The sequence below is a fragment of the Bidens hawaiensis genome, unplaced genomic scaffold (genome assembly GCF_021521415.1).
Source record: "Bidens hawaiensis isolate Kalapana, Puna unplaced genomic scaffold, B.hawaiensis_p1.1 tig00037596_1, whole genome shotgun sequence".
NCBI classification, from domain to species: Eukaryota; Viridiplantae; Streptophyta; class Magnoliopsida; order Asterales; family Asteraceae; genus Bidens; species Bidens hawaiensis.
Genome location: NW_027496560.1, coordinates 18,818 through 90,906, shown reverse-complemented (window position 1 = coordinate 90,906; position 72,089 = coordinate 18,818). Strand labels below are relative to the sequence as shown.

At 35.9% G+C, this 72,089-nt stretch overlaps 2 protein-coding genes and 1 pseudogene across 2 annotated transcripts; all 3 read right to left on the bottom strand.

The window, feature by feature from the left end:
- Nucleotides 1-20,850: 20,850 nt before the first annotated feature.
- On the bottom strand, nt 20,851-21,702 carry LOC143589495 (uncharacterized). The gene has a single exon (XM_077070242.1). It carries the CDS (start codon nt 21,700-21,702, stop codon nt 20,851-20,853), a length of 852 nt encoding a protein of 283 aa, XP_076926357.1.
- Nucleotides 21,703-50,158: 28,456 nt separating this feature from the next.
- LOC143589494 (haloacid dehalogenase-like hydrolase domain-containing protein Sgpp) lies at nt 50,159-57,913 on the bottom strand (annotated as a pseudogene).
- Nucleotides 57,914-61,325: 3,412 nt separating this feature from the next.
- LOC143589492 (TMV resistance protein N-like) lies at nt 61,326-64,828 on the bottom strand. The gene is made up of 4 exons (XM_077070241.1): nt 64,335-64,828; nt 62,671-63,775; nt 62,297-62,578; nt 61,326-62,204 (listed from the first exon to the last, which is right to left on the bottom strand). Exons 1-4 carry the CDS (start codon nt 64,817-64,819, stop codon nt 61,326-61,328), a joined length of 2,751 nt encoding a protein of 916 aa, XP_076926356.1. The 5' UTR covers nt 64,820-64,828.
- Nucleotides 64,829-72,089: the final 7,261 nt, after the last annotated feature.

Below are 72,089 nucleotides of genomic sequence, written 5' to 3'. Positions count from 1 at the left end.
CTGGTATCATTATCCATGACTTCGTCAGGTCAATACTAGATAATTGCGCAATCAAGATGAGTTGTTACAATGTGTTCTTAACTTCAAAGTTAACATTGCCTATTAATATCTTCTAAGACCATAACCTCCAGATTCACCCTGAATCTTGTTATAACGACTGTCTTTTGAAGAACACGGTTCCAATTTTTAGGGAAACACATCTCCATTATGCCAATACCAGACATCTAGCTAGATTCTGATTTCAACCAATTGGCACTCGAGTCTAATCACCAAATTAGCTAGTTATAACCATTATGTACTCCATTAGGTCACACGTTTGCAATAATCTTTATTGCCAAACATTCCAAGTTCAAATGCAAGACACCCCCACATTGAAGTGTTATTGGATAGCATCATCCACTTTTTGATGGTATAAAGTATATCTTTTCTTTTTATTACCATGGTAAGCTCTTTCTTTTAATTTATCCAACTTTACTGACTGGATAAAGAAAAGATTTTTCTTTCTACACAGGTTTGAGATATTATCTCAATCATCTCAATTAAAGAAAAGCCTTTTCTTTTGTCATAGGTTTGAGATATCATCTCAATGGTATCATCTCAATTACCATTTCCCACATTTCTTGCATTTTGACATAGTTTGTGTAGGATTACTTATGACCATACATCGATACTCATGATTTGAACAATACCACGACATTGTATCAGTGAGTTCATCGATGTTACCAATAAAGCAACTCATGCATTATCATAAGTTTCGACCACTTTCTAGCGTCTAAGCTAATCCTTATCATATGGTAGTTAACAAGCCATCACAAACTTAGTCACATCTAGGAGAACTTGGAAAGTTGAGATCTACTGAAGATCCTTATGGGTCATATTATTACCTTTAGATTAAATGAAATTCGTTTTAACTTGTCTATACACATGGTCATTCTTGTGTATGTTATGAATGTTCCACGTTAATTAGTCTTCGTCAAGTACCATAATTAACAAGTAATAGTCTAGCATGCTTAGAATGCAATACTTAGGCCTGTGAACAGAAGATGCATCATTCTGATTCTTCACAGCCTTCCCAACATTCATTTCTTAGTTTAGACAAGATAATCCGATTTCATTTACCATTCCTAAACCTCACTTTTATAACGTCTTAACACCAAAGTTAATCTCATATGCTAAGGTTATAACTCATTTGCCTTTAACCTCCAAGGCCTTAACCGTCACTTTGATGAACATATTTATCACAACAAGATAAATGGTAGTTGTCTACAATCATTGTCATGGTCGAAATGGAATCACCCAAATTGACTTTCAACAGTATAACGATTGCATATACTTAAATTGGGAATAAATCCTCCACTATAGTTCAAACAATATTAATAGTGATATAAGTAGTGACAAGTTCATCATTATTGTAATTCTCCTATAATAATACTACAAAAGTTATTATAGTAATTTACAATAATAACATATGTTACTTTCATGTGTTTATAATCATCAAAATGCACTTATGCATTTTCATGTTGATGCTCTCTACATTGAATGACATATCTTGTTATTGTATTTTATCTTAATACACTCACCACTTTTGCACTTGGTGTAATTAGATATATGATGTCTTGTCAACGGACTCATAGTCAATGGAACAACTTTCGAGTTGCTAAGTGTGCAAATTTATTTTTGCACTATCCATTAAATGAAATCTTACAATAATATCTCTTATGTCATAGTACACATTGATTTATTTCGTTGTAAAATTGCACGTGTTATCCGAAGATATTGAACACCAAATAATACAACCGAAGTTACAAGATAATGTGTGCAATTCTTTTAACAACAATTCCAATGGATAAGTTGGCAATAACTAGACATCAATCTCAAAGTGTTATTATCTTCAACACTTTATCGTTCGGTCAAGATCATCATAATGATATAGTCTTGTGGTTTGCCTTGAGGAACTCCCTCAATAGGGCCTCATGAAGTCATATCATCATTATCTCATTCATACCGAGACCTTTGAATAGTCAAAATCTGTCCAGCCACAATAACACGTTAAATAATATTCTACACGCTAGTAGTAATATTTGGACAATTAATTTTGTTCATAACAACACTAAGTAGTTTTCCCATCAATAGTCTACCCGACATGTCACTTCTCGTGTAAGCAATGAACCATTTATATTTGCAAACCATATTTTATTCCTTTCAAAATATCTCTTTTTGTTTGCAAAATTTTATAACCGGTTTCACAATAAACTATTTTATTTCTAATACGCATATTAGAAAACTAATGTTTACGAAACGCTTTATCAATTACAGTTTGCAACCTTTAGTATATATATATAAACCGTATTTACTATTATTATATTACCAAAATAATAATTTCTAACATGACCGTTAAAAGAATTAAACGTTCACAAAGGTTTCTCTATAGGTTTATAAACCCTCACATTTTCTAGTGCTCATTAGAAAATTAAATGTCTAAAACTTATTATTTATCAAAACAATAATTCTAACACGCTCGTTAGAAGATTAGACAATTTCTAGCCATATTATTATACAAAATAATAATTTGTAACACCAATGCTAGAAATTATACGGTTTTGAACAAACCGTTTTGAAACCTTTGGTTTATCCAATACACATGCTAGATAAATTAACTTTTGCGAAAACCTCTTTTTAAAAGAATCATTTCCGACTTGGGTGCTAGGAAATGAACCTTATTCTTTTACACAATATCAATTTCTCATACATGCGTCATAACCTATTAGTTATACAATAAACCTCATCCAACACGCAGTTAGATGACTTAACATTTAAAACACGTAGGAAACGTGTCGTTTAGTCCACAATATTTTATAATCAATTTGTAGCCCGCATGTTAGGAGATGAAACATTTACAAAAAAACATACTGATTATATGTTAAACCCAATCTTACGCACGTTAGCGTATCAACATTTACACGAACAAATGGTTTGCTTAAAACTAATTCAAATAATTTTAGAATGTATGGTTTTTCATGAATCGTTTCTACACGATTTTAGACATAAATGATCACAAAATTGATTTAACTATTAAACCTCACGACTTTACAAAACTGATTCTAACATTATAGTTAGAGCACATACGATTACAAAAATCGTTTCCAAACGGTTGAATCAAATTAATCGTTTTGTATTACGGTATTCGGATTATGCATTATACTCCAATCACAAATCCTTACTCAATTGTACCACACAAAACTTTTGCCAGAGAAAATATTTATAAAATCCAATTATTATTTTTAAACTTCCGTGAACCCAATATCCTTTATAAATGTTTTAAGATTGTCATAACAATTTTGCGAAAGTTTAAAATCTGTTTTAAGATTGTAGGACATGGGTCACGATTTTATTAAATAATATCAATAAAATAAATAAATAATCTCTTTATACAAATTTGGGAGATTGTAGTACATATACCATATACAAATTTAAACGAGAATAACAACAAATATAACATATATACATGTCTTGATTCATACCGAAGCCCCTTACTTGTGCTCGAACGCCAGATTCTTTGACGAGTTGAAACCGGACCGGAGCCGAGTTGATCATCGTGTTGAAACCGCACTGTAACCGTGCTCACGTCGTCTAGATCGTGTTTACAGAGACCCAAGAATCACATCCGAGTCATGTCTTCTTGTACACCCTTTCGCTCACCCGAAAACATCTACACCTTTCTAGCTACAAAACTGAACAAACTGTGGTTCCCGGTTGTGGCTGAGGATTTCTGTTAAACAGAGGTCCCTTAAAATAGATTTCGGGCCACCTCCGCGAGCGCGTCTGTTTCCCAGGGTACAACAGCCGAAGCAGTATGTACTGCCGAGATTACCCTAGCACCCGAACTTTATTTGTAACAAGAGTTCGGGATCTTGAAGCTGGAAATGAAAGTTGAGAATTAGTGGTTGATTGCTTAACCGAATTCGTAGTCATGTTACTAGGTCTCGGTTTTTTCCGGTGTCCAAATATGCTCACCCGAGCTTTCTATATATAGCAACTCATGTGATGAGTCACAGGACACGTGGCAGCGTGTGGTGTGCAGGCCACCAGAAGATGACACCTAGCATGCTGACTCACCTTCAGTCAAGACACATGGCATGCCGTGGCAACTGACTCCCTAGTCACGACACACGGCACGCTGACTCATCAGAACACTTTTCACAAAGTCGTTCCTCACGTCGACACTTGTCGTAGTACACGATCCAACCACCAAAAATACTAAGGCGGCTCTCAAATGTTCAAGTTCTCAACTACACACTTTAGAGTATCGATATTGCATTCATTTTTACTCTTTGGACACGTTCCTAATTTATATTTATTTATTAGTAACAAGTACTAATTAATATTAATTATTGTCCAAAATTTCCAACAGTTTGGGTATATGTGTGTGTGAATGAATGTCTTAAAAAATGGAAGTGGTAAAACCTTGTCCCACATCGGTTGGGGTACAAAGTGAAGAGTAGTTTATATGGTGCAACCTTTACTGCTCAATTGAAGCTTCGTGATGTGTTTTACTACAACTCCTACCCGCTCGCAGGGGGGGTGGGGTTAAAAATTGGGTTATTGGACTAAAAACTCGTGCGTGCCCGCACGTCCCACGGACACGAATGCTGCAACTCCAAAAACCCGGGCCCGCATGAGGCAATTTTTGCACTCGTTTTTAGACTGCTTACTGGTGCATTTCTTAACTGAATAGTCAATGATATTAATGAGTTTTATTGTTATAAAAAAAGATGAAATGCTAGAGTTTTGTTTACATGGAAAAACACACAAACTCTCTCTTCCTCTCTGCTGCAACATATTTCAGACAAGTGATCAAGTCCGGCAGTCCGCTACTGCTTCGAAACAGAGTACCCTGGGAACAGACTGCGAATCTGTTTAAGGGAATTGTGTCAAACACAAGCCCGGTTCACCGTTATCATTTATTGTTTCTATTTTAATGTTTTCGGTTCTAATACAGGAATTACCAACATCATTTTCAACACCAACTATTTGGAACAAGACAACATGATAAAGATGTTGCAAACATTAAACCTAAGTTATACTAAAGTGATTAATAAAACTAATGAACTGAAATTGTTGGCTGTTGCTCATATTGAGCATGCTACACAATGATTAGTTTTTTTAAATTTTAATCGTAAGGATTAACCGATAAGCCATCGTTTTGTGGGGGCTGGATATGAGCATTGTGATTAACCAATATCACCTAACAGGGCCATCTACGAGAATTTAAATGCGTCGACCGAACAAAAAAAAGACTCGTAGACGCTGAAGAGTAACGAAATAAAAAGGCCGTAGGCCTAATACCTCATATGGGTTATGAGTAAAAAATGATTTGGCCCAATATCTAATAAGATGATTAAGATTTGTACCTATTTTGTCAAAAAAAAAATTAAAAATATATATATAAAAAATTTTGTGCCTCAAAAATTTAAGTGCCCCAGCCGGTTGCCCAACCCACTAGTCGGCCCTGTCACCTAATCACAACCGAAAATACGGTTGACATGGTACCCAAAACACATATACAAATTTGAATAAAACCGGTATAGCATACCTTGCCGAATGTATTGGTTCGGTGGCGGTATTTTGGTACGGTAGGCTTTGATATCATTTTACTTCTTTTTTTCCTAATCTTCGTTGATCGTATAAAAATTCATCCGTAAGCAAAGGTAATCAAGAAATCAAAAATCGTATCAGTCTCATACACAATCAAGAAACTATAATACCAAAACAAAATGTCTCAAAAAGCGTATCAATTCTATTGAAAAACAAGAACGAAAGGTATGGCTATGGACATTCTGTAAAAGTCTCGACTATGCGCCAGTTAACCTCTTCCTACCGCCCGACTAGCGATTAAAGTTGTTTAAAATGCTCATAGATCAATTTACAAGATTATAAGATAGCAATAAAACTTTAATAACTGAATATATCTAAAGCAGATATAGAATAATATTAAAAAATATACTTAAAGCTAAATATTAAATTAGATAATAGCCACTATAACATAAAATCACTTTTTCTTAAAACGTCAATTTCAAATACCTAATGTGCTAATGCATATCAAAATTCCAAGTTGACCCACACAACAACATATCATGGAACGGACCTAACTCATCCAACAAAATGTCATGATTACACAAATTAATCGTGTTATGTATATGCATATGACCCAATATCATCTAAAAGATTCTCATTCCTATAATCCTTACTACTATTTGAATATCAACCTAGAATGATAAATTAATGGCAAATAGTTTATATTTTTTAGTTATTGATATATTGATACAAAGCCTTAGACTTCGTCTTTATTAGATATATTTGTAGTAATATCACTTTTTGTTAACATGTATTAATGTAAGTTCAAAACAAATAATTTAATCTTGACAATCTTTATTGGCCGGCACTTCTGTCTCCTTCAGTTGCACACCTTTTCTCTTGAAGTAATCTTCGACTTTTAACCTAATCAATTTCGGTTAGATTAGACTAGGATGTGTACTGTTCGGTTTGGTATTATCTCATAACCTAACCATAATCAGAAGTTTCAGGAATTGAAAATTTATAACCAACCGTTTCAATTAATTTTGGTTTTTGAAGAGGTAGATCCCAGCAGAGCTCAGTTGGACCCGCAAGACTCACCTTGACGAGGGACGTCTGCGCAGAAACCAACTGGATCCGCAGGACCCACCACGCTCAGAGACGTGACGTCCTTACGCGCAGTACGCAAGCTGTTCCCGCAGGAAATGCCTCCCAATGGCGAAGGACTCCGCCTGTTCCCGCAGCTGCGGATACAAGCCATCAGGGAAGGCCACCCGCGCAGCAAGGCTACACGCACAAGGCACTTAGCTCTCATCACGCAGTGTCACCTGAAGGAATGAGCAAAGCCGGTAACAATCCCGCACAGAGGCGGGAGGGGGAATACTCCCGCCCAAATAAGCCAGTCCGTATACTGGAGGATCTTTTACTGTACCTGACGAGGTATGGGCAAAAGATCTGACCAGAGATACGACAGCTCATTGATAACAGTATGGCGAGCAGCATGCTCCTGTACTGTGTCACTATTAGCCGCTGCCTACTCACCAACTCCTGTCATACCACGTGCATAGCCGCCAGTTGGTGGAAAGGGAATAGTACACAGCAGGCCTGGTCACTGTCAGCCGCTGCCTACCCACCAACTACCAGCGTGGCACGTGCGTAGGCCACAGTTGGTAGAACAGGGATACTATTCAGCCGGCCATACCTCCTTGGAAACCTACCTTCGGCTATAAATACCCCAAATGGTATGATCATCTCATCTTATCTAATATCATATATCTCATACATGATATCTGCTCTAGCAATCTCTTAATATACATTTATATTTAAAGAGCAATCTAGTCTGATTCTCACGCCGGAGGGTGGTCACAAGGAGGAACCCCCCCCCTTCTCAGTGACGAGCTCACGGTGTCTGTTTTGCAGGTTATCAGAAGAACCATCTTTGCCGGATCTAACCCCTCGTGGGAAACATCTACCTAACTCCCAGGTTACTCGTAATCTGCCCGGGGTTCGACTGGTGTTTCTTCATTGGCGCCATCCGTGCATAAAGCTAGAACTTCATTTTTCTCCAGTTTTTTTTCAAACTTCTGGAAAGATGGTTAAAGAAGTTCCGGTAACCACAACCCCAGCTACGGGGGAAAATATCGGTTACACAGTTTTTACAAACACTACCCCAGTTACCCAAGCCGGGGCAAGTGAAGTGAATTTTACGAACACTACCCCACTTACGCAAGCTGGGGCAAGTGCAGTAAACAATCGCTCACTGGGGTTCACTGACACCTAGTTAGAGAAACAAACGAGACTCCCCCGCCAAACACTCGATGAAGTGAAGGCATGGGCGGAGGCACGACAGAGGGAATTCCAAGCTGAGTTAGAGGAACGCTTGCGTTCCGTCCAACCGGCTGATGAATCCGAAGAATACTCGGATGACTCGGAGGAATCCGATAGAGACGCAAACCCTCGCCATAAGGCGAAAGGGAAGCGTAAAGCAACGGTTTCTCAACCAAGAAGGCATTTCGGAGAAGCCTTCAGACCAAAGAACACAAGTGGAAGTCCACGTGACTTCTCCAAAACATTCAGGCCAAACATTGCAAATGCGGGAACGTCCAAATTTGCAAGGGACATTGCGGAAGCAATTGCCCCAAAAAGTGCCAAACAGATGCCTAACATAGGCACATATGACGGTATATCTGATCCGGACGATCATTTGAACAGGTTCATAGCGGGGGCAACCGTCAGCAATTGGACGGAACCCACGTGGTGTTACATGTTCCAAATGACACTTGTAGGGGCTGCTAGAGCGTGGTTTGATCGTCTACCGGTCCACCACATCTACGATTGGGCAGACTTCCAACAGAAGTTTAGCCAGCACTTCAGCCAACAAAGAAAGTATACCGAGGAGCAATGGACAATCCTCAAATGCATTCGAGAGGAAGATGAATCTTTGCCAAACTTCATCACTCGCTTCAACTCAAGGAAGCTAAGTCTGGGTAATATCAGCGAAGATCTTGTTCGCGCTGCTTTCATCCAGGGCGCGCATGACCCAGAGCTCATCCGCACCTTAACAGGTAAAGATGGCATGCCATCCACATGGGATGCCATCATGACAGCAGCGAAACGCTTTGCGGAGACTGAGAAGCAGCTGGGTAGAGATCTCCCACAGAGCACAAACCTCTACACCCAGAAAACAAGGGAAGACAATGTCCTTACCGCCCGATTAAACAAAAAGCGGAAGCTAGGCATTTGGCAGTCAAGGGTAAACTTTGACACCTCATCCGGCTTGCAACATCGGTTGGGCGGAAGGGATAATGTACAGTCGCACCGGAACTCCAGATGGACGCCACTCACCAAAAGCGTCACCGAGATATTCGCCACTGAGGAGCTCCCGTGGCCAAAGCCTCCAATAATCCGGCATCGTCACGATGCTGATCGGAGCAAATACTGTGACTTTCACAGGACAAAAGGCCACAACACTGAAGAATGCATAGACGTAAAGGACATGGTCGAAGCGTTTGTCAGAGATGGGACGCTCGCGCACCTCGTGGCGCAATGAAGGCTGAGCAGGCGAGTGCGTGTAGAATCCCAGCTGGGGAAAACACGAATAAAAATTCCAGCTTCAATGTGGAGACTACATGCTGCGTAAAGAACGAGATCCCGAACCAGGTGCGTATCGGCTCGATGGCACTCTCATCCCAGCATGGAAGGGAGCTCATTTACACAGTTTGCATGTAAATCAATTCCAATTTGTAAAGAAAAGGCCAAGAGCCACTTCTAATGGAAATGATTCTCTTTAGAACATCGAAGCTGATGATTTTACATTTATACTTTTATGAACACTAATATGCCGGTTTTCACCGCATAATTACGTGGAAATTCATTGCGTGGGGAAGGCGGCAAAATCCGCATAAACCCAGTAATGGCAAACCTTCACGCAGGTCAGTTAAAGGTAGTTCAGTCATCCTACTAAATGAAAGTGCCGGTCTATCCGCATGAATCATGATAGGAGGAAACTGAACACAACCTATTAACAACCGCGCGTTGAACGGTTGATTCAAACACTAATGTCGGTCTTCACCGCGTTACGTGAAGAATCATGGCGTGGGGAAGGCGGTAAAATCCGCATAAACCTAGTAACGGCAAAACCTTCACGCAGGTAAGTTGAAGGGAAAAAGTTCAACCATCACAATAAATGAAAGTGCCGGTCTATCCGCACGAATCATGATAAGAGGAAACTGCACTAACCTATCAACAACCGCGCGTCGAACGGTTAAACTATTCAACACTAATGACGGCATTCACATTGCGTGAAGTCGTTGCGTGGGAAGGCGGTCCTACCCGCACAAACCCAAAAATGTGACAAACCTTCACGCAGGTCAGTCATTGGTAAACATTGGTTATCCCACTAAATGAAAGTGCCGGTCCTAACCGCATAAATCATGAGGAAACCAAACCTATTGACAACCGCGCATCGAACGGTTAATCAAAAAACTTAGTTTCTAACAAAAGGATGAGGAAAACCTACACGCAGGTCAGATATAGGTTAAAGTCTAGCCATCCTACTAAGTGCAAGTGACGGTCCTATCCGCACAATCACGAAAGAGGAAGCAAAACTTTAACCCATTATCAACCACGTTCAAAGGGTTAACTTATCCTAAAGGCTTAGAAATGTCAAGAAAGGTAAGGAAAACCTACACGCAGGTCAGATGAAGGTTAAAGTTTGGCCATCCTACTAAGTGCAAGTGACGGTCCTACCCGCACAATCACGAAAGAGGAAGCAAAACTTTAACCCATTATCAACCACGTTCAAAGGTTAACTTATTCTACAATTGGAAAATTGCTAATTTAAACTAAGTATGCAAGTCATAACGTTTATAAAGCAAGGAATCCAAAGAAGAAAATAGCAATCTTATCTGCAAAAAGATTTAAATTTCACAAAGAAATATTACAAGTATGGTCGGGTAACTACCCGCCTACAAGAAAGCAAAATCTGTACAAACTAAGTCTATCCTAGCAGCGGGAAGGGATCTTCAGAATCAAGCTTCAGGACCACTTCCACTTGGACCCGCTCCATCAGTAGAGCGTGGCGGTTCAAGAAAAGCTCTAAGGATAGCAAGTCCATCATCAGCAGCAGCGACTTCATTCATCTTCTCCACCACCGAATGCGGGAAGGCGGCATACTGGTTCACTGCTTGGTCATAAATAGCTTAAGTATCCACATCGAACAAAGGGAAGTTGGAAGGCGGGATGCCTTTCTCAACGAACCCTAGACCAAGCAGGAAGCCGGCCTTTTCCCCATCCTCATGAGAAGCGTTGAGGGCTGCGCTCATTGCATCATCGTAAGAAGTCTCTGAGAAGACCCGATGCACAACCTACAAAGAAAAAATACAAGTGTCAAAACCTTTTCGCAGAGAAAAGCGTAAAGACATAAAAACATACCTGAGACAACGCTTCTCGAAGAAGCCATTCCTTGGCAACCAGAGCTTCTTGGAGGGCAGCTTGAGCTTCGTTACGGGCGCGTTCGGCTTCACTCTTGTTGAGGTTGGCGAGCAACACTTCTTTAGCCGCAGCCTCTTCGACGCCCTTTAGCTTCCGCTCAGTATGGTCAAGCACCCCCCTCTGGTCCAAGATCTTTTGGAGCTTCTTGGCATCTTCCATCGCCAAGGCATCATGAGCACGCTGGAGAGCCTCTAATTTAGCCTTGAGCTCTTCATTCTCCACGCGCAAAGGCTCAGCAACGGCTTCAGCCTTGGTGGCCCTCTCGGTTGCGTTCCTCGCAGTCTACTTAGCCAGCTGCAGCTGTTCATTGACAGCCTGGGCAGCCTTGGAACGGGCCTCGAGTCGAGCCTGAACTTCAACCTGAGGGCCTTGAAGGCTTTCTCCTTCTCCGCAGCCACTGCGGAAAGCTGTTGGTTCTCCTCCCGGAGAGCCCGCGCTTGAGATACTTCCTTAGCGCGAGCTGCTTTTAACTTATCATTTTCACGACAAAGCAGCTCGACGCGCGGCTGCATCCGGGCCAGGAGAACCCGAAGCTCATTGCTTAGCCTACCCTCCTGGTAGCTAGCCATGGCTTCCCCCAACGCACCAATGGGAGCAGCGTGGCGGGCCCATTCCATACACTCCACAGGGGTACGAAGGGTTGTTCCTCGGCGGATGTTCCATCGCGGAACATACACTTCATTGGAATCCGACACTGCAAAAGAAACAAAGCAGTTAGGAAAAGATGATAAAAAATATATATAAGGGCCAAAGGAACCCTACGCACCTGTAGGGTCAATGACAGGCCGATAGCCGCCAAACCCATCACCTGAACCTAAAGGAAATCCGTCCAAGAGGTCAGGCAGATGGGAAGGTGACAAAGATTGGCGAGAAGCCCCGCGCGTACCTGATGGACCCGCCGTCGTTGCCGGTGGCGGGGGCATAGTAGCAGCCGCCGTGGTCGCCGCCGCGGTCGCCGCCGCGGAATCCGCAACAATAGTAACCGCCGGCTCGGTGAAGGATGCTGTAAAAATCGCACTCACCGCCGGCGGTGACGTCATCTCAGCTGGAACAGTCGGCTCAAAGGAGTGAGCAACTGAACCAGCGGAAGCAGGCGCAGGCGCCTGGGTCGACGCCTCGGGTAGGCTGACCGAGCCTACCGTGATTGGCGGAGAGGTACTCCTCTGCGCTCCACCCTGGAATGCGTCAACATCCACGCCTGCACAAAGAAGATGAGTGTTAGTGATAAAGCTATGAATTTAAAGAAAAGAATGTTTGTACTTACGGGTTTTCTTGAGCTTAAACGTACGAACGAGCGGGGACGAACCCGGTGGAGCCGGCCTCTTCGCGCCGGTCACCGTCGTCATCTTGGGCTCTCCGGAGGTAACAGTTGTAGCCTCCGGAGTTGTGGTCTTGTCACCACCGGGGTTCCCCGCCACTTCTTCGCTGTCTTACTCGGAGTCAGACAGGGCCACTGGATTGGCAGTGGAGGCCATCTTCTCTTTCCCCTTCCCGCCGGCAGCCTTCTTTTTCCGCATCAACGGAGGACCATCTGCGGATTCCTCAGAAGAAGACAAGATTACAGGAATGCCGACAGAGGTTTCAGCATTTAAAGGTCTGGGGTTGAATAACGCCTTACCTGGCCGCCTGACGCTCAGGATTTCGTGGCCTAGCGGGTAGGCCTCCACGAACCGATCCGCCGTCTGTTGGAGGATGGGCAACTCGTTCTCGTCTAGAGCACGAGTACCCATCCTAGCGGGACTATCTGCCTCCCGCGGATACAGGAGCGACTCCAAGTCGTTCCCCTCTGAAACAAAAGGAAAAACAGTTAGAAGATAAACTTACGCAAACAAAGAAGATGGAGCATACCGTAGGGGACAGAGTTCGAACCGTATTCAAGGAGGATGGGAACCTGGGATGCCTCCTTCCACACCCGGCTCATGCCAAGCATCACCATCCCAGACTCCGCAAACCGGTACACCGGAGTCTGGATCCGGGAGATCTTGGCGAACCAATCCGCCTCCTGGTAGTTGGGGGCGTGAAGAGCGATGAGCGCCGTCCCATTTTTGAAGGTCATCGCAAGCGGGACGGCGCGGGCAGAGATAAAGAAAAACTCCCTCTTCCACGACCGAAGACTACGCTCGGTTGCGCAGATCTTCAGCCCCTTGATCCAGTTGACCAAGGTATACCACCCCTGGACGCACCTCCAAGAGTAGAACGTCATCAACCGGTCAACATAGGGCTCAATGGCCAGAATCCGGCACACCCACTCGAAGTGGCGAATCTTCGCGATCGCCATTGGGTGCAGCTCGGTCAGGTGTACACCGTGCCTCTCCAAGACACGGTACACAAATTTTGTTAATGGGAACCTAAGATTCCCATAAACAAAAGATGCAGCATAGACCTCGATCTTGCCTCTAGGGGCATCGTATACCGTCTGATGTGGTTCCGGAAACTCAGGCTCGAAAGTCTCGAGCATGAACTTCCGGACCACATACCGGTAAAGGTCGCCAGAAAGAGCACACTGGCACTCGCCAGCAGTGCTCTTGTCGTCCTTGTCAGCAGTAGACGACGGGTGCTCAGCATACACAGCCTCCTCGGCTGTAGACTCCAGATCGTGAGAAGACATTTTGAAGATGAAAGAACGATTTCAATGGAATGCTCGACTGAATAGAGGAGTATTCGCCGGAAATCGCTTTAAAGATGAAGAGAAAATGTGAAAGTGTGAATTGGAAAGGATCCCCCACCCCTTTATATACTAATCGCAATTAATGCGGTGAATTTAATGCGGAAGAGAGAGAAATCAAAGGCGCAATGAAACTGTGACGCGTGGAAAAAAGCAAGCTGGCAACAGCTGTTGAAGGCACGCGTGCCATTAATTTCGCGGCCACACGCCCGAAAAATCGCGCCCACGCGCCTGAAAAAGCGTCTGGAATGACCATGTACTGTTACGTCGCCATAACTTCTTGCACGTCCTGACACAGTCAGAAGAAACCGTCGCACGACGTTTCAGATGTTTGGACTGTTCTTATCCTTTCACCAACCCTTCGAATTTCAAAAATTCAAAAAGATTCAAAAGTAAGCGGGAAAATACCCCTTACCCTGGCAACCAAGTAACCATAAGCCGGGTGCGGGTACAGTGTTAAGGCAAAACCCTTCACATACCTAGCACCCGCAGGGAATTGAAGCCAAGGATACCTTGGCAACCAAGTAACTATAAGACAGGTGCGGCTACAGTATTAAGGCAAAACCCTTAACATACCTAGCACCCGCAGGGAATGGACGCTAGGAATACCTTGGAAGTAAAGTAACCGTAAGACGAGCGCAGGTATAGTGTTAAGGCAAAACCCTTCACATACCTAGCGCTCCGCAGAGAATTGAAACCAAGAAGGATCTTCTGGGCAATGCTTGCGGAGACGGAAATAACATCCCCGCATAGCGGGAACGTCGAGAATTACGTTGTCTGAAGCTCCAAGATGGAATTGGTGGTTTTAACATAATTGATCACTATGTTCGAAACTACCAAAACCTCGTGGAGAATCTACACAAGTGGGACTCAACGCTCCTGACTTGCGAGGAAGTTACAGACTTACCCGCATCATACCCAAAGATCAAGCAGGAAACTCGGGAATTCCTACAAGTGACAAGGACTTCCGCTGGAAGAATCCCCATGGAAAACCTTACAAAACCCTTTTCAAAACCCTTTGCTTGAGTCCAAAAGTTCACCTCACTTTATTAAACACTCGTGAGAAGAACATTGGACTGGGGGGACTTGAATAGGTAGGTCCCAGCAGAGCCCAGTTGGACCCGCAAGACTCACCTTGACGAGGGACGTCTGCGCAGAAACCAACTGGATCCGCAGGACCCACCACGCTCAGAGACGTGACGTCCTTACGCGCAGTACGCAAGCTGTTCCCGCAGGAAATGCCTCCCAATGGCGAAGGAATCCGCCTGTTCCCGCAGCTGCGGATACAAGCCATCAGGGAAGGCCACCCGCGCAGCAAGGCTACACGCACAAGGCACTTAGCTCTCATCACGCAGTGTCACCTGAAGGAATGAGCAAAGCCGGGAACAATCCCGCACAGAGGCGGGAGGGGGAATACTCCCGCCCAAATAAGCCAGTCCGTATACTGGAGGATCTTTTATTGTACCTGACGAGGTATGGGCAAAAGATCTGACCAGAGATACGACAGCTCATTGATAACAGTATGGCGAGCAGCATGCTCCTGTACTGTGTCACTATTAGCCGCTGCCTACTCACCAACTCCTGTCATACCACGTGCATAGCCGCCAGTTGGTGGAAAGGGAATAGTACACAGCAGGCCTGGTCACTGTCAGCCGCTGCCTACCCACCAACTACCAGCGTGGCACGTGCGTAGGCCACAGTTGGTAGAACAGGGATACTATTCAGCCGGCCATACCTCCTTGGAAACCTACCTTCGGCTATAAATACCCCAAATGGTATGATCATCTCATCTTATCTAATATCATATATCTCATACCTGATATCTGCTCTAGCAATCTCTTAATATACATTTATATTTAAAGAGCAATCTAGTCTGATTCTCACGCCGGAGGGTGGTCACAAGGAGGAACCCCCCCCCCCTTCTCAGTGACGAGCTCACGGTGTCTGTTTTGCAGGTAATCAGAAGAACCATCTTTGCCGGATCTAACCCCTCGTGGGAAACATCTACCTAACTCCCAGGTTACTCGTAATCTGCCCGGGGTTCGACTGGTGTTTCTTCAGTTTTTCAGTCCTAGGTTAAATGTACATAGTGGTAATTTGATTATTGATAGATTGATTTCTAGGCTTGTCTTAATTGAAGCATGTTTAATCTAGTTTTGTATTTGGTATATTTAAATTAAGAGACTCTAGTGAAGTTAATGTATATATTATTTGATTTAATGAACTATACCATTAGTTATAGGTTTTGTAACATCAAAAATAAACATTCAAACAAAAGCACAGCATATCAGTTTATAAAACAAATTACAACGAAACCAAACCATCACTTATTTGTTTGGTTATGAACTTATGACACAAGTTATAATCAAAACCATACCATAACTTCGTTTATGTTTTAGTTTTTCAACTCACCATTAGGTTAGGGTGAGAAGCTCTACTTTTATTAGAAATTAATATTTTAAATATATTATAATATTATTATTCATAATTAATAATAATAGTAATAATATATTAATAGAAAATGAGTTTAGAAGTAAGTATTTTTCAATATAATATTGTAGATAAACTTTTAACTCGCTTTTATAGTTTATATTACGCGACTAATCTAAGTAAGACAAAATTTCAATTGGCTTGTCACCTTCTGTAAAAGCTATGCACGTTTGTCTTTTACCTCTTGTTTCCTGCATCTTTTTTTCTACGTTTATTTATTTTCTTATTTTATCAGATTTTAATAACTTTTAAGTGTATTCTTTTCCAAATCTTTGATTTTTATGTCAGTTACTTTCACTATATTACAATTTAGAGGGGAACTAAAAGCTTAAGAGATTTTTAACATGAATATTTATTTCAAAACTGTGTTGCCTGTATTATTAATTATTAGTTTTTATTAATCTCACTATTATCTTTGGTCGTTGTGAGTCTGAACTAATGGATTGGCTGTTAATAATCCTAAATTTAACGTATTTATTCACAATTGTTTGAGACTAATAGAATCCTAACGTTGTTACTTGCAGGTCATAGGAAAAGCCACATTTTTTGCTGGTAAACTCAACCTAAACACCACCACCATTGACTCATGACCAACCAACCACCACAATTTGAGCACCACCAATTCGGTTCTGACAATAGTTCTAGGGTTCTGGTGACCTCAATTATTTGGGATTTTACTAATAAAAGGTTCATAAATGTCCGATCTAAGGTTACAAAGATGCTTGAGATGAAAATGTTGAGTTTTTCTGAAAAAATGTGAGTTTTCTGAGTAAAAACGTTTTCCCGCGACTTTCAAGTAACAACATTAGGATTCTGTTAGCCGCAGACCTTTAGGAACAAATACGATAAAAGTTGGGACCGTCAACAGCCAATTTGTTAGTTAGAATCAGCAACGACCAAAAGATATTAGTTATGATTAATAAAAAACAATACACCTTAATCATTTTACGGTTAACATACATGAAAATATAATTAAATTTACCTAAATTTTCAATCTATATGAAAAATAAAGTGATGGTATGGAAGTAGTATATTGAAACAAAAGTCAACAAATCCTAGTATACGGGCAACAACTTACTATGTTTCTTGTTACCAGATTATTTTTAGGTTTTACATGTTTTCTAAATATATAGTAACCGTTTACATTAAAATTTAAAACAAAAGTAAGCAAATCATAGTTGATTAATTGCTTACCGAGAGCCAAACTATCACCGCCGCCCACCATCGCTTATAGTGAACACCTCAATGCCATAAAGGTGTGAGTGAGATGTTTTTGCAGTAGAAGACAAAAATGGAAACATTATATTTATTTACACAATAACTAAAAGTATTACTAATATGAACCATGTATACAAGCAGTAAACATTTAACTGAGTAATAATAAGTTAAAAAGAGTTTGACATTTGTGAATTATGAGACAACTAATTTTCTCGTTTTGTTTTAAAATTCCTCTCCCTTCCATTATATAGCAACTTCAGTTATTTAAAAACCAAACCATGCTTAAAGCATGATAGACTAAATTACTAGAAACTAATGTGTCAACGGTTAGGTTACTGGTTAATGGACCCCACACAAAATCAAACTAAAGGAGGCATGATAAAAAATAAAAAAAATGGTTGCCTTCTCCTTTAATTGACGTGGGTCTTTAGACCATGCGTAATATTGGTCGGAGGGGAAAACTAGCTAAAACAAAGGGAATTATGAGGTTAGTTTTGAGTTGTTTAGTTGTATATACAACGGTGGTGGTGGGAGGGTCGGGCTAATTACAATTTTTTTGTCTTTTAGTGGGTGTTTCGGATTTCTTATCTTTACTTTTATATGATTTATCCATAAGTTATATCTCACAATCTTATGACTTATGAAATTTTTTCACTTACATATTTAGCAATCCCAAATACTTTTTTAACTTTTTAATAAAGTATAAGTTGTAATCCAAACACGCCCTTAATTTATATTTTTATTTATAATAAAAATTAAAAAAGTAATAATTATGTAATGATTGAAAGCGACACTTTACCACGCCACTTTTTGCAAAATTAGTCATTGCTGACTTGGATGCCACTTGTTAGAAAACGCCTGATTGTTTTTAGTTATCACTACACGTGTCTTAAGAAGAATGAGTGATTAGCAAAAAAATATTTTATTACATGTATTTCTATTTTATTATGGTAAAACATCCTGTATGATATTTTAGTAGATAACTATAATAAGTATTATTTCATTAGTAGTTAAGGATTACATCTTCATAATTTACACATATCAAATATATACTGATTACACTATATATCTGTTAATGGAAATCTATCAGTCATTAACCTTAAACACTTCAATGTATTTTGTATGAGTTATCTAAAAAATTTAATGAAATAAGTTAGGTCATAGCCCATTATGTTAAATTTTATAATTGCAGTCAGTTCTTTATTTATGTACCCATTATTATTTCTAATCTAATAATTAATTTCGTTTTGGTTATAAAACTATGTGCATATGCTTATCCAAATGTGATTAACATATTAAATTATAATAAGATTAGGCAAGTGTGCTAGGTTAGTAGTTCGCTACTTGCAAGAAAACTCACTATTGAAGACAATAACATTCACAAAAAGCGTAATTGAGAATATTCTTACATAGAGAACTATGATTCCTCATGAAGCTTGAATTGAGATCTACTAATCCTCAAAGGAGTGAATTAAGGATTTTGATCTTCACCAATAGACTTGAAACAATGTATGAAGGTTACAATAATATGTCTTACATTGAAGTTTCATATACAAATTTTACTGAACTGTCTCTTGTTTTTCATCTGTTTTATGCAATCTTCATTGTCTTGGCTAAATAACATCACTAACACAATATCAATACATCACCGGTCACACAGGACTTATGACAAACGAAAAAGATTTAATTTGTCAAATCATGCGATCTATATAAGTTGTTTGACATGTACAAAAACGACTCATGTGGGCTCGTATGACTAGTTCCATCATATCATACAAATGATATGACATCATACAACACGCATGAAATCATATGACCCATATAACATGACAGATAAAGTTAATCAATCAGTCGCATGTCTCTCAAGTTCATATGCAACACATTTGAGGATGGCATATTTTTAGCATCGCTCTTTTTTATTTATAATCCATCATCAAATACAATTTCATCGTGACAATGAATTTTGGCCAGACCATTTTTTTCGAAATTTGATAAAGAAGAGGTCATTCTTGGAATCTCTCCACACTTTTATTTTAAGAATTCCCCCCTAAAATATAACTTATATATGGTCAATATTGGGAATTTTCATGTACACACTCTTTTTTTAACTTACCTTTTCAGCATATTAAATCAATCATTTTCTTCAATTTTTAGCAAGTGGTGTTCAAAAATAAACACATTTTCATATAATTACGGTCACTTCAATCATGATCAGGTCAAGTCGATCATAAACGTTCCAATTTGGCCTCTTAGGCTGAGGGGTGTGGGGCGCTAACCTGGGCGCGAGAGCCCCTCCGCTCGCGCCCCCAGGCGCTAACCCCACACCACCGGGGCGCGAACCGGGGCGCGAACCGGGCGCGAGCGCGAGCCCCCAGGCAGGCGTGAGTGTGGTCGCGGGAGAAGAGAGAGAAAAAGCTGGTGTTGCCCCCCAAAAGAGCCGTTGAGCTCCGATATTTTAAAAAAAAAAAACCTTAAAAAAAATCCGCTGGAGCCCCTGCTGGAGCCCCTCCACACCAGGGCCAGGGGCTCCAACGGGGGCTCCAACACCCCCCTTATCCAGTTTCTCTCTCTGCCACACGTCATAATATTATTGGCTGGAGCCCCCACTGGAGCCCCCATTAGAGCCCCCACACCCCTTAGCCTTAGTTTGTTTAATCGAATCACACCAAACATGTCGCTTTCAAGTTGTTTTCATGTCGACCGTCCATGTAATTATATATTATATTATAATCACTTATAAACCCTAAACTATTTATCACAATACAGCTATAGAACCATTATTATTAGTATAAACGTTAAACACCTTAATTACATCCAATTATTTAAATTTTAAACACAAAATACTTCAACAACTTTGTCTTATGTATTAACTTTGTTCATTAACTCTGAAAAGTAAAAAGGAGATGAACTTTTCAATTAATGTAGATCTGTCTTTAATCTTTATAGATTATAACTCAAAACGTACTATAGTAGAGTCAATAATCATAATTCACAAAAGTTTAACAGGTCTATAGACATAAATAAAAATAAAAATGAAATATGAAAAAAAGAGAAAATCACCAAAATAGCCTCGTTAACCAAATAACTATGAATATAGCCTTGAATTGCTGACGATGAGCAAAAATCGTGCCAAATGGTTGAGTACTCGACGAGTAATCCCTGCCTCAGTGCCTCCCCAACTAGGTCGAGTACTCACAGTGTACCAGTCGATCAAGTTGGTAGCGCCTAGCGATTTCTGCACCTGAAACTTCCGTGTCACCCTGTCGGGCAACACTGGTAGTTCTTCGTCCTTGAGAGCCATAAAGTTCAAGTTGTCATTAAACAAGTTCAATGATTCTTTTGATAACTTTTGTAGTCAAAGTGGCTATCACGGTGATTTATACTGTTTCAATGCTAACAGATCACAAAAGTCAACGGGTCTGATTTGACCTCCCGAAATCCGCAAGCTTTCGTGACCTGTTAGCACAGAACGACTTCACGTTGGAAAGAGAAGGTCTGAAATCACCGTCAATCGGCGGTTTCCCCTTCAAGTTCCAAACCCGGTGAGGACTTGCACGCACTAACGGACTCAAACAAAAAAGCAAACCCGAACCCCCACTCTGTCCACCCGTACGCCTCACAGTCTGACGCGACGGAGTCTTCTTTGGCGTCTGTTTAAACGACTCCGCCGATTCGTAACCACTCGACCCGCCACTAATTTCTTCTTCATCATCAGAGGACCCTACGGGCGACACGCCTCGGTCTCTAACATACCGCTGCTTCCGTACAGACTCATTCACATAAACCGCTTTATTCTTCTGACGAGCGTTCGAAGACCACAATGGAGAAGCTGCCACGGACGTCGGCTTACCAGCAGCCCCACTCGGCTCACCAGAAGTCGACTCGGCATCACCGTCACGAGCGTTGGATTTGAACAGATTTGAGAACGAAGAAAACCGAATTAAACTGTTCTTCTTTTTATTCGAAGAACCACCACTGCCGATGCAGCCGACCCCTGTGTTGATTGTTACTTGTGGAGAGTTGTAAAACCGTTGGTCTGAGAGGCTGTGGTTTAAGCGAGGTTTGTTGTTAGGCCGTTGGGCGGTTGTAACAGAATTAGTTGGGTTATTGCCTGCACGCGGCGTATTTGGATTTGTATTTGTATTTGATTGAGCTTGAGCTTGTTCTTCAGCGAGGATTACTTTTAGAAGGCGTTCACGGAGACAAGAAGCGCAAACGCCGACGATGCTACTGAGATCGGTGTTGTGCTTCTTACACCTCATCTATAGATATATGAACTCTTAGCAATATTAATATGAAATCATATACGTGCGACTATGAGGTCGGTGTGCTGGCTCAGCCGCCGTCAGTGGTGGTAGCTGTTGACTTGAGCGGTGAAGGTGGAGAATGAGGTTTTACAGTCTGGTGTGTATGAGAGTATTAAAAAGGGGCGAGAATTGCACTTCACCCCTTATAGTTTTGTTTTCTGGTGTTTTACTGCCATTACTTTTGGTCAATGTTACATGTGGTTTCTTACTTTCTTATTCTTCTAGGGCATCCACAACGGTATAAATTTATAAACCGTCGTATCAGCTTCTAATCAGATTCTAAACTCCATTCGAAAACACATTTTTTTTCTATAGCACAAAAGCTTTACAAACATGAATAAAAGTTATTATCATAATAAAATATGATCCTTTTGTGTTTAAAAAAAATTAAATAAAAAAATAGGCAAATTGGAAATAAATAATCTCACCTTTTGTGCATTGGTCGATAATAATCTCACATTTAAAAATCACTATCAATGGTCCAACCTTTCAACTATTTTTGTCTCAATGGTCATCCTTTAAAAAAACTTAACGTCGTTAAGTTTTTTTCCAAGTTTTAAACCGATGTTTTTGGGCTTTTGATCGGAAGAAAGATACTGGTACCGGTATCGAAATCGTACCGATTGGTACCGGTACCGGTATCGAAATTACCGATTTGGTACCGTTGGTACCGAATTGATACCAAAGTTTTGTGTTTCGGGACTGGTACGGTACGGTACCGGTATTTTCCGAATTTTTACCTTCAATACCGGTACAGAACCGAAAATTTCGGTACTGGTACCAAGAATTTTGGATTTTTGGGATCGGTCTTTTCAGTACCGGCCAGTACGGTACCGAGCTCATCCCTAATCCACATTGATAAATAAATTGATATGTTTCATCTGAACGTACATTTTAGTAACTTAAGTGTAAGTTTTATAACTCGAAGGGCCTGCATATTAAACTAGATGAAATATGAGGGGTGGGTCGTATAAATTTAAGCTGTATAAGTTAATAAGTAATGGTTAATATCATAATATATATTTTTTGTTTTGATATAGTTCAAAAGTCGTTTTAGTTGATATATGGGGACTGGGGAGTGTTCACATACGCAAAAGGAGTCCAACTCATCTTGCTTCTTGTAGGCTGTAGCGTCAAAATTCAAGTAACTTTTTAACATAATTAAGTTTAGGTGAAGTTCTTTTTGTAAAGCTGGTTTAAATATCTTAATACATCATTATGTTTCAGTAATTTGACTGTGTTTATATATCCTTTATGACACGATATTAATAGCGTAAATGTTAGTAACCCGTTGGTGTATCTAAAATAGTAAAATATAAGATATCTTTCTTTTTCTTTTTCTTTTCTTTTTTATTTTCTCTATCATCATCCGTCACAATATTTCTTTCTTCTCGCCAGTGTCTAAAATTTATACTTCATATCTATCCTTGACACTGTGTCGTCCACCTAGGATACACATTCTTCTAAGGATTCATGATGAAGTTAATCTAAGTTATGTTGTTAATATGTGTAGTGCACATAATATAACTAGCCCCGGTAACAGTCAAGATAGCTGTCGCTAATGCACATACCCCTAGACTCGGAGTGCCCCAAAACTATATTGTGTGATGAACACGCTCCAAATAATCGAAAAATGAATTTTCAAAGTTCTTCGCTTATCTCCCACTATGATGACCCTTACTTCCATTTTACACAGTCACATTTTATAAACTATATTTTGAACCCAAACTAAAATCACCGGTCTCATAGGGACATCTCTGGTGCTCAAATGCTGTGACCCACAAAATGTCGAAGGTTCAAACCTCTATCGTTACGAGTATCATCCTTGAAAATCTAGGAAAAATGATGTTAACAAAAAAAAGTAAAAAAGAAAAAAACTAAAATTAATGGGTTGCGCTCTATTTTTAACGTTTAATACTATTATAAGAGTTATGTAGTTAACAATGTCAAAATAATTCAGTTGCATTCAGTTAAAGTACCAAACTAAATCATAAAAGTAACAGATGTACATACGGCAACAAAATAATCTAGTCAACGGCCAAAAACTAAAAGTTTAATCCTTTACAGCTTTACTTTCCTCAATGAATTATAATGCCCGTTTTCTGATAAGAATTAAACGGAATTATTATAATTAATATGACTTTGACAACATACTACGAGACAAACAATTATTTTTTGTTTGCCAACGAAATTTAAAAGTTAATTAAATGCAATGATAACGTGGCCTTTTTTTTTCTCTGTTTGTGTTGCATTATTTGAATTAAAGTTTGAAATATATATTTTGGAAAAGTGATGGCGAAATTTGTATGGATATAAATAGTAAAAAAGTTTAGACTTTGGATCTTCTAGCTGGAAATTTGTCGATGACTAGAATTGTGGTAGTTGGGCTTTTAGAAACAGAACATTATTTGTTTTATAATAACTCAAAAGAACACACCAAAAGTTATAAAAATACATAATTTTTTTTATTGATCCAAAGATGTAATTTTTTCGTCATAAGATATATTTGATATTCTTTAAAATCTATAAATCGGATTAGCCGCTAAACTCACAGCTACAACAGTTCATCAGTAACTTGCAAAGCTTATCTTTAAAAAATTTTAGCCGAACACAAATATCAAAAACATTTTTTTCCCTTTTAACAAATATTAATTCATTGAGTTTTATTAACAGCTGATCATATTAGTTTCTTGTATATTTATCATTTCTTCCAATAATATAATACATTAAATTTATTTTAACATTTGCATATACACATACATACATATGTATAATTGTGTAAAATATGTACACACGAAGCATCTTCTTTCTTTATTTTACTTGTGCGTATCAACGTATGTGTCAGTTTAAAAGGTTTGGTCAGCCAAATATAATAACATTTTAATCAATAGTATGTATTTTACATCGTTAATAAAATAGTACTATCAGCCTAAATCAATAATCATACATAAAATTTTATTTTTCATTATTTATATTTTTAAAATGTCAAAGAATGCTAGAAAGAGAATAAAAGAAGGGATGGAATGAAAATCCATTATTTTTTTGTGTTTATTAAACATGGCAAATACATCAAATTCAAATCGTTGTTGCTTAATATTATTCTAATTATAGCCAGTCTTATTTATACAAATTTTAATTAGGGTATGTTTTTCAAAACTAATTGATAGGTGTAAGTGGTAGTTAAAGATTTTTAGATATATTTAGGTGTTTAGCAGAGTAGCTAAAGCTTTAACAAAATGTATAAAATGATCAAAATGGATATAATAAAAAAAACATAACACTAAATGTATATATCTTGGAGGTTATTTAAGTAATTGTAAAACTAAAATCTTGTAGCTTTTTCTAACGCTACTAATATGAGCTTCAAGCTTCAAGATTTTTCTCCTAATGAACAGGGGCGGACCTACATAGGTCCCATCGGGGTCCCGAGACACCAATGTTTTTTAAAAAATACTTAGAGACGGTATACTAAATTTTGTAAGGACCCCATAAAAATTAATACTTGGAACCCATACTATTAAGGCTAAACTGGTCTAGTGGAAATTCCCTTGTTTTTCTTTGAGAGGTTGTAGGTTCAAGCCTCTCCATACTCAGTTTTTGTTGTTTTTTTATATCATAGTCAATATTAGTTATTTAGTTGGGGTATTTGTGTTTTTTTTAGTTTCTCTCATATAGTCATTATCACCATCCAACATATATAATAACATGGGTTTTACATATTCTTTTATTAATTATCTTATGTATGTATATTATAATTAATAATTTATTTGTATAAGAGTTAGTTTTTCATGTCTTGGTTTTCATGTCTTGGTTATTTATGTAAGACCATATATATATATATATATATATATATATATATATATATATATATATATAGCTTATGTTTATGTTTTTCGAGTATGAATTAAAAATGTATGTTCTATCTAGTTTCTAATCTAGATTATTTCTACTTACTCGTTTCCAATGACACCATATTTCCGTGTTTTATTATGTTACTCGTCTCGACCCGACCCGACCCGAATAACGACCGACCTGAAAATTTTGTAAACCGAAAAAGTTGGGACCCCGTCGACAAAAAATCCTGGGTCCGCCACTGCTAACGAATCCAGTTATTTTAAGATATACACGTTCAAACTCTGTCAAATTCGTTCTAGAAAACACACAGTGCACACACTAAATCCTAATTAATCAATCTATCTCTATCAAAGAACTAGATCCGAGCTCAAATGAATCAATCGACCTGCGTGAGTTGATATCGAGCATTCTCAAGTGGTATAAAAGAATCCAGACGTCCTGATCTGTTAATTGATCAAAGCAATTAGGTTAGAATCGGTATTATTGGATTGAACTTGAGTATTGACTGTTTCGGACATTATAACAGATCAATTCTTGCAAATTAATGTTTGATTGGTTAAAGATTGGTTTGAGGATTGATCGTAATGGTAATTATGTTAATTGATTGATTGTTGAATCAATTGATTGTAGTTGATCGATTTGGGAGGTACTTGATTTGAAGCGTTAATGGCGGGAAGTAACAATGTGAGTTTTGACTTTGTGAGGTCAAAATTGGTCATGGTTTCATCGATTTCTATCATGTTTGTTACAAACAGACCATTTCACTTTGTGCTTACTAGTTATGAAACCAACGATTCTAGCGACTCCGGTATAATTCGCTGAACCCTTTGATTTTTATTCGTATTCCAAAACTCTGGTCAATGGTCATGCTGGTCTCTTGCATATCTATCACTCGTCCCCAATATTTAAATATTGTATTTTTAAACTATATACGTTTATAAAATACACACGATGCATAACACCTTTGTTTTCTTTCTTTATGTTTGCTGTGCATATGTGTCAGGTTAAAAGCTATGATCAGTCATATATAATATTTTTTAAATTTAATTAAATAATATGTGTTGTACATTGTTGATATTATAGTGTTTACCAGCCTGTCAAACATAATATTTTATTTATAAATAATTAGTTTTTTTGATGTCACAAATTGCTAGAAAGAGAATTAAAAGAAGGAATTGGACATCAATACAATATTTTGTTTAGTTATGTTTATTAAACACGACAACCACATCATATTCAAGTCGTGTTGGCTTAATATTAACCTAATCCTTGCCTGTCTTATGATACAAGTAGTTTAATTTAATAAGAATACTAATTTTTAATGACAAATGCATTTTAATATTTGTTGTTGATGAAACTTTGCTATCACACATGAATATTGGGGATAAGAATGAAAAATCCACAATGAAATTCTAACGGAATCTTAGTGTCAACTCAACCTTTTCATCATTATTGGTTGAATGGGTCGGTTAGGAACGGGTTGATCGAAACGGGTTGGGGTTGAAACAAGGTCGAAACAGGTCAGAACGGGTTGAGATCAAAAGCCCATTAAAAATTTTCAAACAAGATAATAAAAGAATCCAAAACCAAAACGAAACAAAAAAACTGAAACCAAACATAAACGAAACTGAAAAAACGACCAAAACGAAACAAAAATTAGAAAACGAATCCGAAATCGGCAAAAGAAAAGAAAAGAAAAGAAAAGAAAAAAATCCGAAATCCATCCTGCCCAGTGTGAAAACTTGTGTAGCCTTGAAACCTGATCTGAGCCAAAAGCTTAACCAAACCAGTTTTGGGCCGAAACATATCTCGTGCGGAAATCTATGCCTCTCCGAAACCCGTTCCAATTAGAAACATGTCACATTTCCTTAGGACACTAACCCACATCGACGCATTTTTTTGTAAATTTGTTGACCCATATTGACCCGAAAATAACAAGGTGGAATTTTAAGTAGCCCATTTAATTAAAATATCTGACACAAACCAACCCATATAATTTTCAAAACAACCCAAACTGACCAATTTGAAATGCTTTGGGTTAAGATTGTCACCTCTATCACACGTGGATTAAGCGTAAAAATACATTTTACATTTCGAAAATTGGATTTAAATAATCTCAAGTATTGACTATTGGCAAACAATAGTCTCAACTAACAAGTTGATTGCTGATGTTTCAATATTTTAACTTGTATGCTCCCATCGCTCCGCGACTTACAGATGCCGACAACTGGCAATTAACGGCGTTAGGATTCTATTAGTCACAGATCGTCGGAAGCAAATATGCTAAAAGATGAAACCGTCAACGGCCAATTCGTTAGCTAGGACTATAATTTGTTAATAACTAAATAGTTGAGATTATCTAATTCCAATTTTCTATAATTTTTTTCATTCATGTAGCTTAGTCATCTTAAGTAGTTCAGTCCAAAATTGAACTTTTAACTCTTTGAGTTACCATGGCTTTATTTTTGGTGTATTGGTTTTATTAATCTTAACTATCATCTTTTGGTCGCAATTGGTTCCAACTAAGGAATTGGCTGATAACAAGCCCAACTTTTAAAGTATCTGTTCCCAACGGTCCGAGACTAACAACATCCAACACCGTTACTTGCAGGTCGTTGGGAAAACGATTTTGGTCGAAAAAGCCACATTTTTTGCTGGGATACTCAATCTGAACACCACCATTACCACCAAATGACTCACGACCAACCAACCACCACCATTTGAGCACCGCCAGTCGATTCTGACAATGGTTCTAGGGTTCCGGCGACCTCAATAATTAGGGCTTTTACTAGAAAAAATTTCTAAAGGTCCAATCTAAGGTACAAAGATGTTTGGGACAAAAATGTTGAGTTTTCTTGAACAAATGTGAGTTTTTCGGCAAAAAGTGTTTTTCCGGCGACCTTCAAGTAACGACGTTAGAATTCTGTTAGATGCGGACCGTCTGGAACAAATACGTTAAAAGTTGGGACCGTCAGCAATCAATTCATTAGTTGGGACCGTCAACAACCAAAAGATGATAATTAGATTAATAAAAACCAATACACCTTAATTTTCACCCATAAATTTTGTTGGATTTTTAAAGTTAGCTTTTACAATAACTAAAATACCCATAATCATTAAACTTTTTTAGTTGGACTAGTTTTTATCCTGTTGGTAGTAACTTCCATTAGGTTGTTCACTTTAGAGCGGCTTTAAAGCCCCTCCACGTCATCGTCACGTAAGAAACGGGGCTTCGAAGCCCTTCTCTATAACGTCCCGCTGTGGTTTAAAGCCCATTGGCGCCCCATATATATATATATATATATATATATATATATATATATGTTGGGCTATATTTTGTGGTTTATGCTTGGTATTGTTAAACTTAGATTGGGCTTAGTTGGGCATTTAGTGTAAACCGAAATCTATTGATTTCGGTGGGCTTTGCTTTGTTTTGGGCCTAGGTTGGTAGTCTATATATAGGATGTATGTTTACATTTGTAGGGTTTTTAGTTGGTGTGAGTGGGTCATCAGTTGTGGAGTTCGTTCAATTAGGTTTTCGCCGTCTAGTATCGTTGTTGGTAGAACGAGTATTGTAAGCATAGTGCTTAAGCACCCGACGTTAATAATAACGTGTGTTTTGAAGCACTCCATCGTGTGTTTTACGTGTTCTTGCTTATTGTCTTGAATCATCTTGTGTTAGGATTCTGTAATAACATCAAGATACTTGATATCATATTGTAGTGATCCAGATTCAGGACTTACAATTGGTATCAGAGCCTATAGACCTATTCTAGGCTCGGTTATAGGTGATATCAAGGATTCTACCAGCGATTCACGTGTGTGTTTTTGGCTGAAGTTTTCTGAATCTTGAAGAACTGTTCTTCGTGTTCTTCGGGTTCTTGAGATTTTCTGGAAAGGATTTGAGTTAATCTTTAAATTAAATTCAAATTCCTTAATTCGTGGGATTTGATTCTATCTTTAAGATTACCAGATCAAGAACCTTCCTTACTCTCGGGACTTGACTAAATTTTCAAGACTTCCATATCAAGATTGTTGATAGTTTTAGGCCAAGATTTGAAGTTTTCGGGAAAGGATTCGGGATAATATTGGAGTTTAATTTAAATCCCTTTATTCTCGGGATTTGACCATATCTTCAAATATCACCATATCTTGAGCTTTTAATAGCTCTCGGTGGCTTTATTGTGTTCTCGGGAAGATCTTTGAGTTTTCGCACAGATTTGATAGTTCTCGGTCAATAATTATTGTTCTTGGTTAAGTATCAGAGTTCTCGGTCAATGATCAAATTTCTCGGCCACTGTTCAAGGTTTTTGATTAAATTTCAACGTTCTAAGCTAGTTTTGCTTATTCTCCGTCAAGTTTCAAGTGTTCTCGGTTACTTTTCAAGGTTCTCGGCCTTTTGAAAGCATTGGGCTCACCTAGTTGGGCTTTAGATTTTGTTCAAGTGGGCTTCTAATTCGTTGGGCCAGTCATCCAAGGTAAGTTCACGGCCTTCACCACCACCAAATCCTCTGAGGTAAGTCCTGTATTATGCTCCCAATCATATATTGATAAGGTAGCACTCTAAAAAATTAACTATAGTAATATGCATAGAGAAGGGAATTAAATATGAAAATACTACCCTAAAGAAACTAGAAAAAGTATTAAATGATAAAATAGAGGCACAAAAACAAGATTTCTCTAAACTTCAACCAGATTTTAGCATAAAGTGTTGTCACCATTTAGATGCTAAAAATAAAATAGCTGAACTAACTGCCGAGTTAGAAGCATCTAGACTGGAGATAGTCAAATTAACAAATAAATTCGATAATGCTGAATTCAATTTTAGAAAATTTGATGTCTCTAGTGTTGTTGTTGAGTCAATGATAGAGAAACAGTTAAAATGGAAAGAACATAAAGGTGTAGGTCTAGGCTATAACATGATTCCACCTCCATATAATAATAATTACACTAGTCTTCCTCTTACCAAAGAAGAGGAAGAAATGGAGAAGTGCATGCAGTATGGTAAGCCCCGCAAGGGTGCTGCTGGTTCAGCCAAAGCTACTGAATCAACATCCGAGGTGAGCGATACTAATGTGTTTACTTCACGTGCAGATGAAGTGATAATTGAGGATTGGACTGATGAGGATGATGACTCACCTATTAATTCTCATGATTCTTTGAATTTGCCTGTTTTGAATACTATTGCTACTAATACTTTTGCAGGCTCTGTTTTAAAAAGCAAAGACAATTGTGTGGCTGATATTTCTAAACTTCTAAAAGCAGTAATCTGCTTTCAAATAAACTTGATAAAAATAAGAATTTGCATAAATATCTATCACCCAAGTTTGTTAAAGAAGGAAGTTTATGCTCTCACAATTGTGAGAAATCCAGTGCTAAATCCAAAGGGAGACAAACAAGCTCACACAACATAGCAAGATCGGGAATCGGCCACAACGATTTTTTCGTTAAAATGCAAACCTGTTTCAACTGTGGCATTCCCGGTCACATTGCTATAAATTGTTCACGTCTCCCGTATGTTCCATATTACAGACGCTATCAGAGGACTATGCCTCAAATACCTACATAAACTTTAACTCACATAAAACGAGGTGTTTTAAGGCAAAGCCCTTTGATGGTGATTGGAGGAGAGACAAGGCTTACAGGTCAAATTATCATTAGACCAAGCCTATTACGGTTCAAAAGCGGAACGGAAACTCTGTTTCGGCTCCGAGACCAAAGTGGGCCTCATAATCGAAATCGGTTAGAAAGTCAAAGTCAAATTTGCATTCCGTCCGTAAACCGGAGACAAAGCCAACTGTCTGTACAAACAATAAAGTTTTAAAACCCAAATACAGATGGTTGCCTAAATCTCTAGTGAACAAGTTATCAAAGTCTTCCTGTTCGATTTTCGATAATCAGGAAGACATGTCATGGCAACCCATGACACGGTTGAACAAGTCAGGTTTACCCAGAACGACTATGGACTGGGTACCTAAGACTAACTAATCTCGCACATCGTGCGGGAACAACTATGGAGGAATATCATCAAACCATGGTATGTTGATAGTAGTTGTTCCAGGCACATGACAGGAGACATCTCTCAACTACACGACATTCAAATTTTTAATGGAGGGTATGTTTCCTTTGCGGGAGGAGAGAAGGGTACTTTGATTGGGTGATCGACTCATCTCATGACAATGCAAGAAAAAAAACGGTGTCCACATCCACTAATGAGGTTGAGTATGATGTTGCTTATGCCTGCTGTTCACATGTCATCTGGATGCAACATCAATTGCTGGATCATGGTTTGAAATTTCTTTACTTCTATTTTCTGTGAAAATGATGCTGCCATTGTCCTTGTTAAAAACCCGGTTCAGCATTCTAAAACCAAGCACATCGATATCAAAATTCATTTTATTCATGACTGTTACGACCGGAAACTATTCCATCTTGAACAGGTCCACACTGATAATAATGTGGCGGACCTATTTACGAAACCGGTCGGAACAGCCAGATTCAATGTGCTTGTAGGGTTTCTTAAGATGTTACGTTTTGAAGACCGAGTATTTTTGAGGTTTAAATTGTGTTCATAAATTTTTTTCTTGTCATAATTTCTGTACAAATTTAGGGGGAAAAAAAGAAAAATACAAAAAGAGTGTGTGTGTGTGTGTGCGCTTAATAAATAAAAATAAAAAATCAAAAACGTTTTGTTCTCTTGCTTAAAATCATGCCGGTTACACAATTTCAACGGACATATTTCATATGTTTGGTCATGTCATCAATTCTTGACTCACGGGATAGCCATTAACCTTAGGACTGAAAGTGACCGGGGCAACTGAACATTCATAAAAAAAATTATTTTTTGGTTTAACTATCGGTTTAAGTTCTTTCACTGAAAATTATGTCGGCTGCCTAAGTTTGAGGGATACATATTATTATGTGTTTGGTCCTATCGTCTACCTGTAGACACATAGGATAGCCATTCACCTGAAAACTTAAGTTAACTGGGGTGATTGAATTTAAAATCTTCTTCGGAGTTATCATCTGGAAAGTGATATTATTATTCAGCTAAAAGCTTTTTAGAAGCTCGAAATATTTTCAAATGAAAATTGATCCAACCTTTGAGAAATGATAGATAAATTGATTTTGTGTGCCTAACTTGTGAAGTTATTAGGCTAAAAATGCTTTTGATTAGTCATTGATGTGTATGGTAGCTTTCCATGATAACTAAAAGTTTGAAGTGATATAAACTAAATCTGCTAAACTTATTGTGGAGAGTCATTTTGAAGATGTTTGCATGTCCCTAGATACATCTCTCCGAATGATAGGCAGAAAAGCAATTACCCGGTCATACACGAGCCCGTTAGTATCTTGATCTCCAAAAATATTATATTTCTTTTGAAGTAAATAATAATAATAATAATAATTTTATATAATATTTATATATATATATGAAAATTATTGTCATTCAAATTGTTTTCCAAAAGCTTAAAGAGGTCCCAAGGAACTATAGGGGTGGGGCATACACATAAGTCCTAAACATCCTGAATGTAAGGCTTGTAAGTCCGGATGACATGTAAGTCCAACATTCAACCTTAAAGCTTAAAATCATTTTGTATAGAGAAAAGTATTTTGATCAAGTACTAGGGGGTTGGAGTCAAATTGGGGTGATATGGGGAAAGCCAAATACGCCTTGAGAATAGATAAGGGGCATCATAGGTCCATAAGTGATGTCCATGTAAGCTTTATGCCTAATTGAATCTAATCATATCACTGGCGCAATGAAAATCATGATAATTACCTGCTATCAACCTTTTTCACTATGTCACAATAATGCTGAAAATGAATCATTATGAAAGTATCTTAATCAATATGATTTCATGTTCGGATCTTTTCATAAAAAGGTGTCGCCTGTTTAAAACACCTGAAATTTGATCCCAAAATATGTTAAATTTACTGAAGGCCAGATGGTTAAATTTTTTGTTTTAGTTTAGTTTTTATTCTAATTTTATTTTATTTTTAATTTTTAGTTTTTACCTCATGTTAACTCGTGTCGAAATAAATGTCTTAAGAAATCATTTTCAAATGAATCGGGATTGTTTTTTAGATCATGAAATTTGACGGCTGCAAACAATGTTGTGAGCCATTCAGTTGGGCCAAATGTGTCCATAATATTTGTGTTATTGTTCGAGTCATCTTTGGTCCAAGTTGTTTGTGTTAATGGTGTTCTCGGCCTATCCTGGTTCTCGGCCTAGTTGGGTATCTCAGAAGTTCAAAAGGTTTTGTTTGTAGATTTGATTAAGTTTGGAAGGGAGTAAAAGTGATTGATCAAGGTCCTTCATCCGTTGGTCAAGTTTGGAAGATTTGCTGAGATCGAGGCAGATGTTGATGCTGTTGGTGCAGCTGTAGCTGAGGAACATGTGGTTCCTGCTCAAAGGTACAACAGGCAGTACTTACTGCTGAACAAGTTAAAGAGTTTGAAGCGTTCAAGAAAAAGCTCCAGTTGACTGCATTGAAACCTCCTCAATCAGTCACTGCGACACATGTTGAAGATGATATTGACGAAGAGCCAGCCACCGATCTTATTCTACGAAAACGACGAAAGAAAGATCCGAAACCGGGTGTGCTGGCTAGTGATGTGATACCAACTACTCAACCAACTGTTGCTGAGCCCATCACTATTGAAGCTCAGATAGCTCAAGGCCCATCTCATGCTGCTAAACAAACTCAAGAACAGATTTTTGAAGATATCCTCGAGCACGACTAAAATCAAGCAATAAACCAAGGGGGAGATTGTTGGGCTATATTTTGTGGTTTATGCTTGGTATTGTTAAACTTAGATTGAGCTTAGTTGCGCATTTATGTGTAAACCGAAATCTATTGATTTCGGTGGGCTTTACTTTGTTTTGGGCCTAGGTTGGTAGTCTATATATAGGATGTATGTTTACATTTGTAGGTTTGCCAGTTGGTTCGTGAGTGGGTCATCAGTTGTGGAGTTCGTTCAATTAGGTTTTGGCCGTCTAGTATCGTTGTTGGTAGAACGAGTATTGTAAGCATAGTGCTTAAGCACCCGACGTTAATAATAACGTGTGTTTTGAAGCACTCCATCGTGTGTTTTACGTGTTCTTGCTTATTGTCTTGAATCATCTTGTGTTAGGATTCTGCACTAACATCAAGATACTTGATATCATATTGTAGTGATCCAGATTCGAGACTTACAATATATATACATATACATATATATATACATATACATATACATATATATATATATCCAGATTCGAGACTTACAATATATATACATATACATATATATATATATATCCAGATTCGAGACTTACAATATATATACATATACATATACATATATATATATGTATGTATGTATATGTGTGTGCACGAGAGGGAGAGATAGTGGCGGATCCAGGAATTTTTTTCAGGTGGTGCACTACTTTTATATGCTTCCATTTCATAGAATCATGTATTTAAAATTCCTGGTCGATTCGATGGTTTGGGAAAAGTTCATTACAAACTAACAAATTAAAAACTAACAAACTAACAAATTAAAGCTAACAAATTAAAAATAAAATTTAACAAATAAGTTAACAATTAACAACATCAAGAACAATTAAACATTTAACAAATGAATCTAAACTTATCTTTACAGTGGGAGGATTCTAGCAAGGTAACAAGGGTGAGTATGAAGAAGGGAGAGAGACCGCCGCTGTGTAGGTGTGTGTTTTATAAAACCCTAAATTAATATAAGCTGAATTAAAAAAAATATATTTAAAAATTCACTTGCTGCACGGAATCGAACCGGTGACCTTCTGTTTACAAAACCAGCAACTTACCAGTTAGTCTAGCGCTTGTAGTGTAAATAGAGTGGTTCATTCCTAATTTATAAGGTAGTTCCTCTAATATTTTCTATATATCGATACACTATCATTTCAAAACTCGGGTGGTTCCGGGGAACCACCCATTTGCAAAATAGATCCGCCCTGGGAGAGAGAGAGAGAAATGAGGAGGGCCCACAAATTTGGTACAAAGGTGCTGGTCGTTGTGAAGCCGGACACCCCCTTGAGCGCCCCCTGGACCGCGCCTTTTGGCGGTGTTCTGCGCCGCTTCTCCCCCACTTCCACGCCCGTTGTGAAAGATCTTAGTGATCATTTGTAACATCTGTTAGTAAGTTCTGTACAAATGTCATGTTTCGTAAGGGGCTATAGTCGACGATTATCACTTTTTTCAAGTGATATTTGATGGATATGTCCTTCATTGATACACACACAAATATATTTATATATATATGATTGATTTCTTTTAAGAACCACTTTGAGTTTTAAGAACACGAAAGAACTTAACCTAATTTTAAATTTTTTTTTTACATATATGTAATATACTTAAGTTACGTGTACATAGAAAAATTACAGAATTTTTTACGCACTGAGTCGACTTTTTACATAGGTGTAACAGACGTTTAAATTAGTGTAATCACTGTAAATTTTTATTCTCTCTCCTACTTAATTTTTTAATCAAATTTAATCTCAACCACATAATCAGTCCTATTTAATTAAATGTATGGTTAAGGATGAGATTCTTAAAGTTCTTACAACTCAACAAGCTTGGTTCTAAAATTATCTGTAACATTCGTTACTTTTCAAACCCGAAAACCTGACCCATTTTAAATTTTCGGTTTTATTTATTAATATATATATATCATAAGTTTCGTTGCATGTATTCATCATTTTTATTTGTAATTGAATTGTATTCACATTCGTTAAATCGACCCGTTTCGTTGTTTCATTATATTCGTTTTAACGTTTATCGTTAAATTTAATATGCACGATGATTTACGTGTATCGATCTTTCGTTTTCTATGTTTGTTCAATTAACGAGACTCCGGGATTTAGAGTGTTTATTAAAGTTAAACAATTTACAAAAACGAGTATAATATAAAATTTATCTAAGTATTTAGACATTTACTCCACCTTTTTATCACATTTCAAAGTTCGAGATCCAATGCGTAAATTATTTTATCTTTTTGATCTTAAAATATTTCAAATGCGAGGTTTAAATAGTAACTATACTTTAAATTAATTCTTAAAACAGCTTTAAAGTGCAGGGACCAGATTGTAAATATATTTAAATTATAATATAATATTAAAAGTAGGGTAAAGTTAAAATACAAATGACAACAAAAATGAGAATGATGAGAAGGAATCTAATCCATTGAGCTTAGGTTTGAATGGTGAAGATTAATTTAAAAAAATAAATTGATGAGAAAGACATAAAGGTAATAACCCACTTTGCTGACTTTCTCTTTCCACATGCAAGACATATGTCAATTCCCCCATCATTTTAAAACGTCCATAACATTTTCATGCAACATTATTTTTTAAAAAAATTTCACCATAATAACAAACGTTTTTTATCTTTAATGTAAATATCATATTGTTATATAAAAATAAAATAAAAATTAGTAGGTTTTTTATATTGTGTTATTAGTTGTTCATTATGATTTTTAATTGGGTTTTTCTATGCATTGTGTTGTGTTATAGATTTTGGTCACTGTGTTACCAATTGATACTCATATTAAAGATAACAATTAAAACAAAGATTACGTTATTGTGTTCTTTTGTTTTTCATTGTGTCTTTGTACTCATCATTTGTCTTTCTACTTATCATTGTGTTTTAGTCATTGTGTATTACGTTCATGTCATTGCGTAATATGTAGTTTCCATTGTATTTACGTTTCAGGTCATTGTGTTATATGTATTTACCATTGTGTTTTATGTTTCAGGTCATTGTGTTATATGCATTCACCATTGTGTTTTACGTTTCATGTAATTGTGTAATATGTATTCATCATTGTGTTTTATGTATTTGATAATTTGTTGTTATTTTATCATTATATTTACGTATTATTATTACACATCCGTATTATTAGGATTTAAAAAAACACAATAATGATTTGAAAGACACAATGACAAAAAAAACACAATGACAAACAGAAAAACACAATGACGAAAAGGCACAAAGACACAATGACGTAATTTTTTTTTAATTTTTATATAACAAAGTCATACTCATATTAACGCTTGTTATTATGGTGAATTTTTTTTAAAAAAATAATGTTGCATGAAAAAGTTATGGACGTTTTAAAATGATGGAGGAATTGACATGTGACTTGCTTGTGGAGAGGGAAAATATGTATTATTACTTGTATAGCCTTTTACGTTGGTCCCCTACCTTGGCTGCCCTTTTTCCGGGAGGTTTTTCTGGCGGGCATCAAATCACCATTAAATAAGCTTTTTAACATAATTAAAATTAGTAACAGCTTTAGACTAAACCAACGACCCTAAATCATCAACAAAAACACATTATGACGGTCCAAATCCGTGCGTCTTTAAGACATAACCGTCGGCTCATGTTTAAAATCGCAATAACGAGTAATCGATGCTATACGTTCCAATTTGTACTATAAAAAGAATGTAAACCTCAAACTAAACTTGTACCAACTTTCAATTTCATCTAATATACACTCTACATCTTGTAATAATCCGTCAAGTTCGTTTTATTCCGGCCAACCATGGTTCTATATCAATCCTTAACATCTGCAGGTAATAATTATATGCATTTGATTAGTTTTGAGCCGATAAACAAAACCCCTAAACTTAATGTACCATACATGGAACCGATTTAAGGAATTTAATTTTAGGGTATAGTTTGATAAAGATGAACTTGATGTTTAACATATGTATATTTATTTCCATTTTTAAAATAATAATTGACATGGTCTAGTGGTAAAGTTTGTTTTGTTGGATGCAACAGGCCCGGGTTCGGTCAATGCAAATGTTTTTTTTTGTTAAATCATCTTCTTTATTAATAAAAACCAAATAAAATTATTAATGTAAACAAACATTTAAAAGGACTGTAAAACCCTTGAGTTAACGTTGAATTTAAACCGATTTAACAATTTGGATGAAATTGACAATGGTTGGGAAAATCGAGGGTCTAATTGCGAAAAAAAAATATTCTTGGACGAAATTCGTAAATGTGACCAAACTTTAGGGACGATTTCGGCAATTTACTCATATAATAAATTGGAAAACGTGAATGGTCCATATTAAAAAAAAAACATTTTGAACTAAATTCGTATTATTTGCCAAACAATAAGGACGAAAATAACACTTTACTCATTTGTAAGTGGTGGTGGTTTAAACAGTTCTTTATGTGTTTATAGTAATTTTGTTTGTCCCTAATATACAAGCTTGGAGCATGGGGTAACTTGGGAGTAACTTTGAATCAGAAGAACAAGTAAATTTGGCTCCATGATCTCTAAGAAGAACAAGTAAATTCTAGAGAGTTTACTCAAAACGAATAGAAACTATACTGGTTCATTACAACATTGCATCTTGAATATGTGGCTACATGCAACTTGGAAGTTCTAAATCATTGGCCCCAATGTTGCAAACTTGATTCAATCAAATACTTATTCAATCAATCAATTATTTTATCTGCCGGATCGTCCTTATTACATATGTGATACGTTCTTTGACATAACTTACATACTTCCACAAAAATTATGGTTATATGGACAATTTCGATAGAGTATTCCAGATAAGATATAAATTTAAGTAAAAGCGTGCTCATGAATTGGTAAAACAAAAAAGTAATCAACAAATGTTTTGAACTTAAAATTAGCCGTGTAAAGAGGTAGGATCCTCGCCACTATATATCAAGAAAAGATATGTTAACATGAATCAAATTTCAACTCGGATTGGTTTTGTAATTAAATTTTTATTGTTCCGTAGATATATTACTAGAGGTTGGTCAAAAGCATATGACATCATTAATAGTAAGTATTAGGTCAAGTGTGCAACTTTAAATGAAACATTAATCCCACATTTCGGTTTCACTCGAGACGCTAAACACCGAATACTTTTAAGGTTTTTCTTACTACTGGAGTTAGTTTTACATAAATTCATGATACATAATACTAATTTACTTCATACTAGACTATAGGGCTTAGAATCCAGATTCTGAAGTAAAGAAGTCAAAATAACTACATTGAAAAAGGCAAAATTCAAAACAGTCGATGAAATCCACAAAGCTTGGCATGTGAACGTCGTGTGATCGATCAAGCAACATGCATGATATGCGACCTAAATTACTATGTAAAGCTAAAGACCTAAACATTATGTCATTATGATATGTGAAACCGCTATATGAACCCCATGTCATCACATGACATGTGGTGTGTATAGCTTTTGATCATGTGTTGTCCTATATAACATAAATCTATTTTGATATATCTAACATTAAAGGATAATTTTACTTAGGGTTCTTAAAGATACATAACTTGCCTAGAAGTTCAAAGAAAACTGAAACGTACCAGACACATATTTGATTTGCATTGTTCTATATATAAACATTGTGACACTCTTTTCATTTGTTTTTTTACTTGCAATTTGCTTATCTTTTTAGGGTCCTTCAGCTTAGTTAAAACTGTGTTTAAATTCACGTGTTTCCTCTTAGTGTTGATATATAGCTTGATTTTCTTCAGTGAATAATTTAAAAACTTGAGTTCTATGATTATAATTATAATATCTTTTAATTTGATACCTTCTAGAATTGATACAAAAAGGTTGTTTGACCATTTAATGTCATAAAATATGATCATTTGACAATTAGCATCTTATGCTTTTTGTCCAATAATACTATTTTCAAACTATATGACATCAAAGGGTTTGTTTGTAAATATCATTATTATGTTATAGACTTATAGCCCATGAGGAGGTACGTGCTAATTTATATAAACAAACCTCCCATTTTCTATTTTTCTTCGAAACAGATTGATGAAATTTTATGCTTGTATATGTACTTGAATGAAATTATTACCTTACCGCAATAAATATATTACATTTGACAAGTTGGATTCATATACATAGACTTCTAAAAATATGTAAAAAGTATTTAAATGAGTATTTTAATCGCAATGTTATGCTTTTATTTTTCTTTCATATTTATAAATGCAGCTATTTTGTACACATTTGTAAGTACGAGCTGTAACTTAATAAATTTTACTCATCCTCCAAAAAACTTTTATATAAATTTGTCAGACAGACAACGAACTAATTTTCCAAAGTCGCAACTTGACTCCTTTAAGTTATAAAAATGTGCATTTTCAGCTTCAATCTTTAATTGCTCTTTAAACAACTCTGAGGAAATTACCAACCATCCTCTGGACTTTATTAACTACATTAAACAAGATGTTTAACATGGATTTAACCTACTTAGCATCATGTCCCACAACACTCTGGCATAACATGACAAATAAAATACATACTTAACACCATAGTTCGGAGAGAAGTCACAATTTAAAGCCGTCTCTGAGAATCATTAAAGATTTTTGGGCCAAAGTTGAGATAAAAAATTGGGCCTTAAGTAAAAAGGGGTTTTATTGGGTTTAAGCAACTACATTTTCAAATGGGTTTAATTATATAATATATTATTCCCGGTGAATATAACCAACACTTAGATGAATTGTCACCGTTAGATCATGCTGAAATTAAATCTGGGCCGTTTAAAATGTAGAAATTTCGAAGTTAATGGCAGTTCCATACGCTACGGCGGTTTTCACTTCCTCCTACTTTCCCTCCCCGGTTATCAGCTTATACCTTCATAGAGAATACAATACAATACAATACAATACAATACAATACTCATTTCTTCCTCTTCCTTTTCTTTTCTCCAACGATATTGATCGATCACTGCCACCACCAAGATCATATATTTTAGCAGAACAATACCTAAACCCAGGTCGCTTATGTTGATTTGACCGATTACTATGTGTATTGGCTTGCAATCCAAACATCAACTTTGGCTTAGATGTTCTTCGTTTGCAATTTCTTCCAATTTTAAATATTTCGTTGACCTAATTTTAATTTGCTGCTAACAATTGTTATAATCATCAGTTTTAAACTTGATATTGTTTGTCTTGCAGGTATTATATACAAAATGGAATATGAAAAAGATACTAGAAACAGATCCCAAAAGCAAAATATGAATGCCTTTTTTTGGTAAGCTAGACTTTAATTTCTGCCATCATCCTTGTATTATATTTTTCAATTTGCATTTAACCTTCAATTTTATGCTTTTAGATGTTGATAATACTCTTTATCTTCGGATTGTAAATCACAAAGTTGTGAAAAGATGAAACATTCTGCTGACATCTTCAAAGAAGGTACATTTGTCATTGACTAAATGCTAAAGCATAGCAATTAACAAATCATAAGCCTGACAAGTATTAAAAAAAAAAGAAAAAAGAAGCCTATTCCTGTATTCATGACTCTTGGTTTTTGGTTGTATTGGAATTATATCTTCTCTTTTCGCGTTTATGATCAGGTTTTGGAGCATCTTGGTCATGAAAAATGGAATCTAAGGTGGAGATATCATTCGTGCAGGTGTATGCATTGCATATGGAGAGCTGTAGTAGGTATATACTTCATATCTTTTACATAACAAGACCAACATATAATAAACAAATTGGTCAACTTAAGCATCAGTCTTACTAACCATTGTAGTGGTCCTAGAGTTTCTTTAATGATTGCAACACATTTTGCTTAAGAAATATTTTCAGCAGCCCTTGTGAATGAAATTCTTAACAGTGCCACTAGCATAGACTCGACAGACAAACATGGAACGAAGATATCTGCTGTTAAAAGTGGGCTGAAGTTTAAGGATGTTGACTTTGCATACCCATACAAGACCAAAATCTTTGGTTTTAAAAAAGGTCAACTTTAAAATCAAGGCTTACCAACTTTGATTAGGTACTTGGTAACCTTTATTGGAACTCGAGAATAAATCACATTTCACCTTATTTTCAAGTCCGGCTGCAAGAGTTAAGTTAATCATCTCGGGTTACTCGGGTTTAACCAGGTTTTGAGTGTTTAGGACCGAAGACCCGACTCGAGACCGAATTTTATGAATTTTAAGGACCGAAATAAAACAAGGAACTATAGTGTCGGTTCAGGTTCGGGTTTTTTAGGGTCGGTTTTCTCGGGATTTTCGGTTCGGACCTAAATATGCACACCCCTAATAACTAGTTCGTATTAATTAGCTAACACAAGAAGTCTGTAACTTAGGGGGGTGGGGGTGGTTTAAAAACCATCACTTGCTCCCACCAATACAAGTGTGCCACCTCACCCCACCACTTTCCATTACTAGTGATGGAATTTTGGTGGGGTGGTGGTGTGGTGTGGTGTGGTGTGGTGTGGTGTGACGGAAATTTTTTTTTAATATTTTTTTACAACTTAAAAATTAAAAACAATAGTAAATTAAAAAAATAAAAGTTACATTAAACAATCTACTCGTCCGAATTCGGAAATTCCAAACCTAAAGAACCTACAAGTTCAACTAGATCATATCTCAACCGATGGTGAATATCTTCGTTCCGCAAGTCTAATTGCACGTTCTCAGGAACGAGAACTTGAGTAGGAGGATCCGGCACCCAATCTGGAGAAATTGCACGTCCGTCTTCTTTTATTAGCATATTGTACAATATGATGCATGCATATAATATGCTAGAGATCATGGGTTTTTTCATTGCACGAACCGGTCGACTAAGTATGCACCATCTACCCTTTAAGACACCGAAAGCTCTCTCGACATCTTTTCTTGCCGATTCTTGCAACTTCTTGAACGCCTTTTCCTTGACCTTGACAGGAAATGAAAAGGCTTTCACAAAAACAGACCATGGCGGGTAGATACCATCGACAAGAAAGTAGCCACGTCTGTAATATCTCCCGTTGACAAAATACGGACAGAAGGGTGCGGTACCATCTGTAACGCTTTGAAACAACGGTGATGTGTATAGAACACTGATGTCGTTGTTTGAGCCTGGAACACCAAAATAAGAATGCTAAATCCATAAATCATTTGACGCAACCGCTTCAAGTACGATAGTCGGTCGTTTGATATCACCCCTAACATACGCCCCTCGAAACTCCCGTGGATAATTCCTCCATTCGATATGTGTACAGTCGATGCTACCGAGCATCCCTGGAAAATGCCATCTAGCCTCATGCGCGGCGTAAAGACGTGTAATGTCATGTCTTGTTGGTTTTCGTAGAAACGCTTTGCCATACAATTTAATAATCGCGTTACAAAAGAATTGCAGACATTCACGTGAAGTTCTCTGAGACATTTGTAAGTATTCATCGAATTGATCGGGTGGGTTACCTGTCGCTAATTGACGAATAGCGGATGTGCACTTTTGAAGCGCCGTAAAACTTCGTTTGCCCCTCGCATCGTAAGATTCTTGAAACCATTCTTCGCTTGCTTCGACGTCCGCTACAATATTTAAAAATAAAGATTTCGGCAAATGAAACCGATCCCTGAACGTCTCGTCATTGTATTTCGGTTCCTCCACAAAATAGTCGTTCATTAGCACTTCGTGGGCATGTATACGATCACGATCCACCATTTTTTTTCTTTGGACGGCTCGGGCCTTCAAGTTCGTTATATAACAACGGGAACCATTCAACAATGCCATCGTCCGAAGAAGAAGAGCTATCGGTGTCTAGAGGAAACGAGTTGCTCGGAAAATCCATATTTTTTTGTATTGAATTAAAGTGGTGAAGAAATAGGTTTTTGTAGTAGAAGATTGAGAGTGTTTTGAGTTGGATTTGATTTTGAGTTGGATAGAAATGGTTGTTAATTTATATTGTTTATTTATTTATTTTTTTTACACCCAACGGTCGGATTCCTTGGTATTCACCACGTGATGGCCATCACGGCCGGACCCCCATCACGCGTGATGGGGGGACCGGCGGCGGTGTTCGTGAGGCCATCACGCGTGATGGCACTTGTATAACGGACCACCCCCGTCCCCTCTTATTAGAGCATTCTCATCCTACCCCCTATCTCTAAACCAAAAATTACACTAAAACTCACAACATTTTCTCTCTCCATTTCAATTAAATAATACTTTTTATACCTTTTATCATTACCTTTTTCTCTTTCCGTTACTCACAACCACTTTCAAAATATATTAAAAAATTATAGGGGATGAAAAGTAGCTTTTCAAATATACAAAAAAATCACTATTTTTTCTAAAATATAAAAACTCTTCACTCACAACACCAACACCATGAATCACTCTCTAAATTATAAAAACACCCCTCACATAAAATAAGAGGTTTGATGAGAATACTGTTAGATAACATATTAAGAATCTTCTTAAATTCTTCAAAGCTCTTCACTTCCCTCACGGATAGACATGACTGAATTACCTATAAATAAATTTATAGAATATGTAAGTAAATAGATAATTTATAAATACTCATGTATTCGTGTATTCAAAGTTTAAATTCTGTTAGTTTATAATTCGAATGTATAATTCCTAGACTTTATTATTTTATAAAAGTTTAAAATTCAAATTATTAAATATCATACAACTATAATTGTATTTAGTAAAATGTGTAAGTAAAGAAATGGTAAAGTTAAAATATAAAAGACAACAAAAATGAGAAGTGTGAGAATGAATCTAATTCATTGATCTTAAATTTGAATTGTATAGATTAATTTAAGAAAAATAAATTGATGAGAAGAGCATAAAGGTAATAACTCACTTTTGTTGACATTCTCTTTCCACATGCAAGACACATGTTAATTCCCCCATCATTTTAAAATGTCCATAGCTTTTTCATGCAACATTTTTTTTTAAATCTCACTATAATAACAAGCGTTTTTTTATCTTTAATATGAGTATTATATTGTTATACAGCAAGCGTTTTTTTATCTTTAAAAAAATAATGTTGCATAAAAAAGCTATGGACGTTTTAAATGATGAGAGAATTAACATGTGAGTTGCATGTGGAGAGAGAAAATATGTACTATTATTTTTATACTCTTTTACCTTTGGTCTCCACTTAACACATGTCAATCAAATATGGCTTCTCATATTTCTCATTTTTGTTGGCATTTATAGAATAACTCAACCCAATAAAGAAAATGTAATCTAGTGGGCTTAATAAGAAATATTTGGCTAGTGGTGACAAAAGCGTGGGCCTTGATTTCTTGGCCGAAAAAACAAGTAATCATCTTCGGTAACAATTTCGGTGGCCTAGGTTCATTACCTCTCTTAAAATCAATTATAACTCGTTATATGATTAGAGACAAAATAATATTTGTAAACTTTACATTAGAAAATTTTAAAACTCAAATTATGATTATATTTAAGACAGAATTACAACTTTTGTCTTTTAAACATATTCAATTTATGAATCGGGTCCTTTAAAAAGTTTAGTTTGATTCTCTGTCCTTTAAACGACAATGTATCTCGCTTTTTGTCCTTCGGACTAACGACCATCCAAACTTTACATTAGAAAATTTTAAAACTCAAATTATGATTATATTTAAGACAGAATTACAACTTTTGTCTTTTAAACATATTCAATTTATGAATCGGGTCCTTTAAAAAGTTTAGTTTGATTCTCTGTCCTTTAAACGACAATGTATCTCGCTTTTTGTCCTTCGGACTAACGACCATCCAAAAAATCAGTTAACTCTTAGCATGTGCTAGGCACATGAGGGTATAAAGGTAATTTCAACCTTAATATAGTAATAAAGATAAAAATTCATATATAATTTTAAGTAAATGGGAGCCATTTGAATATCAAAAATTAATATATATATATATATTAATTATATCTATAAAAATAATTAAATTCATCAACCCCACCACAACCATGTTTCTTCTTCCCAGGCCAACCACCATCACCACCGTGGGTCTCCACCGCAGAACACCAACTCCTCTGTCTTCCTTTGTTCTCCACCGCAGAACACCGCAGGACCCAATCCGTAAATTGAATATGCTTAAAGGACAAAAATTGTCAATATTTAACTTGCATAAAATTTGTATTTGGTAGAATTTGTATGGAATAAAAATGTAATCTAGTGGGCTTAAAAGGGAATTTTGGGCTAGGTAATGACAGAAACGTGGACCTTGATTTCTAAGCTAGTAGGGATGAAAATAAGTAGACATCGACTCTGAATAGCTTGAGCCTTAAAGTGGAAGTCTTCTTGTTTCTAGGACAACTTTTGACACAACATTTTCTTCTAATTCTATAACTTAATTTTAATCAATTAACGTTTGTTCCAAAATCAGTTTTAAAACTAGTTATAAAAAATTGATTTGAAACATCCTTTGCTGATTTGGATCGTTTCTTAACCGAGCCAAAATCGACCCAAGCTTGGCTCGAGTCATGGCTTATTCGTTTGCTCGATCTTAAGCTCGTTTAACTTCAAAATCGAACTAGAGCCTAGCTAAGTTGCCTCGTTTAATTTCGAGCCTAAGCTCGAAACCACCCTGACTCGACTCGAGAATAGCCCTACCTCATACCTTAATTTCATAATAAAATATTATTTGGGCTTGAATACTGTTTATTACTTTATTTACTAGTCCAAATAATATTTTATTATACTTTTTTTTCTTTTTAAAGCCTAAATAACAATTATGAAGGATACGTACCTGACGTGCTGTCCATATTTACTCTATGGTGCAAAGTGCAAACTTACTATACCATTCACATTTTTATGGATTATATTTTTTTATTTCAGTTTTACTTTAGAATTGTATATATTTTTTTTACAACCAACAAAGAGAATTTCGTTTTATACCTTTACAATTTCATGTCAGTTTATTCAATTAGATACATTTTTTAGGTGTTAATACATATAAGAAAAGTTAACGTACAAATTAAATTAACGTGTTAATTATGAAAATCAAATAGTGTAATTATATTTACAAGTAGTGTAATTATGTAATTACATCGTAGTGTAATTACACTATGATATAATTACACTACACTATAATTACACTATCTTGCATATATAATTACGCTACTTGATTATCACAGTTAACACATTAATTTAATTCGTATTTGATCTAAACCATATATATTATTACACTAGCTTTAGAGCCCGTGTAACACACGGGATGATCAAAATAATAAATTATAAATAAAGCAAATAAGTACATACTGTATATGAAAAAATGATTACATCTATGCTTATATATATACTATGTATATATAAATTGAATTTATTTATATCAGAAAATGATTTTTTTTAAAAAGAACATGATAAAAAATGATAATAATAATAATAATAATAACGCAAGTGCAAAAATATACCTGAGAGCGGTCCATTCATTGGAAGTTTGATTTCCGGTATCATATATATATATATATATATATATATATATATATATATATATATATATATATATATATAACTGAAAGAATTTTGGTTATGAACGAATTTCAAAAAAGACTTTTCATACAATAATAGTTTGAGCTACACCATGAAAATGATTTTTATAATTTTGAGGGGGCTTCTTGACTTTGCCATAATGACAACACATAAAAATAACACGTTAACATGTTAAATTTTGTTAACGTTTTGCTTCACTTGAGCACAATTTTGTATGACATGTTTCACACACTACATTTTAATCACCATTAAAGAAAAAGTCAATGCTGACATAAATGTTTCAAATTTGATAAATGTTAGAAGCGTTAATAGGCCTGGAGGTAGCATGTCGAAAGTGTTCGTCGTCTTTTCTTAAATTTTAATAGTTGTGGGAAAATAGTCAATTAGCCAAATCCCGAATCTTTTTATTATTTCCAAAAATGTGATTGAAAATAAATTCAAAACCTAAATCACGTTTAAAATTCCAACTTTCATTTGTTTGACATTTTCAATTCAAAACTTTGAACCCGTAACAAATTTGATGATAAATCTACTTGTATTCTCAAACTTTTAAAATTACTCATATTACCCCTTTTTGGCTCGTAACAAATTTTGAGCCAAACGTAGTTAACTTGTACCACACAATCTATTTATCAACTTTTGACACGTAACAATCAAATTTAAGTTTCACAAAGAACCTGAAACAATCATTGATAAAAAGAATCAAGAAACTTACCAGGATAAACTTTATTATATATTATTACATTTTAATATATATATATAGTTTAGTAAATTAACTGAAAAAATAAATGGATAAATTAAAGCATATATTTATAATTTATAAAAAATATTTATTTTTATAAAAATGTATAGTATATATGTAATAAAATAGAGTTAAAAGAAAAGTGAATAATTTAATCATGTTATAGATATAATATAAATGGAGTGTAAAAGAAAAGTGAATAATTATTGATTTATGACATAATTATTAGTTTGGAGGGAAAAAAGTTATAAGGTTTAATCACAAACTGACACGTGTAAATAGTCATTTTACTTTATTAGAATATGTAGAAAGATGTTGAAAAGTGCTTTTGTTTATAGATAACATGGAACAAACAAAAACGAAATATCTAGACTACCACAAATACTTAAATCGTATATCTTTTTCGTGATGGAGTTTATCAAGAATTATTTACGCGTCAAAATGAGTATATTTTTCTCATGCTTTTACTGGCATGCTATGTCAAGAAAAATGTTTTCGCATATGTTGAAAGTGAAATAATTTCCACATATGCTATATCAAGAAAAAAATACGTTCTCTCATCATGTAGAATCATTTCTTTTTAAGGCGTTTTGAGGATTGTTAACCTGACAACTATTATACTATATATAAATAGAAACCCTTAGCTACAGTAAAAGGGGTTGTGACAGCCACTAACTTTTTTTTTTTTTTTATTATTTTTGAAATCTGTTTGAAAATTTATTGATTTGAAACTAGGAGAGATAACAAAATGGAAGCTAGTGGGGTGGTTTTGTTGTGTTGTTGCAAAGTTTAGGTCGTGAGTTCAAGCCTCTTTGAGGCCCCCCCCCCTTTATTTTATTTTGTTTTTGTTTGTCCTTATTTGAAAGTAATAAAAATAACAAAAAAGGAAGTTGCTTTTGTGGTATTATTTTGTTGTTGCAACTTGCAAGTCCCAAGTTCGAGCCTTTTTTAGGCAAATTTTTTGTTGTTTTCCACATATGCTATATCAAGAAAAAAATACATTCTCTCATCATGTAGATTTTTGTATTTATATATTTCATACTTAATCAAGAAATGAAAATGTAAGATGGTGTGGTGTTTCGGTTTTTAATTTGTTTTAAATACGTTAGTTTGACGAATTATTTTTTTGGTTAGTTTTGATACCGTAAAGAACGTTGCCGATACCAACCGAATTCGCGTCAACTTATGAAAACGACGCCCGAGTGTAACCAACACAGAACTGGCCAACGCGCCGGGTAACAACCTAATTTTGATTAATCATATAAGTTTCGTTGGTCGTTAAAAAAGAAGACATGTTCCTTTTTTATTTTTATTTTTTTGTACTTCAAAAAAGATCACATGATCGACAATATTGAGTGGCACCCACAAATTATCAATCAAAAACCCAAATTCACATCCCCTTATTGTTCATCATACGTATATATTTTTCAGAAAAAATAAAAAGCATATGTATGAAATGTCTTAAAAAGATAATGCAATTTAGCGAAGAGATGGTTATTAAATTTGAAGAACCAACTAATCTACGAACTTTTGACGCACTTTGCTGTCATAGTTGGATCAAATAGGCGACTTTTGTTGTACCATCTCTTGTAGATTTTCCCATAATTTTGGGTCGTTATAATCCTTGATAACGAGCGATGCCCTGGCATCTAGTAGCATTTGTTCAGGGTTTCTAGTAGCCATACCAACAGCAGCCATCCCGGCTCCATTAGCTGCTTTAATTCCCTAAACAGAATCCTAGGCAACACACAAAAAGTTGCACATGAAAACACATGGCAATTGGCATACGTATTGAAACAGTTGGTTATTTTAACAGATGATTGAGTTGAGTTCATACCTCAAACACAAATGTGTGATTTGGGGAAAATTTAAGTGCATTTAGAGCCTTAAGGTACGGATCAGGAAAAGGTTTTGGCCTTGCACATTCTTCAACTAAAACTATCACTTCAAAGAAATCTTGTAGTTTAAGCATTGAAATCAGCAACTCAGCATTTGATTTTGGAGCGTTTGTAACCGCAGCCCGTTTCAGGCCAAGATCTTCTACCCATTTGCATACATCGTTTAAGCCGCTTATAGGTTCCAATTGTTCGGCTGCCAATCTGTTTGTTTTTAGACAAGAATTAAAACGTTACATTTTAAGGTCAAAATGACTTGAATAACAGTACAATAAAGATTATAACTTTAAGAGGCATCATGTTTTACCTCAACGGGACAGCAAATCAGGTCTGAATGTGTTAAGCGGGCCAGACACGATTGACAGAAGTATTAAACACCAACACGCACGATTAATTAAATGTTTCATTTCCTCAAACACAAACATGGGCCCTTTTAACACGATTAATATTAAAATTTTTAACACGAGTTACTCAGAACTTTATGTCAAAGAACATATCTTTTTTTAGTTTTTATAGATTTTATCTTTGAAGGGCAAACTTACTAGCTTTTACTTAAATAATGATACAAACTACTAGGGGTGCAGACGAGCAGAGACGCACGTGAGCTACTCGTGATCAAATAAATAAAAAAAACTCGAAATGAGCCGAGCCCGAGCGTAAGATAAAAGCTCGTTTAGTTATCGAGCCAAAGCTCAAGCCTCGTATGGGAAGATCGTTTAGGTTTGTCGAGCCTTAACGGGCCTAGCGTAGTTTTGAGTTTTAACTTTTTTGAACTTCTATGTATTTATTTCACACTGCAGAGCCGAGCTTTAGGCTCGTTAAGGTTTTCTCAATAACACAAATAATTAAAAATAATAACAAACAAGCTGCGCACAAGCCGGGCTTGAGCTTGAAACATGAGTAATGAACCGAGCTCGAGCTTGAGCTCTCGTAAGTCAAAGCAAGCTGAGCTCAAGCCCAGTCGAGCTCGTACCCCTACAAATTACCTTCTAAACAAAGCTTCCTTGTCAACCATGAACTTCATGGCCTTTTCAAACTCCCAGTTGGGGAGAAGAACATTACAAAGCTCTTCGTTATGCTTGCCGCTATCGTTATTTATGAAGAATTCCTCATCGATAGGTGATCCATCATTAAAGCCTATCTATAAAAATCAAAAATGAAAATCAATGCTCTCTAAGTATGTTTTAGCAAGATTTAAAATGACAAACGGAGATCAAAACGGTTGAATAAAGTACCTCCTGGAGCATATCACGGAAAGCGTAGTAATGAAGAGGATCGGAGTCACAGAGAGTTCCATCAATGTCGAAAAGGATTGCTTCAAGAGGAGCAATGGAAGATAATGAAGCATTGCTGCATTAATAAGTTAACTAATTGAAATGCGCCTAACCGACATTTAAACATGCGTAACTGGTGCCGAAACCAGAAGCAAAGCTGAAATGTACAAGAATTTCAAAAACAAAATTGTAAACCAACCCGTCTCGGTCAGAACCAAGCTAACCCTTTTTTTGAAATGACCCGCCCAACCCGACCTGTTTGTCAGTCCTAACTGTATATATAACAAAGACTACATATATACCTGTTAATCGGGTAGGAGGTTGATGATATCGTTGTGGAGAAGAATGTGGTTTTGAGCGTAAAATAGAAATAGGATTATTGGGGAAGAGATGAATATAAGGAGCGAGCGTTGACATTTGTGTTGCTCAATGAGTGTTACTCTGTCTTTCACCAGACATTTTGGTGCTCTGTTCTGTCGACTGTTTTCTTGCCATAGGATTTGGGTGGAGGAAACATAACATAAAACATAGCTCCTGACACTCACAGGAAGCGATTGCAGCCAACCATGTTACTTTGGATTATACAAGGTTTAACCACAATTTCATACTCTTTCTTTCACTATAAGTTTTTATATTTTATCTATTCGTACGCTTTTAGATTACTTCGTGAGAGAGAGTGTAGTGGGCGACAAATTCCTTAAATTTTGGGCGATACACACACAAGAAAATATTGGAAAGTGTCGATTTAGGCATTTAGCTTTAGCTTACGCTTTATCTCGAAGGATTTTGATTAGAACATGTTTTATGATGTTTAGAAACTAATCAAACATCAGAAAAATGTATGTCCTATATTGCGTTGCTCAAAAGATGTAGATTATTGTTCCAAACCTATTTCAGCGTGAACAATTACATGTTCCCAACCCGTCCATCTTATCACCTCTTATATTAATTGTCAAATAGTTATTATCAAGGGTTACCCTTGTCGATCCCGACTACAGTCTTTACTAATAAATGAAGTGCTACAAAGATAATAAAATCATAATAACATAAAAGTCTTTACTAATAAATGAAGTGCTACAAAGGTAAAAATCATAACAACATAAATAAAATATTTATATAATTTGAATTTTAATCAAGAGGAAACAAAAAAACTTAACCACCACGTCAAATGGGTAATAAGACCTTGGCCGAGCATGTAAAACTCAAAGTTTAATTTGTGGTAAATCACTGTTAATATGCTTTTTATATAATATATAGCATATAATATAAAAGCCATTTATAGCACACTATTATTTTCACCTATAGCAATGATATGCACGAAGTGTCAACTTTATGCAACTTCTAATTTCTATACAAGGGTAGGATTAATGTAAGAATACTAATAATTTTATGAGAAGCATAAGAATAGATTTATCTCAGTAACAGTCGGACAAGCAGGGAATGTTAGGGTGAACCAGAAAAGTTTGGGTAGAGCCAGATCTAAGCGTTGGTAGGTAAGCGTCCTGTAATAAGAGGAGTAGTTATAAACCCTGTAGACCAGAAATTCGCGAGATGGTTGCAAAAAAATGTAGGATGAAATGAAATGTCTAAACAAAAGAAGGTATGTTAAGATAAGTTGGGCAAGATGTGAACCAGGAGCTACTATAAGTCAACATAATAATGTATTTTCACAATCTTCTACTTTGTGGAATTAAATTATTTTATTCTCCTAACTACAAAAAAAAAATTATTATAAAATGATTGCTTTAGGAAGTCTTTATACTTTTTAGACCTATAAAATGTGAAAACAAGATAATACTATTGTTTTGATTTATGGTGAGTATATCTTTTCACTCTACATAGGCAACGTGTTGGATCCTAAAGGCCCCCCTGGCTAAATGTTGGGTTTATTTTTTCATGTCACGGAATATAATGATAATGTAATTTATATGTTTTATACTCGCTTTTATCCTCCACATCATGGGGTTGTTTCATATTTTTCGTTTCTAATATTTATATATTTTTTGAATTTTAATTTTATTTATTTTAAGGAAGTGAATAATATACTTAGGGATGAAAGGGCTCATAAATAAATGACATGTTATAACCCGTTTAAAAGCTATTTGGGTTTGGTGAGACCCATGACCCGCTTATTTTATTTTTACTATAAAGTTGTTTCTTAATTATAAATATCTATTTTATTAAAAAGAATAGGATATTAATTTTTAGTGTATCCCTATTTTATAGGATTTTCAAATCAAATATTTGGTAAGATTAGTTTTTAATGCAATGAGATGTTATAACCTGTTTAAGGGGTATCTGGGTTTGATGAGATAGAGGGGGTGGAGAGCAGCCAGCAGTCTATAAGGTCCAGACCATCAAAGGATGGATTGGTCTGGTTTTTGTCGGGTCGGGCATTTGTATCCTGGTCATTATAATAGCCCAGAAGTCTATAAGTGTCCAGTTTATGATTTTAATACAGATCATCAATATTTGATAATTAAAAACAATACCAACCAATCTTTGACCACCGTTGACTTTCACACCATATAATCTATGCATAACATTTCCAGAAGCCCAATCCAAAATGTGACAACCTACAATAGGAAGAAGAACAATTGTTAATCTTCCAGAATTTGAAATTCAGTACCCCCAAAAAAGAATATAGAGCAAAACAGCTTCAAGAATGAACAGATCGGTTTTTTGTTTTCGATAGCCTATTGCTGCAGTTTAAATATTTATTTAAGTTCAGTCTCGAGTTTCTTGGTTGGTCTCTGGTTCAGACATAACCAACCCAAAACCGACTACAACATGTATATTTAAAATCGAGGCCCAAACTGGTTGGTTTCTTGGGCCGAACCGAATGTTGTTATGCCATAACAGGCTAACAAGAACCATAACACCATAAACATTATAAAGTTAAAAGCACCATGTTTCACCTTTGAACCCATATGTATTTGAGCAACTTAACAGCAATACATCACCAGTTTATCACATCAATACAAGAACGGATAAACATCATCCATTAGCAGTTGACAAGTCATCAGTTAAGCAAAATCTGATCTGAATACACCAGCAGCACAAGTAATAAACATGTTACACATTCGGTTCTTATTAAAAAATATTTTAAACTTGTGCCCTGCACCAGTTAAAATAAGAACATGTTCAATATTTGTTGACTTTCTAAGTCAAAATTATGTGTATTATTAAATAATTTATGCACCAGATTTATGTGTATTCATTATATTTTTTATGTTCTCATGTAAATATTCGTATACAATAAAGTTACACATAATTAATAATATCAGTTTCAAATATAAAAAACAAGAGTAAGAGAGCTAAATGGTGGAAGGGTATTTTGGTCATATGGAATGTAATTAATAACACCGAGGAACTAGTACACAAAGAAAATACAAATTGAATATAAAGAAACAAACATAAACGAAAACGATAGAGAATTGAAATCATATGATGGAACAAATCTATCAACGGCTTATTGTTAAACTCTTAACGAACTTATTTTCCAAAGTTGCAACTTCACCCCCTTTAAGTTCTTCAAAATGTACATCTTTATTATTAACTTCGTTAAACAAGATGTTTAACATGGATTTAGCATAAGCATCATATTTAACAGCATGCTTGCTTAACATAACGAATATAAAACGTATTTAACGCCCTAGTTCGGTAAAAAGTCACATGACTAATGATTAAAAATTCTTTGTCCAAATCTAAATTTTAATTTCTATTGGCCAGAGTTGACTTCTTTTTGTCAATTTTGACCAATAAGTCAAAAGTTGGTTAAATGGGCTATGCTTGAGAAATGAGGTGTCATGGGTTTATCGAAATGGTAAAACGAGAAAGGGGAATTAGATAAGCCCGGATAAAAGTGACTCCTAACTAGAACACTTAATGATATTTATAGTTCCAATTGTCCATAAACCACTGTTTATTTATAGCCACGAGTTTAAAGTTTATTTTTAAGGTCAAATGACTTAAATAATTTCAAAGTGACCCCTAACTAGAACACTTAATGATATTTATAGCCAAGGTATCAGGTATGACCGAACCGAATCGAAACCAAGAAAGGCAGTAAAATTGGCTGCCGGTTGGTTCAGGATCGAGACCAATAATTAGCTGCACATTACCGGGTTGATATAATGTCTAGGCGAGTCAGTTTTTGTATGAAATTAAACATGCTAATCATTTGTTTGCGGATAAATTACCTATAGTTACGTGTGATGTTACCTATACAGTCATAATGATGCTGAATTGCAGATAACAGTTCAAGTAAGTGCAATTTTACAAATTGATTTGATCATATTAGGGCACTGCTTATTGCTGCAGAGCTAATGTGAAAGTTCTTATGCTTCACCTTGCAGGCAAAGAATAATTTTACTATTGCATATTCAGAAATATTACTGTGAACATTTTAGAAATAAATATAATTGAAGCAATAATGTAACTTTTATCATATGTTTTTTGAGTCTTGAAAGTGGAGGTGGAAAGTATGAAGATGAAAAAGAAACTGGCAAAGTTTGAGTTTTTAGTCAAGTTTGACTTTTGAGTCAAAGTTGGCTCTTTTATGGTCAAACCTGAATTTTTAAAATTTTTGACTATTTATTTAATCATGCTAGACTTTTTAAATCAAATTTGACCAATTTCGAATCAGCTTTGACATTTGTATTTTTCATTACCATTCTAGCCCGGAAATAGAGGTGGCAGCACCATGCTCTTAGGCCTGCTATTTACTTGGTACAAGATACTGCAGCTGGGAAAAGTTTGAAATTCATGTTTTGGTTGAATTTTTCTTTTTACTAAAAGTAACTGAGTAGCACTAATCCTCATATTCACCAAAGTGAAGCCTTTGCATTAATGGAAGACGAAGTATCTAAAAGATCATGGTAGTTCAGAACCCTTTGAAAGGTTTTTGACAAAAGGGGTATTTTGGTCATTATGGAACAAATGGAAAAGAGAAGAAAACTGGTCAAAACTGGCACTCCTATTTGGTTTGACTCTTTTGGTGTCAACTTTGACTTATGGAGGAACTATGAAAGTCAACGGAATGTGTATATCAAGATTTGGAAATCTATTTGTCAAGAAATTGTTATGACCATAAAGGGTATTCTAGTCTTTCTGGAAAAAAATGAAGTTGCGAATTCTTTGTGCAAATCTGAAATTTTAATCAAACTCGAATTTCTATTGGCCAGAGTTGACTTTTGGAGAAGGTGGACTTTTTTGGTCACTTTTGACCAGTAAGTCAAAAGTTGGTTGAACAATAGCTGGAAGTCTGGAACTGTATCTTGATGGTGAATAGTATCGTTAACTGGGCTATGCATGGGTTTATCAAAATGGTAAAACGGAAAGGGGAATTAGATCAGCCCGGATACGGACCCAATTGATCAGGAATCGTGGGTTGAATGAAGCTCTAAGGAAATATAGTGAGCCCTAATTAAAGATCGTTTGTAGTCAAAGTCAATCAAACTTGCAATGTTTGACTAATGAAAGTCAACTAATTCTAATGTAAACATTATTATACATTAAGTTGTCTGCTCAAACGAAAAAGAAAACATAGTGCTTCGTCCATCAATACAAAACGTATATCAACTTACAAGAAGATTCATTAATACTAATGTTCAACAAAAATTATATAACAGAAAAGTTTTGCAAGACGTAGACCTATTTGCTCTTAGCATACGAGCAAGTACCCTCTTCATTTCCATGGACTGTCCACTATTTCATTGCATTGGTGTAGATAACAGCTCCTAGAACATAAAAGAAAAACATAGACGGACAAGTGATTATAGGCTTATAGCAAAGTAATTTGAAGGTTAAGTCATTTAAGTTATTCATACAGTTATTCTTTTAGTTTAGTTAGAATAAGAGAAACAAATATCTTCCAGAAATGTTTAAACAAGCACAAGCTAGAAATAAGTAATAATATAATGTTTGTAATTGTATTAAATTCAAAGACAATCACAGCAGTTTGACTTTCCATACTGACCAAACCGTGTTCACAAGTTTAAATATAACAGAAAGTTATGTATAAAAGGATGGTTTCATATTAAGGGTTCATCAATTGACAGTTGACCTTTGGTCAACCTTTGGATTCTTGAACATAGACGCTCGTGATCTGTGATCAGTTCAGCAATATCAGAAGCAGCCATTATTAATTGAAGGTATGCTTGACAGATCTAGTGAAATATATGTTTTTCTGAAGAGTACGTCTTTGATCAGATGATTGCAAAAAGAGTAGCAATGTTTAAACAGAAGAATACATAGTAAACTAATGTCAGCAAGGATAAGGAGACCTGTTAAAAGTCAATATAATGTCAACATATTGTACTTTTACTAACTTTTACATTATTAATTGAAGGTATGCTTGGCTGAGGATTTCTAAATTGATTTCTAAACATGATTGTTTCTAAATTGATTGTTTGGCTGAGAAAATTTTTTTGATAATAACCATAAAGGGTATTCTGGTCTTTCTGGAAAAAAGTGAAGTTGCAAAAACAAAAAAAATAGAGCTCAGAGGACCTTATGGTATTTAACAAAATGGATATGGGCTAATTACCGGATGCCTTTGTACTCGTTTATGTGGGCCGAGAATAAGCAGTATTCGATCACAGGCCCTGGAATATACATTGGAAATTTGGAATTACAATTCTATGTGGGCCAAGAGTGTTAGTACATATTTTGGTTGAGTCAGGATTGATTCATGGCATTTTGACACGAGCGGGCCTCTATTTTGGTTATTATGGATTTTAGAGTTGTGATTTTGATTTGCAATAAAAATAGTCATAAAACGTATGTCATTAGGTTTGGTTTCTTCCAATATCTTTTTTAGTTTCTTTTTGTTGTTGGCGGTTATAGGCGCCTTATCAAAAAAAAAAAATAAATAATTAAACTTTCGGGTTACTTGATTTAATCGAATTGACTTATTAATGGATTATTGAATTATTTCAGAGCACCAGCTGAAGCTTCTTGTAGATGCACTGATGCAGTAAGTGGTTGTTTTATTATCTGCTGTTTCCAATGTGTTATATTATTTAACAAGTGTTTGTATTTCAGGCGCATTTCGTCCTAAAAGAACTCGTGAGGAAGTCAATTTGAGAAACCGAGGTCAAACTCTTTCACTAAATTATAACAAAAACAGGATTTAAGGCGGTTTCCTACTCTGCAAACCGTCTCCCTGCTGCTGCAGGTGAAGCATTGGAAAAGTTTCGTGAAGAGAGTAAAAAGACAGTTGTTAGACTAGTAAACATGGAGTCTTCATATCTGACCGTCAATTTTTTCCGGAACTTACAAAATGGGGCTCACTCCTTGACATGGAGACTGCAGAAGCCCACCTGGTCCAGACCCATTATTTGACCGATAAGCAGAAGCATATTTCAGAAGGATCAGGTCAAACGTGTCATTGTATATTGGTATGGTATCGGATACACAGAGAAGCATGATTCCCAAAGTGGTTGTTTATTGTCAAGTTAGCGTGGCTAAGCAAAATCTATTGAGTTACTTAACGCAGGAAGTCAATCAAACTTGCAATGTTTGACTAATGAAAGTCAACTAATTCTAATGTGTAAAACTTTATAAGAAAACATTATTATACATTAAGTTGTCTATTCAAATGTAAAAGAAAACATAGCGCTTCGTTCATTTATCCAAAACATACATCAACTTACAAGAAGATTCATTAATACTAAAAATTATAGAACAAAAAAGTTTTGAAAGCTGTAGACCTGTTGTCTCTTAGCATATGAGCAAGCACCTTCTCATTTCCGTGGACTGTCCACTGTTTCTTTGCATTGGTGTACATAATAGATCCTACAACATAACAGAAAAACATAGACGCTTAAAATATATAATCTCAAGATCATTGTCAAGTCATTTAAGTTATTCATCCAGTTATATTTTTAGTTGAGTTAGAATAAGAGAAACAAATATCCTCCAAAAATGTTTAAGCATGAGCAAGCTAGAAATAAGTATAATGTAATGTTTGTAATTAGATTAAATTCAAAGAAAATCACAGTAGTTTGACTTTCCATAATAGTCAAACTGTGTTCACTAGTTTAAATATAACAGATATGTTATGCATAAAAGGATGGCTTAACATTAAGGGTTCATCAATTGACAGTTGACCTTTGGTCAACCTTTGAATTCTTGAACGTAGACGCAGGTGATCTGTGATCAGTTCAGATACATCAGAAGCACAAGTAACATGTTACAAATTCAGATCGATTGCATAAATATTTACAAAAATGCCCCTGATGCCAGTTAAAAATAAGAAAATTAAAATAACTTTGAACAATTAGTACTTGTATCCAAAAAAATCGATCCAAAAATGAAAAAAACCGAAAAGACCAACCAAAATAACCGAACCAAATCATAAATCGACGGTTAGACCGAACTCTTGATTCGTTTTGGTTTTGCATGTAACTAAAACTGAAAAAACGGAACGGGACCAAACCAAACTAATAGATTTATTTTAAAATTTAAATAATTTATAATAGTTTAATATATAGTTAACCCAAATGTTTTAGCTCAAATATACAATAATCAGTTAGTTATTAACTAACAAAAAAACTTAGGCCCAAATTCATTATTTCTAGCTAACCAGAAAAAGTAAAACTGAATCGAACCCAAACCAATAACCGAAAAACCTAAACCGGTTGATTTTCAAAAACTCAAAAACCGACACTTTGGTTTTTGTCCAGTTTTAGTCCAAAACCGAACCGAACCGAACCAACCCAAGCACACCCCTGGAACTATCCAATGTGCTAATTCAATACAAGATGACTGTCAAAGTCAAAATTCTGATGTATAATGTTTTCACTACCTTTATTTGAATTTATCCAATTATTTACATTAAAGTTATCCATAATCATATCAATTTCAAATATTGAAAACAAAATAGGGCTAGAGTACTTGTATCCAATAGGGGTGTGCATGAATCCAAAAAAATCTATCTAAAAAAGGAAAAAAAATGGAAAGACCAAACCCGAATAACCAAAATGAAGCAAGCTAAGACGTTTTGGTTTTATGTTTTCTTAAAAAACCAAACTCTCGATTCGGTTTCTGTGTTTGCATGTAGTTAAAACCGAAAAAACGGATCCGAACCAAACTAATAGATAGTTAACCCAAAATTTAATGATTTATAATAGTTTAATATTAGTTAACCCAAAAGTTTTGTCCCAGATGTATAATAATCAATTAACTAACAAAAAACTTAGGCCAAAATTCATTATTTTTTGGCTAACGCGAAAAAACTAAAACCGGACCGAACCCAAACCACTGACTAAAAAACTGAAACCAATTGGTTTTCAAAAACTCAAAAACCGATACTTCGGTTTTTGGTTCTGTTTTAGCCCAAAACCGAACCGACCTATGCACTCCCCTAGTATCCAAATTCCAACGTGTTAATTTCAATATAAGATAACAGGCAAAGTCAAAATTCTGTTAAATAATGTTTACACTAGTTTTATTTCAAATATCAAACACAAAGTTAACTAGCTGAAAGAGAGAGAGAGTACCTTTTAATCGAAGTGTAACTTCATCTTCAAAATCAGATTTTCAGATGGTTCATCTGTTGATTTTCAAACTTTTCAACAAATAAATGCTGTGTGGAAGATGAGTTATGCATGTATCCCTATAATTTAATAATTGTAAACATCCTAAATTACCCAGTTCCTCAGGCAATTTCTCAATATTCTCACATGCTTGAAGATCCAACACCCTGAGACGTTTCAACTTACAGATGCTGCTTGGAATTTCTCTTAAATTAGAGCAATATTCTAGATTCAGTACCTCCAACGACTCTAATTCACCAACATCCTCAGGTAATTTCTCAAGAAGCCTACACCAGCAAAGAAATAGGGTTTTCAGACGTTTCAACATACAAATGCTATTAGGGAGATGTTTAACTTTTGCTTTGGTTAAATTTAGGTATTCTAAACATTCCAATTGGCCAAGTTCCTCTGGCAATTCCTCTATTCCACGGGAGTCAAGGTTAAGAGCTGTCAAATGGTGTAGACTACAAATGCTTCCTGGAAGTCTCTTAAGTTTGCTGCAATAAATGAGATGTAGAGAGACAAGGTTATGAAGATTTCCAATTGATGAGGGTATTTCTGATATATCGGTGTTAAATGAAAGATCCAGCACTTGCAAACTATTGCTGTAGTGCCCTGTGCCTATACAACCCGGGAATTCCCTCAGACCTAATCCACTTATATTTAGAACCTCAAGTGATTCCAACTCCTCGATAAAAGATACAGACTTCAAATTGCTGCAGCCTTCTAAGTTTAAGTAGACAAGGCTTTTTAGGCATCCCCCGTCCACGTCAACTTTTACCAAATCCCGACAACATTCAAGATTTAACCTCTCGAGTTTGGGAGTCAGCCCAAGGTCAAGGCTCCTCACCTCTGATTCACTCAAGTCAAGGAATTTGAGCTTCTTCATAACCTATCACAAGATGAAAAGAGAACAAAATAAGGTAAATGTAAGTTGTTAGCTAATAGATATACCATTAAATAACAACCAATCAACCATATTACCTTTCCTCCTTCCCAAAGTTGTACGATATTGCTTCTACGCATTTCAAGTGCAACAAGATTATTTGCTTCAAACGTTTTGGGTAAACACCAGTGGGGGTAGTTGTACCAATACAAATATCGTAACGAATCTGGAAAGTCTAGGCAAGCTTCGTCAATAGCAGAACTATCCTTGAACCGCCTGTTGTTCACAATAAGGCAAGTAAGTTTTTTCATGTTTCCAAGACCTTCCAAAAAAATACCAGGAGTGATTCTTAGATCTATACATCTTGTTCCTTTACGAACCTGCAATTCAAAAACAATCATAAAAGTTGAGTTATAACGGATGAAAATTTTACGAGTTTCGTCTCCACCGTACAAATAAATTGGACTCTTACCGAATTATCAGCCAAAATATCTTCAATTTCCTTCTGAACCCATAATCGGCTACGCTTGTGGGGCTTGTCCAAATGCTCACGACCTGCAATATTCTTGCCCATTTCTTCTATGTGGTCATGCATGTCTATGATTATACCTTCATAGCTTTCTAAAGTTACAATTAGAGATTTTTGCTCAAGAACTCTTAAACCATATTCAGCATGAAGTCCGCAACTTTCAAGCATACGAATTGCATCGTCTTTCTGCCACCCTCGAAGGAAGCATGCCACATTCAGGAATAATTCCTTGTGTTCATCCTCAAGGCTTTCATAACTTAATTCCAATTTTTTAAGAGTTTCCTCTAATGGAATTGTTTTAAGTCTTTCTAGTGTAAGTCTCCATTGCCTTTCATCTTTACCGCATAATTTTGAACCCAATACTTTAATTGTCAATGGAAGACCAGCAGCATACCTTACAACTTCATGTGAATGCTTTTCATACCCTTGAGTTGGAATTTCTTTCCCAAATGCATGCCTACTGAAAAGGCGAATTGCTTCTTCATCCGTTAAAAGACTGGCATCGTGTATCCATTTCACGTTATGTTCTTCGAGCACCTCTCCATCTCTAGTTGTAATTATAACTCTACTTCCTGGCTTGAACCAAGTAGGATCTCCGGCTAACGTCTCAAGCTGTTCTTTACAGTCCACATCGTCAAGAACAACAATAACTTTCTTGCTAGACAACCTATTTTTCATTAAGTTTTTCCCTACTTGGATACCACTTACACTAATGCCTGTATTCTTTAATACATCTCTAAGGATTTGTTCTTGCAACTTCTCCAAGCCTAACTGTGAAGCTTTTTCCCTCACATTCTCAACAAAGCTTTTACCTTCAAAATCAGTGGATATTTTATCAAAAATAGCTCGGGATAAAGTTGTTTTCCCTGCACCTCCCATGCCCTTAATCCCTACCATGCGAACATCCTCCAAACCAATTTCTAAATACTGGTCAAGATCTTGCACCCTTTGTTCCATGCCTATCAACTTTTCATCGACGTTCATATCAATGGAACGTAACTCGAGCGAAATCCAATCAATAATTAAGTCAATGACTTTAGCTTCATACCTATAGAACATAAAAGAAGATTCAATTAGCTTGATCAAGAACCCACATGAATAATTATTTTTCACGTCTATACGCACTAAGCATGCCAATTTGACCCTATAACCAATAAACTCATGACTTGGGTTAAAAATAGTAACTTTGGGTTCATTTGGGTCTACTCAAATTATACAAGGGGATAGAACGAGCAGCTCATAAAACATTAAATGGGCCCGGGTGAGCAACCATTTACCGTCTGCATCACCACCCTAACCGGCACCGTCGCATACAACCCATTTACCCCACCATTCTTGTCGTTGCCTTCTCCATCACCACTACCGGCACCACTGTTGCGGTCATGACTATGGTCACTGTCGGTAATACCGTTGTTGCCACCTCTCCATCGCTCGTTTTCATTAAAACCAGCTATGACCAGACCCAGCAAGTCCGTTTGTGTGGCATAATACACACAGATTTAAAACATATTTCAGGTTTAAATATACATCTTTCAACGAGACTCAAATTTAATTCATGATTTGGCAATAGAGTATAGAACATGAGTATAGATATAATGAAGAATTACCCATTAGCAGTGTTCCTCACATCCAAACCAGACAAATTGGCTGCTTCTTTAAGAGCCTCTCTCCATTTTTCAACCTCTGACTTATTGTTATTTTTATGTTTTGCCAAGGCTTTTCCGACTGATCTAGTTTGTTTTCGGACATCAGAGGGATCCACATCGTAGAACACGGGGTAAGCAATATGCCCGCCAGTCTTACGGCACTCCATGATCTTCAGAAGCTCGTTTAAGCACCATGATGAAGATGCGTAGCGCTTGGAAAACACAATAATATAGAATCTGGAATCTTCAATGGCTTGTAAGAGCTCTTCACTGATCTCTTTTCCTTTCTGGAGTCTCTCGTCGTCCTTGAATGTGTAAATGCCTTGTCGATCAAGTGCAGCGTAAAGATGATCAACAAAGGTCTTGCGTGTGTCTACACCACAGAAGCTCAGAAATACGTTATACTTGTAGCTCTTGTTGTTGGCACATGAACTTGAAGAAGCCATTAAAGTTATGTTTGAAGTGCAGAATGTATATTTAGACAAGGCTGGGCAAGATGTAAAGTTGTGAGCCACACACAAAGAGTTATTAAAGAAATATTACTCGAGATTTTGATGATAGAATGGAGGTGTGAATCAGGATATGACTAAGCTCACCCAAGTTCAAAGGTAGAGATGTGTTTTTGAATCCTTAGTTTTTAGAGATCAGAAGTGGAGCACCAAGATTATAATATCACAAGTGCATAAAGAAAAAGTGCAGGTGCTTGGTCAAATAAATTCCTAGGAACCACACGTAACAACTTCGACATGGCCCTATTCTTTATTTTGGATTTACTGATCGAAAAGTCAAGTCTTCTTTATAATATTATTATTACATTTAACTAATGGTGGGTGTGGGTATCGTTTGATTCATGAGTTGGACTTTGGAGTTTTGTAATAATGGTAGGTAAGGTTTGATTATTTTTTGTAGTTTTTGTAATGACATTATTATATTAGTGGTGGATATTGTTTAATTTATGTCTTGTAATAGGCGTCTTATTGTGTACCGGATCTATTTATTTTATATACCGGATCTATTTTTTATTTTATATACGGATATACCGGATCTATTTATTTTATACACCGTGTACGTGCTTAGGAAAATCAAACGTAATTTCATCCCATCCTGACTTTATTTTTAAACAACCAACGAATCTTTCAAATTTGGCTACCTGCTAATTTCGTCACATTGGGATACACTCAACTTTCGATTCGGAGAAACCCTCACCTAAGGCCAACGCACATAAACATTAGCTCGAAGGCACGACAACGCAGTGAGATAAAACTCGTTCAGTTCAATGATCGAACTAGTGACGACACCTACTCGTCTGGTCTTCATCATCACCTGGTGCCGCTGAAACAAAAGAATTAGGGACAGAAATCGAACATTGGTCACATAAAACACATGCAAATTCTCTCCCTTACTACTCCACCACCAAGGTCATTGGCAAATATACAGATCAAATGTACATGTATAGAAAAATATAATAAAACGTAATTTCATATATAATTAAGCCGTCTCATAGCACAACAAGAGACTATACATCCTTAAATCTCAAACTTATTATTACTCAATTAAAAAATGTTCTTAATTTGTTCAACGCGATCCATTATCATCTAATATATACAGGCTTTATTTCAAGTGTAAATTTATAAAATAAAATGAGTAATTGGGCAATGGACAGGTAATACGTGATTTAAAGTTGTATTGCTTTCTTAAAAATGTTTGTAATTCGTAGATATAATTATTGAAAAAACAATATTTGTAAAATGTCTATTAATTTTAAAACTAAAAAAATTTATATCCAATATACATATTCTAATCTAGTGGCTTATAAAGAAATATTGGGCTAGTAGTGGTAGAAATAGGCCGGCAAAAAATTAACGTGGAAGCGACTTCCTCCGTGACTTAGTTTCGTTAGTTTAAAGTATTAGATTATTAATTAACTAATTTAATTATTTTTTTTAAATGGCGTTTTGTGTTAGAAGATCTAGATCGAGAGCCGGTTGGTCCCAAAAGTAGAGCCGGTTAGATAAGCATGTGTCAGAAAAAGATAATGTTGGTTTCGTTCACATAAACAAAATGTCTTTTTTAAGAAATCGGCAATTTTTACAAATGAGTAGCAATTGCATAACAAGAAACCTTATATCAATGTTGAAGGATTAGGGATAAACTTGAGAAAACTTATTAATTTTTCTAGAAAAAAACCATATATTGAACTATCTGTAATTTAAATTGTATGCCAGTATGTGTTCCTACCAAAACCCACACCATGGGTCGGAATCCAGACAGCTGTGTGATGCCGAGTGTTAACCCGCTTGGCCACTTGTGATGTTCTTGATGACGTATGGAGTTGCTCTTCGTGTTCCCCATCTTGCCCTGGATTTACAATTTTGGGTCATCATAATCCTTGATAACGAGCGATGACCCTACGTCTAGTAGCATTTCTTCAGGGTCAACATACCAAGAGCTCCATTGACCGCTTTAAATCAAGAAAAAAAAAATCCTAGGCAACACACATTAAATTGCACATGAAAACGCATGCCATACGTATTGAAACAGTTTGCTATTTTGAGAGATGATTGACTTGAGTTAAAACCTCAAAACACAAATGTGTGATTTGGGGAAGCTTTAAGTGCATTTAGAGCCTTGAGGTTAAGGTTTTGGTCTTGCACATTCTTGATTAGCACAATATCTTCTACCCATTTGCATACATTGTTCAACCCGCTTATAGGTTCCAATTTGTTTATTTATACACAAGAGTTAAAAGTTGAATTATAAGGTCAAAATTGACTTGAATGATTTCAAATCTCTGCTAAATTAAACATTTTCATGATATTTGATGTAACTAGAACTAGGGATGTGCATCAGGCTGAAACCTGACCCGACTCACCCAAACCCGAGTTTTCCATAAAATGTCCAAGGCCCGAACCATCGAAGGATGGATTGGTCTGGGTTTTGCCAGGTCGGGCATTTGTATATTAGATTAGCTGGACCTTGACCCCTATCCGCAAGTATCCAGTTTATGATTTTAATACAGATCACCAATATTTGAACATTAAAAACAATACCAACCAATCTTTGACCACCGTTGACTTTCACACCATACAAGCTACGCCTAGAATTTCCAGCAGCCCAATTCAATAGGAAGAGCAATTGTTAATCTCCGATCTGTCGTCTTCCAACATTCGAAATTCCAGTACCACCAAAAAAGAAGAATATAGAGCAGAACAGCTTCAAGAATGAACAAATCGGTCTTTTGTTTTCTGTAGCCTATCGCTGCGGTTTATGTATTTATTTAAGGTCATTCTCGGGTTTCACGGTTGGTCTTTGGTTCGGACACAACCAACCCAAAACCAATTACAACAACATATATTTAAAACCGAGGCCCAAACTGCATAACTGTTTGTCTGGTCGGTTTCTTGGGCCTAACCGAATATTGTTCACTCCTAACAGGCTAACAAAAACCATGATACCATAAAAATTATAAATTTAAAAGTATCATGTTTCACCTCTGTACCCATATGTGTTTGAGCAACTCAACAGCAATACATCACCAGTTTATCACATCAATCCAAAGAATGGATCAACATCATCACTAGCAGTTGATAAGTCATCAGTTAAGCAAAATCGGATCAGAATACACCAAAAGCACAGGTAATTAACGCGTTACAAATTCGGTTCTGTTTAAAAAAATCTTTTGAACTTGTGCCTTGCACCAGTTAAAATAAGAACATATAGATAATGTGTTCATTTTCAGTATTTATTGACTTTCAAAGTCAAAATTTTGTGTATTATTAAATAATTTTTGCACCAGCTTTATGTGTATTCATAATATCTCTTTATGTTCTCATGTAATCATCCATGTTACATGTACAATAAAGTTACACGTAATATAAAAAACAAGAGTAAGACAGCTAAAAAGTGGAAGGGTTTTTTGGTCATACTGAATTTGATTAATAACACCGAAAAACTAATAAACAAAGAAAACCCAAATTGAGCTAGGGCTAACACTAGTTTAATGATTATGAATCGAAAGAAACAAACAGAAACAACACGATACAGGATTGAAATCAAACTGAACGGACAAATCTATGGCTAATTATAAGCCCGAATATAACGAACTTATTCTCCATAGTTGCAAGTTCACCCCTTGAAGTTCTTCAATTGCTCTTAAAACAACTTTGAAGAATTTACCAACCAGCCACTGAATTTTATTAACTACGTTAAACAAGATGTTTAACACGGAGTTAACTTTGCATCATATCCAAAAACTACATAATGTTAGGCCCCGTTTTGTATAGTTAGTCTTTTGTATTGATTCAGTTATGTATTTGGGCCGATAAGTCATTTTGTACATTGTTGGGCCACGGTCCATTGTAAAGAAGCCCATTGGGTATTAGAAGTGCTTTACTTCTCATGCATGCTTCCCTATAAATAGGAAGCATGCCATGAGAAGCAAAGGGTTGTTGAAGTTTGATATACATATAGAAAACCATTTGAAAAAAAAGTACGTTCATGACATTGTTCAGAAATTTGGATTCAAGGACTCAACAGCTTTCATGACACAATCGCTACTCGTCCTGTTCTCGCTCCTGATCCATCAGGAAAACCAGTCGATCAACACCTTTATAGGTCAATGATTGGTTCCCTGATGTATCTCACTACAAGCAGACCGGACATCATGTTTTGTTTGTCAATGTGCCAGATATCAGTAAGACCCAAGAGAATCCCACATGACTGCTGTCAAGCGTATCTTCAGATATTTGAAAGGGAGACCACGTTTGGGTCTTTGGTATCCAAAAGATTCTCCCTTGGAACTTCTGCTTACACCGATAGTGATTATGGGGATGCAACTTGGACAGAAAATCCACATCTGGTGGATGTCAATTCCTGGGAGATCGGTTGATCTCATGGCAGTGCAAGAAACAAGTCACTGTGTCTACATCCACAGCCGAAGCCGAGTACATCGCCGCATCCAGCTGCTGCTCTCAGGTGATATGGATCCAGCATCAGTTGCTGGATTACGGTTTGAATTTCTATGGATCAACGATCAAATGTGATAATGAGGCGGCCGTTGCTATTGTCAAAAACCCGGTCCAGCACTCAAAGACTAAGAACATTGACATCCGGATACATTTTTTTCGTGATTGTTATGATCGCAAGCTTGTCGACATAAAACGGGTCCATACTGATTTTAACTTTGCAGATCTCTTTACAAAAGCTTTCTGTCGTGCCCGATTTTTGTTTCTCATTGAGTCATTATTGTCTATCTTTTAGTTTAAAACTGCAAATATTTTTCAAATATGTCTCACTTTTAGAGGGAGAAAATGAGTCAACCTTAACTCACCAAAAAGATTTTAAATTTCCTTTCAGTAAAACAAAAACAAGTCATTTGACTTAACAAAAAGATTTTATTTTTATATTTTAAGTAAACTCAAAACGAATTATCCCGTTTAGAGGGAGCTCCTGCTTAGAGGGAGTCGGATATTTAAAATTTCCAAATTTAATTGATCCAACCAATGGAAAGTGATAGTACATTGGTCTATAATGATTCTAGCGCGTTAAAAGGATAGAACAAAAGGCTACAAGGTCATTCATTGATGTGTAGGTAGGCTTGACAAACAAGTAAGTATCGAGTGATATAAACTTAAACTAATGCCGGTACTAGTGGATATACAGTTATGAAGCGGTTGCATGATTCCGTAAAGTCATATTCATGAAGGCAAAAATGTAACTACACATGTCATACCCAAGCCTCTCGTTAACTGATCAGTCGTCTTATGAAAGTCAGTATCAAATTTCAATTTTCATTGAGTCAAGAAAAGAGTCAAGTAAAAAGTCAAGAAAAGCAAGAAAGAGAAAACAAAAGAGTCATGAAAGAAAAAGAAAAGAAGTCAGACAAAGAGTTAGTCCTAGGAATTTTTAACTTCTGCTTTATTTCTTCATTTATTTTCAACTCAATCCTTGGACTTTCTACGTTTGTAGTCATACAAGATCTGATTGTTAAGGCCCTGAGTCTTCTGCTTTGTTTTATTTTCTTTCTTTTGTTCAAGCCTTGGACTTTCTCTGCGCGATAATATGGTATTATCCGACCTGATTATTATGGCCTGAACTTCTGCCTTATTTTAATCTTTCTAGATCCAGTCAAGTGTGCAAAGCACAAAGTGTCATGTGTACAGTGTACAATAAGTCAAGTTTGTTAATAAGTGTATTGTGATCAACTAAGAAAGGTCTAAGTCAAGTTGAGGTGATATGTTAACACAAAGTAGGCCTGAGATATGATGGAATCAGTAACATGTCCAATTAAGCGGGACCACATAATCACCGTCTCTAATTGTACTTTTAACGTATCATTTCTGGCATCAAAACACTTGTCAAGTTAAAAAGGAGGACAAGATCTACAGTTAATGATGAACTTGTGTCACAATAATTTCAAAATGGAAACGCGATCTAGGGCTTTGCAAATCAATATGATTCCATATCATGACCATTCTTTGAAAATTAACCAAAGAAAATACTATGTAAATTAATTTAATATTATTGTTTTTAACTTTAAAATTGTTTTAAATTTTATTTATTTTATTTTATCTTATCCTTAATTTTAATTTTATTTTTGATTTTATTTTAGTGTCTTCTTTTATTATGTTTTGTTTTGACAACAGAGATCGATCGTGCAAATGTTAACAATTATGGACCAACAAAAGAAAATATTATAAACAATCAAGTGCTCGGACTCGGTGGGTAAATGTTTTTCGGGTTTGAAAATGCAAACATTTTTAAAGAATGAGGACTGAGAGTGTATTTTCGGTGAATACTCACGATGTTTTGACCTTATCACACCCTATATATAAGAGAAACCTAAAATATCTTTCACTATTCACCAAACACTTTTGAGTTTTTACTCTCTTCTCTCTCTCATCTTCAATCTCTTAAACCCTAATCTTCATCCACTTTTCAAAGAATCCAGCCCTCATAATCACAAACATGCCGTTGAATCCAGAATATCCACCTTCGGTATAACATCAAAACACCATAAATCATTTCATCTTCATGTTTTCTGGGTTCTCGTGGATCGAGACGACGGTTCAGATGAGCCGTCGGCTTGATTCATGACTGATCTTCATATGAAATTGGTTCATATGTTATGAATGGTCTGTTTTTGGAATTATTGATCTTGGGTATCATCTTTAAGTGTTAGAATTAGGGTTGTTTGTATAAAGTTTGTAGATTTAAGTTTCAGTTCATATGTTCTAAGGACAAACTGACCTAGTAATCAAAGGAGTTTCAAGTTCAAACTTTCCAGAAACCTAATTCGCATATAGGCGATCTTGAGTAAAGAAAGGAATGGATAAAAAGGGGCTAAGTACAGGTCTTCGCATGAAAGGGTCTTACGCTTCGCTTGACCATGCGAAGCGAAACACCTTCCTGTTTCGCTTCGCTTGACCCCATGCGAAGCGAAACAATGTCTCATGCAAAAAACCCATACTTAGCAAATTTTTTTGCCACTGATCTGTTTTTACTCAAACACACTGTTTGGTCTAGTGGACTGTTTTGAACTTGATCTTTGTACAGTATGATCTAATTGACTTATAAATTAACTTTTTAACTCATTTAATCTAAATTATACAGTATAAAATCTAATCTATCTAATATGTGAATTGTTAATGTCTATGTACATATCTTGTTTGTTTTGTTTTGTCTTAATGATGATTCTCATGATCTTTTGATTTTCAA

What these genes read in the sequence shown, in the direction of transcription:
- LOC143589495 (XM_077070242.1), bottom strand. Translation starts at nt 21,702, where the DNA reads ATGAGGTGTAAGAAGCACAACACCGATCTCAGTAGCATCGTCGGCGTT.
- LOC143589492 (XM_077070241.1), bottom strand. Translation starts at nt 64,819, where the DNA reads ATGGCTTCTTCAAGTTCATGTGCCAACAACAAGAGCTACAAGTATAAC. An exon ending in GTGAGGAACACTGCTAATGG is followed by an intron (nt 63,776 to 64,334) that starts GTAATTCTTCAT and finishes TATGTTCTATAG; the next exon opens with GTATGAAGCTAAAGTCATTG. An exon ending in AACTTTGGGAAGGAGGAAAG is followed by an intron (nt 62,205 to 62,296) that starts GTAATATGGTTG and finishes ATCTTGTGATAG; the next exon opens with GTTATGAAGAAGCTCAAATT.